The sequence below is a fragment of the Eptatretus burgeri genome, chromosome 11, assembly GCF_056783735.1.
Source record: "Eptatretus burgeri isolate ZD-2024b chromosome 11, Ebu_testis_v1, whole genome shotgun sequence".
Taxonomy (NCBI): Eukaryota; Metazoa; Chordata; class Myxini; order Myxiniformes; family Myxinidae; genus Eptatretus; species Eptatretus burgeri.
In genome coordinates this window covers 25,696,422-25,768,510 of record NC_140971.1, presented here as the reverse complement: position 1 = coordinate 25,768,510, position 72,089 = coordinate 25,696,422, and the positions used below count along the sequence as shown (strand labels likewise).

Below are 72,089 nucleotides of genomic sequence, written 5' to 3'. Positions count from 1 at the left end.
GTGTATTTCATGTTAATCGATGTGACATCACACTGTGATGATTGAATGAAATAAAAAAAGTTATTTTGGAGAGCTCTTAATAACAATAACACCCCCAGAAGGAGGCTAGCAAGGCGAACAGTGTTCTGTCTATTCACCTCCTATGATTCCAAATAACGACAGACGGTGTACGGATAGAAACTCGAATGAGATTCTCGTAGCGAGAAACGTCATTTACTTGGACGAAGAATAAAAAATCTTATTTTAGCCGAAAGAATGAAAACTTCATTATCTTGCCAAAACGAAGTTTTTGCAAGATATGTTAGTCAGCTTGTATGTTTTTGTTTTTTTTGTTTGTTTGTTTGTCTGTAATCACGAATAAAAAATTCTGCAGAGCACAGTTATCATTGGAAATTTTTGTAACTTCGCATATCAGAGGCCTATAGAGGTCCCTTTCAGTGCACAAAATTTTTAAGGTCAAGGTCAAAGGTCAAGGTCAAAGGTCAAGGTCACTTTGTCGCAAATCAGGGGAGTCGACGAAACCCTTATTTTTTGAGTAATTTTGATCAGATCGTCTTCAAACTTCATGGGAATATAGTTCATGGTCTGGCGCTCAGCTGATTAATTTTTGGTGGTGATCGGCCTTGACCTTCATGGTTAGCGCCTGAGGTCAAACATATTGACCCCAAGGTCAAATTTTCAAGTTTTAGGAACCATATCGTGTAGTACCTCAAATTGAACACCTCGATGAGTGCTTTCTAGATATGTCAAGCTTGAGACATTATGACGTCATTTGGTGACGTTATGAGGCAAAAGCATATTTTTCATGGTTACTCTGTAGAACGATTCTCATCGGAATCTCTTGTAGGCAGATATTCCTCAAGGAGTCCCTCCTGGTGGATAGCAGCTCTGTTCACCTCAGTGTGACCTTAAAGAAGTCACACGTGGTCACCTTTTGGCAAGGCAGGGTGACATTGGTTTAGTTTAATGTTGTTATGAATGACTCGCTGCGATAGAGTACGAGTTCAAGCTTCACCTGAGGTAACTTTTTATCTGAGCTATTTTCCATGCCCTATAAAACATTTATTTCTTCCCTTACTTTTCTTTTGAAATCCTGATTATATTTTTGCAGGTGTAAAGGTTGTTGCTATTTGGCGGTGTAAAGGTTGTTGCTATTTTAACGGTGTAAAGGTTGTTGCTATTTGGCGGTGTAAAGGTTGTTGCTATTTTGGTGGTGTAAAAGCTGTTGTTATTTTGGCGGTGTAAAAGCTGGTGCTATTTTGGCGGTGTAAAAGCTGTTGTTATTTTGGCGGTGTAAAAGCTGGTGCTATTTTGGCGGTGTAAAAGCTGTTGTTATTTTGGCGGTGTAAAAGCTGTTGTTATTTTGGCGGTGTAAAAGCTGTTGTTATTTTGGCGGTGTAAAAGCTGGTGCTATTTTGGCGGTGTAAAAGCTGTTGTTATTTTGGCGGTGTAAAAGCTGGTGCTATTTTGGCGGTGTAAAAGCTGTTGTTATTTTGGCGGTGTAAAAGCTGTTGTTATTTTGGCGGTGTAAAAGCTGGTGCTATTTTGGCGGTGTAAAAGCTGTTGTTATTGTGGCGGTGTAAAAGTTGTTGCTATTTTGGCGGTGTAAAAGCTGTTGTTATTTTGGCGGTGTAAAAGCTGGTCCTATTTTGGCGGTGTAAAAGTTGTTGCTATTTTGGCGGTGTAAAAGTTGTTGCTATTTTGGCGGTGTAAAAGCTGTTGTTATTTTGGCGGTGTAAAAGTTGTTGCTATTTTGGCGGTGTAAAAGCTGTTGTTATTTTGGCGGTGTAAAAGTTGTTGCTATTTTGGCGGTGTAAAAGCTGTTGTTATTTTGGCGGTGTAAAAGCTGTTGTTATTTTGGCGGTGTAAAAGCTGGTGCTATTTTGGCGGTGTAAAAGCTGTTGTTATTTTGGCGGTGTAAAAGTTGTTGCTATTTTGGCGGTGTAAAAGCTGTTATTTTGGCGGTGTAAAAGCTGTTATTTTGGCGGTGTAAAAGCTGGTCCTATTTTGGTGGTGTAAAATTTGTTGCTATTTTGGCGGTGTAAAAGCTGTTGTTATTTTGGCGGTGTAAAAGTTGTTGCTATTTTGGCGGTGTAAAAGCTGTTGTTATTTTGGCGGTGTAAAAGTTGTTGCTATTTTGGCGGTGTAAAAGCTGTTGTTATTTTGGCGGTGTAAAAGCTGTTGTTATTTTGGCGGTGTAAAAGCTGGTGCTATTTTGGCGGTGTAAAAGCTGTTGTTATTTTGGCGGTGTAAAAGTTGTTGCTATTTTGGCGGTGTAAAAGCTGTTATTTTGGCGGTGTAAAAGCTGTTGTTATTTTGGCGGTGTAAAAGCTGTTGTTATTTTGGCGGTGTAAAAGCTGGTGCTATTTTGGCGGTGTAAAAGCTGTTGCGATTTTCGTGGTGTGAAAGGTGTTGTTATTTTGGCGGTGTAAAAGCTGTTGCTATTTTGGCGGTGTAAAAGCTGTTGCAATTATGAGCAGGGCTTTATTATATTGTCTTTTTTTACGTGTGTGCCTGCACCTCAAGCGTGATTCCTAAGTTTATTCCAATAACCCTCTCAAAAGTGGAAAGTAAAGAAGATTTGATTGCAAAGCATGTTACATTGAGTTCTCCGAGCCACCGGAAGTGGGGATTCGTGTGCGGCTGGACGCTCTCTGATCTGAGCTTGACGAATCCTCTGCTCGCTCACCTTTCCCGACTACATGGCGTGCCTCGCCGCTCGCGCTTCCCGCTGCCTCACCGCTCGCGCCTTCATCGCTGCTTCCTGTCGCCGCTTGGCTGCAGAAGCGGCTCCGAGAGCCTCGGGTGCCGCCGGAATGGCTCTGACCTTCTCTTCTCCCCAGCAGGTTTGGATGGGCATATAGGCCTTGCGATCAAGCTAATCTGGGCCTATGTCGATGATGATAGGTAGGTACTGCTCTTGTTGCTCATAACTCTGAAGTAGTTTAGTCACATTTACCTTTGGCCTGTCTCGTCTGAATTGTATTTCTGGCTCGACCATCAACTGCCACCTGAATGTGCTTTGTATTCTTGGGAGCGGCTGTTGTACTTGTAGAGGTGACTATCCTGAGCACTTGTACAGACAGACCTACGGCGCAGATGTATATTAAAAATTTTTTATACCATGCCGAGGCTCATGTAAGAGCTAATACACAGAACATATGACAAGGCTGGAGACAAGAGGGTCGGGAGAGGGAGGGACAATAGTGGGGAACAAAGACAATAGGGGATGGAGTGGGGCAAACGAGATGGGACTACAGGAACTTTCAGGAAGGAAAACGGGGAATTTTAAGGAGGTGGGTTAACGGGGGTAATTAAGATGAAGGTTTTGGATGGGGGAAGATATGAGATAGTGGTGAACAGCTGTTTTGAAGAACTGGAGGGAGGAGTGGGATTGAAGAGTACGTGGGAGTTTGTCCCAGAGGTGGGAAAAATAGGAATGAGAGTGAAGGTGAGCAGTGATTCTTGATTTTGGCGGTTTTAACAGAAGAAATATAGGGGGACACACAGACAGAGTGGGGGGTGGGGCAAGGTAAAGACAGACCACTGACCTGCCTACCACTGACCACTGACCTGAGGTGTGAGGGTGAGCTACCCAAAGACTCGGCTTCATTGTGGGAGATACCAATGATCCTCAAAGCCTTGGTTTCCACAGCGTGATGTCGAGCTCGGTGTGAGGCGGGAGCACCAGCCTAGAGGGGAGAGCAGTCCTCCATCAGACTGCAGATGAAGGCTTTGTAAGTGGTTGGAAGCTCAGGTGGACCGAGAGGGGACTTTGCACGACGTCGGACGCCCAGTCGGCGACTGGCTTTGGAGACCGGTGGACCAGTGTGTGATAGAACCTTATCCCGAGGCAACTTATGAAGGCTGCTTCTCTCGCATCCTGCATTGGAATACTCAGAGTAATTAACCTCCGCCATCGAAGATCGGAGGTTACTGTTTTCACCCCTTTCTGTTTGTTTGTTTGTTTGTTTGTTTGTGAACAGTATTACGGAAAAACTCCTCGACGGATTTCGACGAAACTTGGTGGGGGGATTAGGTATGGTCTAAGGATCATGCCATTAGATTTTGGAATTGGTCCAAAATCCAATATGGCCGCTATGGCGGCCAATTTGAAAAAAATATTTGAATTTTTTTTTGTATTTCTACATGTTTTAAGTGATTTCCAACCCCCCCCCACCCCAAAGAAAATTGTTAGAGAAAAAAAAAATTTGCAACTTTTTTTTTCAACAAAATTTCGATTATTATTATTTTTTTGCATTTCTACATGTTATAAGTGATTTCCAACAAAAAAACATGCCGAAATTATAATTGTGGCTGATTTTGGAACTTCAGGTGGATATGCCCACGTAAAATCAATTTCTGTCTCAAGGAATCTAGTTATGACGAATGAATTGAGTATGTAAAAGTAAAAGGGAAAGTTGCAAACTATAACTCTGTGAGCACTGTTGACGTCAAATTGAATGAATAGGATATCAGGTTCACTTGAGTGACCTCTCAGTATTGGCGGCGGAGGTTTTGCACTCTACCGAGTGCTCCCCCTCGAGTTCCCAGCTGTGGCAGTGTTCATGGCTTGTCTTGCTTGATCACTGATCCCCCATTTCCACCACCTCCCCCACCCACTCGGGTGGGGTTTGAACCGCCAAGCTGAATACTGTATCCATACCTATACCACATACTTCCTAAAAATGGTATTTGCTGCTGCCTTGCTTGCCACTCAGCATTTAAAAGGACATTTAGAGCATGGGCAAACAACCATAGGTTGGCAATACTGGAACAGGCTTTGATGAGCTAATAGTTATAACTGATCTCCTGAGTTAAAGTTCCTCTGAAGGGAACTCATATTTTAGCTTATCTGGAATTGTAAGTCCAGATAAGGTATTGTCATCGTGTTCTGTCTGTCCGTCTCTTATTTCGACTTCTCCGGCGAAACCGCTGGCTGGGCCGATCCGGCTGAAATTTGGCATCAACATTCCGCTCATGACGGGGATTACAAAGCTTCTTCTGGTCATGTGACTTTAAGTAACTCAAAATGGCAGACTTAGTAAATTCCCTCAAAAATCTTCTCCAGACCCGCAATGCTACCAAATTTTGGTTACATTAGGCCAGGGCCTGGATTAAGCTACCGGTCCAGTGGTCGTATTTTTATTATTAGGTGTAGCTAGCTGAAGAGCCCGTATACAATGTGCACTTTGCATGCAAGTACTGTTCTTCTCAAACGGCTCGTTTTACCATGTTCTGTGATATTTACACCGCAGACGCGAAGCGAAAACCGGGGTCAAGCAATTGTCTGTCCATCCGTCCACAAATGTCGGTTTGTGATCAAGGAACAACTTGATTTCAATTGAATGTTATATTTTGAACACTAATCGGAAAACGAACCTGCAGCTGAACAGGATTTTGTCCCTGAATTCATCCCGATCGCTCATGCGTAGAGAGGAGTGAGATAATGTTTTTACTCTGCCTGCCTGCCTGCCTGGCAGTCAAACAAAATAGAAAATCATTTCCAACAGGAAACTTCCTGTTATAAAGGACAAACCACAGGAACGAAGAACTAACGTAACGTGGTCAATAAGGTGGTGTAAAAAGAAGCCTCATCAACGGCGGCGAAAAAGATTTTTTATTTCAATTGAATTATAAACTTCAACATCAGTACACTTTCAAAATGCTTGCATTTAGCAGTACTTGATATTACGACATTTTACGGCATCACCATCAATCAAATTTGCCGCTTGTAGACCTCACCCATGTTCTTGTTTCTCAAGACAGCATGGAGGTAATGTGTTCCTCTGAACTCTCTCATTGCATTATTTTATTAACTTCAATTTAAACTATTTTGTGTGCAAATATCTCTTTACAATTGACACGAATGCTCGTTTTCATTTTCATTCACAGGTGTTTTTTGAAGCTGCCGACGTAAAGCAGGTGGATGTGCCGACTCTCACGGGCAGCTTTGGTGTATTGCCACATCACGTCCCGACCCTTGCTGTGTTAAAACCTGGAGTTGTCTTGGTTCACATGCATGATGGTTCTGCTAACAAGTTCTTTGGTATGTCATTGCCAATTTGCTATTCTTCCTCTGGTTTGTTGAGCCATTGTTATCTTGCCAAAACGAAGTTTTTGCAAGATATGTTAGTCAGCTTGTATGGTTTTTTTTTTTTTTGTTTGTCTGTAATCACGTATAAAAAATTCTGCAGAGCACAGTTATCATTGGAAATTTTTGTAACTTCGCATATCAGAGGCCTATAGAGGTCCCTTTCAGTGCGCAAAATTTTGAAGGTCAAGGTCAAAGGTCAAGGTCACTTTGTCGCAAATCAGGGAAGTCGACGAAACCCTTATTTTTTGAGTAATTTTGATCGGATCGTCTTCAAACTTCATGGGAATATAGTTCATGGTCTGGCGCTCAGCTGATTAATTTTTGGTGGCGATTGGCCTTGACCTTCATGGTTAGCGCCTGAGGTCAAACATATTTGACCCCAAGGTCAAATTTTCAAGTTTTAGGAACCATATCGTGTCATACCTCAAATTGAACACCTCGATGAGTGCTTTCTAGATATGTCAAGCTTGAGACATTATGACGTCATTTGGTGACGTTATGAGGCAAAAGCATATTTTTCATGGTTACTCTGTAGAACGATTCTCATCAGAATCTCTCGTAGGCAGATATTCCTCAAGGAGTCGCTCCTGGTGGATAGCAGCTCTGTTCACCTCAGTGTGACCTTAAAGAAGTCACACGTGGTCACCTTTTGGCAAGATACGGGTCACCCTGCGGGTGACATTGTTTTATTTGTTTGTTTCTTTGTTTTCAAGCTACCGACCGGCACCTCATCGATTTGATACCGTTTTGAACAAATAAAACAAACTTGAGTTTGTGAAGCTTGGCACAAACTGCTTCCTCTCCATGTCCTTCCTTCCTGCACAGTAAGCAGCGGTTCTCTCTCTGTTAATGCTGACTCCTCTGTCCAGCTGCTTGCTGAAGAAGCTTACCCATTGGAGTACTTTGACGTGCAGGTTGGTCTCGACTCCCTTGCTTTATTTTTGGTATACAATGTTGAGGCTCATAGAGGAGTTTGAACAAAAGGAACAGTGCAGAGGAGGGGGGGTGGGGAACACACCAACAACAGGGATGAGGGACAAAATAAAGGGAGACTGAGAAATAATGAATGAGGGTGAGGGGAGGATACAGGGGGTGAACAAAATGGGTACAGCTAGAAACTCAGGAAGGGAAAACTGGGAACTTGGAAAGTGGTGGGCTTGATGAGGGTTAATGGGGGTACATATTAGATCATGATTGCAGATGGGGGATGATCTGAGATTGAAGGTGAAGCCTTTTGGTGAGGAGTGAAAGGGAGGATTTTCCGAGTGAAGCCCCCTCCCCCCTCCCCCTCCCCCTCCCCTATATGACTGAATGGAAGTGGTCATGACAGGTGGAGAGAAATTTTTAAACTTCCGCAACCTCACCATGGTCTCTGTTCTATGTTCACAGACAGCAAAGAGCTGCTTAGAGAAGGCACAGGCAGAGCTCCAAGCTGCACAGCCTGGCCCGAACCAAGCTGAGGCGCGGATAACGGTCGAAACCCTGGAAGTGTTGATGAAAGCTCTTGAGTGATCTTTTCTTTCCTGAAATCCTATTGCCTTCAAGGCTTTTGCAACTTCTCATATTTTGAGGATATGTTCTGTTTATTGTGTTAAATCAGTCATGTAGTAATAATAATAATAAATAAAAAAACACCAATTGGTTCTTCATTCCTGATTGGGCAGTTTGCTGACCGAGTAAAGGAGGAAAGTAATTCAAATGGCTATTCATGGAGTGTTTGGGGATAAATGAGGTCAACCGCTACTGTTTGGCAAATTACATTTCCTCAGTGTTGGACAGAAGTGTGAAATGCTTTAGTTGTTCATAGCTGCTCTGCAGTCGATCGGTCCCTTTGAGCTCGGTCTTTATTTATTTAAATCTGCAAACAGAGTAATACTGGTTGGTAAACTCGTTTTTGCTTTGTTCACAACCTCCAATTGTAGAATATTGAAGCTTTGCTTTTGGGCTTCTGTCTTGTAATTTAGCCCAGAGAAAAAGGATGGGAAAGGTTTGTTTCGGTTGTGCTGAACTACAGCAGCAGACATGGTGATTCTGGACTTGCTGCCACTTTTCTCAGCAATGGCTGGAGGAGGTCATAAATCCCAAGCAAGAGGTCAAATCCATCTCCATTCTTTCATATGTTGCACATTGATGTGAATAGTATTGTTGACTGTCATGTAAGTAGTGTCATTGGCTTTGGGCACGGATGTCCCGCTGATACAACACCCTCTGGAGGTTCAGGCAGGAATTTTGAATTTGTTCATGGTGCCAGTGATAGCTTTGTGAAGGATACCATGGGATCTTTAATATCCAACTAATGGTGGCAGATGGGATGCCCAGTTTAACGTCCATTGATGAATCGCCCTGCCTGAAATACTGCAATGATTGAATCCCAACCCAACTATAGACAAACCCAGGTTCGATGGCTCAAATGAGTGTGTGTACCTCTCGGCCATCCTCCCCAACCACAATCTCCCTGGATATAATCACAAGCATTCAACACAGTCTGACATGTTCTGCTCTCAACACGTTGCCAGCAATGAAATTCTCTCTCCCAGAGGTGGCTGGAGTGCCATGGCAGTCTTGTTCCTTATTTATGATGCTCTGGACAATCATGAAGAGCGATACTTTGAAATATCATACCCTTTTGCCGATTACTCCACACATATATTATCCCCCCAGCCCCCATTAATCACAAAGCCTCGTGTTGGTTTAACGGTTAAGGTGGCTGGCTGAAGATCTTGGTGTCTTTAGTTTGAGCCTGTGGCTTGACAGCTTGTCATCCTTCCGAGGTCAGCAAAATGAGTTCCAGCTTACTGGTAACAGGGGCACTACATCAGCGGCACAACCATGCTTCCAGAAAATGATGCAACCAGCAGCCACAGGCTGCACACAAAACAACATTAATAACAGCTGTATTGTTACGAATCTGGAACCCATCGCACAAAACAGCCAGGGTCCCTATAGAACAGTTATATCGGTAAGTGTGTGTGTATTTATAATTAGGGCCCCCTACCTGTGTCTAAAGGGAATTACGTGTGTGCGCTGCGGAGATTCATTTACAACAACACGCCTTCACCTCGCTTCCTCACACCAACGCCATTGTCTACGTGCGTTCGACCACGTACGTGGGCGGAGTTTCCTCGGCCATCAGAGCTCCAACTCCGCCCCAGAGAGATGGAATGTTCCCCGCGACCAAGGAGAGGCGAGATGTCTCAGACATAGACTTTCTCACGAACCCCGACCAATGGGAGGCGTGAGACGTCTCGGACATCGACTTTCTCATGAACCCTGGACCAATGGGAGGCGAGACGTCTCAGAGTGCAAACTTTCCCACAGCCTCTCGACCAATGGGAGGCGAGACGTCTCAGACGGCGATCCTTCCCATGACACCCCAGCCCGCAGGAGAAATGCAATATAAAGAATGCCAGGGGCTTGGAAACAGCGTCAGGGTTGGGCGATCGGGTTTGAGGTGCCGGAGATCGACTCGTCTGGTCTGGTCGGCTTGGCAGCGATCGGGTTTGAGGTGCCGGAGATTGACTCGTCTGGTCTGGTCGGCTTGGCAGCGATCGGGTTTGAGGTGCCGGAGATCGACTCATCTGGCGGCTTGGCAGCGATCGGGTTTGAGGTGCCAGAGATCGACTCGTCTGGTCTGATCGGGTTTGAGGTGCCGGAGATCGACTCATCTCGTCTGGTCGGCTTGGCAGCGATCGGGTTTGAGGTGCCGGAGATCGACTCGTCTGGCGGCTTGGCAGCGATCGGGTTTGAGGTGCCGGAGATCGACTCGTCTGGTCTGGTCGGCTTGGCAGTGATCAGGTTTGAGGTGCTGGAGATCGACTCGTCTGGTCTGGTCGGCTTGGCAGTGCTCGGGTCGTCCCTCGTCTCGTCCACCTGGCGTCCGATGCTTTTCCTCCGTCCCTGGTGCTTGGAGTGGCATCGTGTTGCGGGTTCGAGTCCCGTCGATCCGGATCGCCGAAGACCACATGAGGTGGACAGGTCCAAGCGCAGGATAAGTAGCAACTGTTAAGTGCTTTTTGCTTGTACATTGACTGCATTTCTTATGGTCGGATAACCCTGCCCTTACGTGTTCCCCTCATTTCCCTATTGTTTAATAAATGTCCTCATTTGTGAAATGAATCAGCTCGTTCGTGTCCTTTCCTCCATTGGCTTAGCGTGCTGCGTGTTGGAAAATTAGCAAGGCCGTTGTGCCACCGTAAGGGGACATTTGGGACCAACATCTCGGTGACCATCCGCTCGGGTCACACACGGTTCGAGTACGCTAGCAGCTCGTTCCGTACGAGTGCCGTCGAGATTGTGGAGACTCGGTAAATCACCACGTGGATATATAGGTATTTTGAAAATTGGCAAATAACCCTGTACCATGTGGTAGAAATATTGTCACTTCACGGTCCGATAAGGGACCCGTACTCTTCGGAGTTTTCCAAAGAAGTACGATCTAAATTCCGGGTGATTGGCAGAGTCGACTCTTCGGCTCCATCTAGCGGTCGTGCTCGTCGCCGACGCCCGGCCCGCAAAAGTATCACTGCTGGTGTGTAGTTGTTTGGATCTTGTCAAATAAATGGAACATGTCCTTCAATCTCAGCAAATCTGTTGCTTTTATCCCTTTTATGGAACTGCTTTGAGGTGGTTTAAGTGTATTTCCCATCTGGGCACCAAGCTGCCAATGCATACCATCTTACAGCTACACCTGTTCTGTTTTCCCTCAATCATGCAGGTGATGGTCTTTGCTTTCCAATTTTCCTGCTTGTTTTTTTTACCCAGTCAATGTTATTTTTGTTGTCTCCAACTTTGTACATGACTGTGAATATACCATGATATCAGATTGCAGTAGTGGTCATTTCATAGTGAAGGAAAAATAAGAGCAAAAAAATGGAGGAGAGTGTTGAGAAAGATGAAAGAAGGGCTGAGGTCAAAAGCCCCACCATTTTGGCTATATAAAGATGGTCTCTTCTCTAATTTACATCCCTTACCTTCTGCTACTCTCACCGGGCGTAGTGGCGTGCGCCTGTAATCCGGCTACTTGGAGGCTTGGGTTGGAGGATCGCTTCAGGACGGGTACTCTGTGCTGGGCTGTGCTCTGAGAGGGTGTAGGGCAGCCTAGAATCATGGTGAAACCCAATCCTTATTCCCTGTGTCGTAAGAGGCGACCAGGGTTGCATCAGGAAGGGCATCCAGCGTAAACTTGTGCCAAATCAGTATGCGGATCATAACGGATGATCCGCTGTGGCGACCCCTAACGGGAGCAGCCGAAAGAAGAACAACAACACCTTCTGCTACTCTCACCCATTCCATAAATATTTGGTAACCCACAATACAATGGGGTGTGGCACTTGCCGGTACCTGTGCGAGAGGACGAAAGTCCGAGTCTTCAGGTCCTTGGTGCTTCCAGTCTTGCTCTATGGATGCGAGACTTGGACTCTGACCAAGGATCTGAGACAGAGACTTAATTCCTTTGGTACCAGGTCTCTTCAGAGAATCCTTGGCTATCGCTGGTCAGATTTTGTGTCCAACGAGCGGTTGCTGAGAGAGACTTGGATGACATTTGTTACCTGCATGGTCTGTGAGCCTTAGTTGCAGCTGTATGGACATGTGGCTCGTTTTCCTGACGCTGATCCTGCTCACCAGATTCTCTCAGCGAGGGAGTCTCGTGAGTGGAGGAGGCCAATGGGCCGACCACGTGCCTCGTGGTTGCAGCAGGTTGACCATCATCTCAAGGAGATGGGGATGGGCCTGGCATCTGCCTGGGGGAAGGCAAGACGGAGGCCCCTGGAGTACCGGCGGAAAGTGGACGCAGCGACGCGCTGTTCTGGCACATGCTCCCATACCTCACCTGACCTGACAATCCAAGCTTTTTGCGAGTTTCAATTTCCCACCTCAACATGGTCATCATTTACACACGGACAGACGGGGAAGGGGAGTTAGCAGAGTACATGCCATGCTTTGTGAACACACACACACACACACACACACACACACACACACACACACACACACACACACACACACACACACACACACACACACACACACGGTATTCGTGCGTAGCCGATATTGGCAATTCTTCAGGAATTGGCAGTTTGGAGTCAGAGTGATTACTGACTGCAGTATTCTGTATATAACCTAGAAACACAGAGGAGCTTTCCCCCTTGTTTTGGGGGAATTTAATTAATGAAATTATAAAAATAAAATTGCATTATAGATGTTTCAGAGATGTGCGTAAACATTAATCTTTATAAACAGCTGCTAATTGTCATGTGATGGGTGGAAATTTTTTTTGGCTCTAATTTAGAAAACAGGTTTATACGTCAAACAGCTCGGAAATCGGGTGTTATCAAATATATTTTGCTTTGAAGCTCACAAAGATAAACCATATCATCTTTGTAAATAATGTACCTCCATCTTGGAGCAGCTGCTGATTACATCCCGATCAGGACACAAACTGTACCACTATCGACTGTGGAGGGCTTGGCAGGTGGCTTAAGCACTCAAGCCAGCATTCCAATTAAATGGTTGATAAGGAACGGCTCGACAGGCTGTGGCTGCATATCATCTTGGATCCCTTTAACTTTAAAGCCGGCCGGTCTTCACCGTGCCCGCAGCAGGTAACGAAATTAAATGAATTCGTTCAAATGACTTTATCCACAAAAGAGCTGCTGTTTAATGTAGAACAACCCTGGAGACATCGCAAAGTTTAATCACCCGTGAAATAAACATTGCAGATAATCTGCCATCTTGCCTGCTCATTTGTGCATGTGTCACATGGTACATCGGTTCGGGGTCCACACAAACGTTATAACTTTATTTTAAAACGTCCATTTTTCACCAGATTTGTTTTGATCTCCTGTGGAGCACCTCATGAAACCTCCAAAAATAGACACAGTTCTGGATAAGCAGTCTCTCTGGGGGACAGGACTTGTGGTCTCACAGTGAATGCATTAAATCATGAAGCTGCTTAATTTTTTTTGTTCACTCAATATTCTCCAAACAGAAGAAAAAGTTTAATGCTTTGGAAATTTCACATTTTCTTGTGTATGTATTTATTATATTTGTGGATGGATGATGTACATGTTTCTGTGTTTGAGCCAAGGAAGTAACTGCTGAATTCTACCTGTCCAGGTTCTTTCTGACATGTTTGTTTTCCCTTTTTTTTTCATCATTCTCTTTATTCATTCTAATTCTGGCTTTCCTCTCTTTTGTTACCTATCTCTCCAAAGAGAAGTGAACTTTTGCAGAAAATTTTCTGTAAGGCTCACTTGGCTGCACCTGTATGGGTTTGAGGGCTGGAGTAGTGGCTGAAACCCGAATCCTATCCAGGTTCCCCCTCATGACTCGATCTTTGCTCTTTACTTCTTTGGGTTCCTTCTTGGTCTTCCGTTTGATATGGAGGAGAAAGGACCACAGCCTTGCTTGCTTGAAGTAAATAGGTATATAAGCTTAGTTATGACTTGTTTTTTTTTTAATTATCAGATTTCACTCAAGATTGACACTTATTTAGTCCGGACAATATCAGATCCTCAAAGCCGAAATAATATTTTGATGACATACTTTAGTGCATGAGAGTAGATCGTGGAAAATCGTATCATATAATGAATGAAATCGCTCCAAGCTCCTAATTTGAAAACTATAGCACTTACAAAAGCAATGTTTACAGCAATTCAGAGCTATGATGAACAGGCATTCAATACGAGTGAGGAAAGAGAAAAAAAAAACACTTCATCGTGAAGAAATCGTTGCAGCCTGTTCCAAATAATGGCATGGTTGAGCAGGCCAGAAAACATGGTGGCTTCAGGCCAGAAAACATGGCGGCTTTAGACCCTAGCGAGGTTACCTCAGATGGGCCTTAAGACTCCATCGAGAGCCGTGACTGAGGATGCACCTAATAAAGGATATAATTCATTAAGGCCGTTAATTATCTTGCAAAAGGTTTGTTTTAATTAACCCAAACACCCAATTTTCCGTTCTGCACTTCCTTGGAGTTTTCTTTGTATGCTTACAAAAGTTTAATGATTTTGGAGTTGTGGAGGAGATGTTGACATACACACTTATTTGTAGATAGATTTATGGTCACTTTCCAACGGTTGTGATTTTTTTTGTTTTTTTTTGAGGTCTGGGCTTCGATGTGTGCCAGCACACACAATTTCAGATTTCTTCGTCACCTGAAAGGTACTGAACATTAATTCCAGTTAGCCTGTCAATGAGTAGTTAGAATGAATGAGCTTTATATATTAGATGCAAAGATGAACTGATTAGATTTCAGCATCAAGAGGTCCAAGGTCAGAGGTCACATGAAGGTAAACATATTGTTACGGCTGTGGAAATTTGCAGAACACCATCAAGGTCCTTGGTTCAGTTAGATCGACAAGTCTGTGTTCAGTTAGATTTCCCCACCATTGTTTAATGGGAATTATTCGTGTCACAGGGCTGTGATCTTTGAGATAACCATTTTTCTTCCAGTCGTTATTTTGGACCACTACCACCAACATCGCTCTCAAACAACCGCTTCAGACCCACCGTCCTTCTACCACCACAACCACATGTGCCTCAACAAACCACGCTACCCTGATCACCTTAACCACAACCCTCATAACCACACCATCGCGTTACCACCTCGGCACACGGTTGCGAGAGGCCTGGCCTTCGTCGAGGGAAAGCAGGCGGCCCCCGTTTCCCCCCTCCCCCGGACAAATGGCGCCACCACGGTGAATTCCGCCTGGCGTGTGGAAGAAGACAACCACAGCGGCGAGGAAGTGCCCCCGATTTGGCGGGAAAACGCTTCGTTCGGGAAGGTTCCCGCAAGTTCTGGAAGGAGGGTGGGGCAAGAGGGAGGGCGGGGCGAGAGCGGAGGGCGCAGCGTGAGTAATAAAACGGGCGCACGGAGTGTTCGTTTTCTCGTTTTTTTTTTCTCTCTCTCTCTGTCTCTCTGTCTCTCTGTCTCTCTGTCTCTCTGTCTCTCTGTCTCTCTGTCTCTCTCTCTTGGGCGTTTGTTCTCTCTCTCGGTGGTTGCTGGAGCTGTCGCGACCGCTGGACGCCGCGGAAGGACCTGGGCTGCTTCTGCCGGAGCTGGGTGAAGATCGGGGCTCGTGTCCGAGTGGGGAGCTGGGAGCAGCCAGTCGGCTGAGGTCCGGGAGTCGCGAAAGAAACGCGAGCTGGAGGAGCAGCCTTACCTGCTGTGTCGCGCAAACCGCGCGCTCGTGTGGAGAGAGCTCGCCGGCCGCTGAGCAGGGCCTGGGCTCAACCGCGGCTACGCTAGCTGCCGTGGGGAAGGAGCATCGCGGGTCGCTCAAGCCAGTGACTACGAAGGTGCAGGTAACCTGCAACGGTCTCGTGGGACTCGTTCGGTCTGCCAAGTCCCACGCCATAAAGACCCAAGAGGTCCAGTCTGACCCCATTGCCTTTGATGGGGTCTTTCCTGCTTTTCTTTGAACGAATGTTGTGGCACCATGTCTTGCAAAGTAAAACTGTGTAAGTGACTGTACATTGATATATGTATAATTGCTTATAGTCGGCTGTCGTGTTTTTACCTTGCTCGTGTCTTATCCCCTTCCTCCATTGACTGCATGATTGTTTGTATATGTGCATCTGTGTAGTAAATAAATGTGCTTGTGTGAATGTTAACCCGTTCGTCACGTTATTTTTTCCCCCATTGAAATGCCATCTTGTATTGCGGAATATTAGTTGGTTTTTAAATAGAATCGGGTCCGGCGATAATACCCGCTCGTTTATCCCAGAACGGAACGGACTGCTTAAGCGGTTCGTGTCCAAGCAGGCCTTTGCTGAGGTACGGTCCCTCGGAAGGTTACCTGCACGGGTACTTAGGTATATCGATATTCGGCGATTGACCCTATTTCGTGCGGGTAGAATACGGACTGGGCCATGGTGGTATTAAAAACCCACCCGTGTCTGGTTTCTGGCGTTGTTCCAGAAAGTCACGACTGAATTGCTCGTTCAGTGGGCGAACCGGCCGCTATTAGTTAACGCGGTTGTTCGCACGCCGGGCAGGCGGAAATTCGTAACAATATGATACTTGTACAAAGTTTGGTTTAAATCCCTTCAGCTGTTCAAGTACTGTATATGTAAAGATGAACCAATTAGATTTTTTGGGTTAAAGGTCAGGTAAAAATGTTATCACGTTAAGGATTTGAACTAAAGTAAGTGCATGTATCATGATACATATGTGCAGATTAGATATTGAGATTTTAGGTCAAAGTTAGAGTAAGCAAAGCCTTAATGTGGGTGGAGGCATGTCGTGACGTCAAATTATGTCGAGTTTAAATGATTCTTCACCATTGAGTGATAGGGCTAAAAACAATATGTAGCACGTTTCAAAAAGTTGTGGATGAATGATGGCAAAACTTGATTAGTTGGGTTGGTCACGAGAACAAGCCGATTCGATTTTGGTTCAAGTCCGGCGCAGATCCGACCAATCAGTGGGATATAAAATGTAAACTGTTGAGTCTGGCAGAGGTATGCGCTCTACCACGTGCCGTTCTAGTTGCAGATACATTCAGAGTGGAAGGAGGGACAAAGAAGAGCATGGTGGTTGGTGGCAGAGAAGAAACTGACTTGTGTTCATTTTAACATGGCCTACCATGTAATGCATGAAAAATCTTCACCAATCCCATAACATCATGACCTACTTCCGCTGATCATTTCTGGGCCTACATTCCCCCTTTATCAACCTACGGGTAGCTCACTTTTGCCAGTTTCATTTGGGCCATCCATATATTATGTGGACACACACACATGATGAGAGGGTGGACCAGTGATCACAACATTACATAATCTGTGAAATACTGGGCATTTCCTTTTTTTTCGAGTTTTATGAAACCAAGGCGAAGAGTTTGGCTTCATTTCTTTAAATCCAGTTCTGCAGCTCACCGCTTTAATTTTTCCTTCCAAGTTTGATTGTTCAAAAAATATTCATGGTGAATATTCACAAACTAATTTTACTTTGTTCTACTCACCATGGAGAAGCCTTGATGCAGGGGTGTGCTAAAATTGCCCCCCCCCCAAAAGTACATTACATAATATATGGACGGCCCCATATAATTGCATTAACGTTTCAATATTGTTCAGCATGTTCCTTGAGCTCAACTCTTGCAAAAAACCCCCAAAACAAAACATTGATTTCCACCATCAAGGGCCAAAAGCAAGTTACTTGTGGAAAAATGCAATTATAATAATAAGAATAACTATAACTGCCATTTTATAACTGCTGGCAGTGATGACCGGGTACCCAGAAGTCCGCCTTTGATACAACGTGATACTTATATGATCGTCGCAAAGTTTCCCTTCGATAGGATAAGTGGTTCCAGAGAAAACATTATTTAAGGGTGATACAAATGCAGCCCTGCTTCGATACAGTGCGGGACAGACGAGTTACGAACTGGGTAGCAGTGTTCAATCTATTTATTACATATGCAGTTAGCCCTTTTTACTGGAGACATTGTCGGTATCAATTGAATTGCTATTCCTATACTCTCAAACGCATTCAGGTGCAGCCAGGTGAGTCTTCTGGAAAAAAACAAAAACCTAAAAGTTCTCAGATTCAAATAATTAAATAATTCTGGCTGCCAAACCGTGTGGCTGATCGGGTTGAAACTTTAAACCCACGTTTCACATGTCGGCTAAATTATAATTGTGAAGTTTCGCATATATAGAAGTAGCGGTTGCAGAGTAAACATTAATTAATATTTATCCTTCAATCCAACATGGCTGCCAAACCATGTGACCGATCAATTAGAAATTAACAAACTTATATTCACTGCTCGTGTGCAATATGTTTGTGAAGTTTCCCCTTGATCTGTCGAGCCGTTCTGGAGAAGATGTTTGAAGGCTTTTGGGTAAATTCAATATGACCGCCAAACCATGTGATCTATCAATGAGAAATTAACAAACTTGTGAAAGGATGTCTTGGGGAAAGTGTGTGAATTTTTGCCTCAATCTGTCCAGCCGTTCTGGAGAAGATTTTTAAAATTTAATAATTTTCAATCCAATATGGCTGACAAACCAGGTGATCAATGACATCATAAATTTATATTCTGCTTCCAATCTTGTAGTGGAACACGTTTGTGAAGTTTCGTGTTTATCAGACAAGGTGCGTTTTTCTATCCAAGACGGCCGCCAAACCATGTGACTTTTAACGTATATGCAGGCATGGGGGTAGATTATAGTGGCCAAGTTTCGCTTCGATAGGTTATGTGGTTCCAGAGAAAACATTATTTAATATTTTCTTAAATCCAACATGGCTGCCAAACCATGCGACCTATCAATTCGAAATTAACAAACTTATATTCACTACTCCTGAGCAATACTTATAATATGAAGTTTCCCCTTGATCTGACCAGCTGTTCTGGAGAAGATGTTTGAAGGTTTTTGGGTAAATTCAAGATGGCCACCAAACCATGTGACCTATCAATAATAAATTAAACTTGAAAAAGGACGTCATGGGGAATGTGTGTGTAAAGTTTCGCCTCAATCTGTCCAGCTGTTCTGGAGAAGATTTAAAAAAAAAAAAAAATTAACAACAAGATGGCTGCCAAACCAAGTCACCGATGACGTCATAATATATTTTTTCGACAGTCAATTGTTGTGTCGATGAGGATCAAGAAATTTCAGATTTTTCCTATGCAGCATTATACGTGACGAATTTTCACCGGGATACCGCTTCACTGATGACGTCACGAAAAATCACTCGTGTTTCGGATGGGGAGTTCATTAAAATGTATGAAGTGAAAAAAAATTTCCATTGCACGGTTTCAGATACAGAGGTCAAGTTTATCGTTTTTTTTCAAAATGGCGCCCGTACCACGTGACCTATGACATCACAATTATCAATTAAGTTTGCTATCAAAAAAGATACATACTATGGTGAAAATTTCGTGTCGATCGGACTTACCGTTCCTGAGAAAATGATTTTTAAAGCGAAAGAACCCGCAAATTGCTGGCGGAAAAAGAATAAGAAATAAACAGAAGAAAAACAATAGGTTACACAGTCCTGACTGGGTACCCTAATTAACAAAAAGTCAGAATGGTAATGCCAATGTAATGATCTTGGCCCAGAATGAGAGATTTGTACAATGATAGTGAATGGATTTTGAAGGTTTCAGTTTCATTCCCCCTCTCTCGACCAGCTCGCGATATTGCAATCCATCCTCGTCCAAGCTCTCTCCACTTTGACCACCTCGACCCTTTCCTTCACTTTTAGTGGGCTTTCCGGGATCACCAATGAGACCAGATAATGAAACTTCACAAACATCTCGACCCAAAACCAAACAAAACGTTTGCAGCTAAACTCACGGATTTTAATTCAATGTACACGGCACCAAAGAGCTTTCGCGTACGAACAAAACGAGGGGGTGGTCCAGGTTCACGCAAGGAATCTGACGTACATCACACAAAACACGTGGCGCAGAACAACACTTGGACCTTCAACTATTCCTAAAAAAAATAAAAATAAAAAAAAGATTCCCGTTCATATAGTACAGGAGAAGGTGAATTGGGGAGTTGGGTGAGGGGTTATTCTCTACACCAATGGCAGTAAATAGTCAATCTCCAAATGCATCGATTAATTAAATTTATGTTTTGTTTGCCAAGTATACTAACATTCATTATCGGGGTGGGGGAGGAGGCAATAAAAAGTGGTAAAGAAAGCCTTTCGTTCATTTTGATCTCAAACATAAATAACCAAGCTCGTGAGGCTACGGTCATGACCAATATTATACGTTCAGAGCATTTCACAACCAATTTTATATGCTACAGGAAGATTATTCATACAATTTATTATTAATAACGTTATGTTGAGTCGAAGGGCTGGACAGGCTTTTCCGTGAAACGGGGATGAGAAATTGGTCCTAAACGACTACCAAACCACGATAACAAAAAAAAAGAAAGAAAAAAAGTCTAAAAACCACAGAGTGGGCGAACTGCCATAGCCAGCAGCACGAGGCAAAGCTCCACTGCAGACTTCCACAAAACACGCAAAAATAAAAATAAAACGACTTCCTATCCACAACGTTTGGCTTGCAGGGATGCAAGGACAATGAGTGTAGGTGAAAAGTAATGCAAAACCATTTTCTAATCCTAACCCTGACTCTAATTAAAGGGGAAGAGACAATCGGGCCATTTCACACTCAACTGCAGACCTATCAAAGGGAGGAGAGCAGAGTTGCAGAGTCGGGGGGAAGGTAAAAGGGTTGGTTTCTAAATGCACCAAATCTTTCTTGGCAAATAGTCAGCAATCGTAACATTCACAAAAAAAACAACAAAAAAGGATAACTGGAGGGTGCAGCCTGAGACTCCTTAATGCTGGAAATGATTTGAAATATGCAAAATAACAACAGGGCTTGCACCATTCGAACCCTTGACATGGGCAAAAAACAAAAACAAAACAAAACAAGGGATCAAATCAAAAAAACAACAAAACAAAATCCAGGTGGAAAAGACTGATAATAAAGGAAATTAAATTGCAAAAGAAGAGAAGTTAACAGTCACGGGCAAAGACGAGGATGAGGTAATAGTCCATTACCTTTCCCCTCATTAACCCAAAAGTCCGAGTGCTACACCCACGGAGCACCAATGGGGAGTCCTGTAGTGTGCGTCATGTTTGAGGTACTGTTGCTACAGCAACGGCTAGTTTTCCCAGCATGCTTTGCTACTGTCAACCAATCCTGCTGCCTTATAGGCTGTGCATGCAGAGCTTTTCCCTTACAAGCTAAGAATGGGGTGGGGTTGGGGAGTTTGGGAAAAGACACAGAGGAGACAAGCATGAAAGGTGGGGCAGAAGGCTAGTGGAAAGTCAAGTAAAAGGTAAAGAAAGATGGAGGATGTAAGTAAAAAAGTAAGGGTTGATGCTGAATGGGTATAATAAAGGAAACAAAATAAAAATAAAAGAGGAGGAAATATAAGAGAAGGAACGTAAATGAAAGAGGGTAAAAAAAAAATTCCAAGTAGGGGACCCATTAACAACAGGAGCAGAAAATGGACCCCACAGGCACTAGGAAGCCAGAGCATATTCCAGCTCCAGCTCTCCCGAACTAGCCCATGCCCCAGTAGCCGCCCCTTCAGCCGCTGTCGTCGCTGCAACCGGCCCACTTCCTCCGACTCCGACCCCCAAGGAGTCTCCCCCAGGAAGACGAGACGACACAGTAGGAATCCAGGAGGTGCGAGGCGAGGGAGGATAGGGGGCACGGTGGGCGCGTCGTGCCTTGCGAAGTTGGGTGTGCTGGCGGAGACGAAGTTGCAACTGCTGCACCTTGCAGCGTGTCAGGCGATCTTCATGCTGCTTCCGAAGAGCTTCGGCTGCTTCTTGCTGCTTTTGTAGCGATTCGGAGGCTTCATGCTGTTTCTGAAGTGTTTCGGCTGTTTGGGAAAGGGACAAGCACCAAAGAGTGAAACCTCAGCAGAAATATTTGACTGAACCTTATACTATGAATCACAATTGCTCCAAAAGAAGCTTTTTTTTTTTTAACCGAAGAGCAAACTCGAGGCCAATAAAGAAACCACATAAAAAAAATTACCCCCATGTGGGGGTGACGGTCATCTCTATAATACCACAAGTTCTCAATGTTCAGTTCAGGTAACTGCAAAACAGTCCAAACTAACCGTTTAGATTGAAATAGTTCACAGAGATACACTAGGATAATACTACTAATGACATAATTAATAAATATGTATTGTTCATTTAGTACCCGGAATAACAGATCAGAATCACCAGTAAGTGCAATACGTGGTTTTCCGGTCCGTCCACTCTCTGGGGACATTTCACTTCCGCTTGTAGAAAAAAAAACGAAAAAATAGGCTTAGCTCTCGGAGATTATGATAATCCTGTAGATTATTCTTCACTGATTATAATACAACTTTCAGAATGAAAATTGGTCAAGTATTTATAGAAATATTGAGGTTTGAAAAATCATTAGAGCGAGCAAATTCATTAATTATTAATTCCACAGAAGTTTCGTGACACTGCACAAAGTAACATGTCAGGTATGAAAAAACATTTTGTATGCCAGATTCATTAATTATGGAATGTACTCATTGATATATTAATCAGAAAGCCGGAAGCATGTAGCATAATTTATCACTTATCCCCTCATCCGGGATCCGTGGCCTCGCCCCACAGCCTGCAGCCCGATGTCCGCCGGTGATTATGTTAGATATCGGCACGATCGAGAGGAGCCTGCGAATCATCCCTGCTGATGCACTGAATTGATGCAATCGTTCGGCCAGGATATTCGTTGTCAAGATGTTGCGTGATTAAATCACCAATACAGTCACTCGAATTTATACCACCGACATACTTCTTAACAATCACCTTCGCCTCAGAAACCACAGTCAATTTGAACCACGCTGACCACTGCTCAGACGCCATGACCGGACTACTGCGCAGTTCTACTACGCAGTTTGGTTAAAGATGACTCGGCATGTTGGCGCGCGCACACAAAATTATATTTTGAAAATAAATGCCGACGTTTACATTTTGGGTTTTGAAACTTTTGCACCTTCTGCGGAAAATGTATAAATATAAAAGGCTAAAAATGTGTTTTATATTTATATTTTTTGGCCATCTTCCAGATCACGTGACGATCAAACGGGAAGGAAATTCAAAAATCTGTCCGGTTAGATACAAGATAATATTTTTTACTATCATAATCAATAAACAGTTGCCGAATATTTTGTAGAATGGCAGACAAGATAGGTTTTGAAAATGGCGATTTTTATAACTTACGTGACCTTGTCCCTGACCTTGAACCCGGACAAAAGTTATATCATTGTGCAACACTCATCGACCTCTACCCACATACTAAGTTTCATCAAGATCGGAAAGAAAAATTGTTGACGGACGTACAGACGGACATTTGGTCCGGCTTTATTAGGTCATCTCTACCGAGATGACCTAATAAATAAAAAGGGTACATATGTCGGGGATTGTATGTACTCTAACAGCAACCAAACATGTCTACTAGTGTTTGGTTAAAACTCTTGAGTTTCAATTGGAAAGAGGGAAAGGATAAATCTTCCCATTAGTTTATCTGTGCACTGTCAAGAAACTTGTTTTGACATTGTTACAACACAGCTGGCCTTGTCGACCGTTTGAATGACCTTGCTAATCGGGCAGCTGAGCTACCTGGAATCTGTTGGACTACTGCCCAGAACTGTTAAGGCCTAAACAACATGTAGGAGGCTACCTTTTAAAATTCCTTAAGGAATCAAGGGTGTTGTTTCTGCACTTTCTGTGCTCTCTTATCAGCAGTACTGACAGGAGAATGCAATAAATTAATGGATGGTAATAAATCCTCTTTGACACACAGTCATTCAAAGGTCGCAGTAAACTGAATATAAGGCAGTGCCGAAAGACAGCTCACCAGAGGATTAGGCTGGGTGGACTATTGTGTTCAAAGCCTGTTGTCTCCATATGCATATGTCTGATGTGAAATAAACCTTCTCTCCCAAGATCGGTGATGAACAAAGCTTGACCTTAATCGCTGTGGACCTCACCTGGATCTCAACAATTGGCGTAGTCGGCGAGGGGGCAAGCCGGATCGAGGAGGAGCTCGAGAACCCTGGTGAGACAAAGGAGGAAAGAGCCGGCCAGCTTAAGGAAAAGGTAAGAAAGCTGCCTCCTTTCTCACACTGGGGATACTCGTTGCTCTCTGAGATCTGTCCTTGCCCTTTCAAAACGAACCAGGGGAGAAGGAGGTTTATTTGCACATCGGAAAGGGGTACCCGGGAAGGTAAGGGCCCATTGGAAGGTTGAGGGGAACCCCAGGACACTCCTTTGGGAGACCGTGGGGGAGACCCAAGAATACGCCAGGGCCAGGATCCGAACGGGAGATTGAGAGGAGGGAAAGGTGTGAAAACCCCGTTGGGAGGGTGAGGGAGCGGGAAGTGTGCATTGGGAGTGTGAAGAAACACCCCAGGCGGAGAACACTAACCTGGCCCAAGAAAACTCTAGGAAGGATCAGTGAAATAAGGAAATATGGGAAATAAGACGTCAAAATCAATAGGGGATAAAGATGCCCCACCCCGAATACAGCTGCGGGATTAATGTATGAAAAATATGGACCTAAGTCATGCACTCAATTGGCATTGTGGGAAAGGTGGACAAAAGGGGATCCACACCCATTCCCAAAATGGGGTTCTCTAAGATCAGAAATCATAGATAACCTATCAAGCCGGCTAGAACATCGAATGAATGATAAAGTAAAACCTGAGCCAGACATGCGAGCGTATATGTGGGAGGAGGAAGTCCTACAGGTAAATGAGGTGGCTAGAAAATTAGTGGAACAAAAAGTCGAGAAAATGGGAGCACGAAATAATAAAAACAGGTTCGAGTCCTGTAGAAACGAGGGAACAGGTTGGAATCCTGTGCCATAAAGGGGAGGGTTAAAGGCCCGTCCATAAGAGAGAAGGCTAAAGGCGATTGAGTAGAGCGGGACTTTGATCCTGCACATTAAAGAGAGGAAAGAAAGCTATCAGGCGGTATGCAAGAAAGGGGGATTTTGATCCCGTGATAAAAGGAGACAAGACTAAAGCTTTAGGCTGGTGACAAGTTAAGAACATAAGATGGGGAATAACTCTGCAAAGAACATAGAGTTACCCAAAGGAACAACACTTAAAGTTACCGGTGAAAGTGGAAAACACTGGAGAGCGTTTGCAGCGTGGCTAACGGAGTCACAAAGTGAGACAGGACGTAAGCGATTCGATTCAGAGGGAATCTTGAACCAACGGGAAAAGAACACAGAGTTAATGAGCCAGGAGAAGGGCTGTTTGTAGAGTTACCTGTTTGGATGTATTTGTGAATACAATGTGGTGGGGAAGGTTGAGTTTTGTGTTAGACGTAAGTTGAGTGTTCCAACCTGGAACTTGTATGTGTGGAACAACTTGTATGTTTGTGTGGAGATAATGATTGGTCATCATCGTTAATGTGAAGACTTTGGACGAGGTGAATTGCGCACACTAAATCCGGAGGAAGGACGATGATGACTGATTCTGCACGTGTTGTTAATTCAGTGATGGGCAAATGTCATTTTGAGAGTGTGTGTGTGTGTGTGTGTGTGTGTGTGTGTGTGTGTGTGTGTGTGTGTGTGTGTGTGTGTGTGTGTGTGTGTGTGTGTGTGAGTGAACTCGATAGGGAATTGAATAATTAAAACCACTTCAGCAGACAGTTTGGGGATTATGTGTGAGAATTTCCTACAGTACTCGTGCTGTGTGTGGGATGTCAAATGGACCAACGTTCGGGTTTTCTCATGGTCCGATAAACTCTGTATGCTGTTTTGGCTTTGAACACCGTACGTGATAAATGGATGGTCTCCACGGAGCATCATTTTGATTTCAAATTCAAATTCAGTTCTGTTTCCACTTTGTATGTTTCGTAAGGCTGATCGACGTTACGGGTTCGTTTTAACGTCAGTTTCAATTCTGGTTTCATTGTTGGGGTCATTAAGCATGTTTTATACTTGATTTTCGTAAATCTGGGGAAAAAAAAAAAAAACAACTTATTTTATGGGGTTTTGCGAGTCACGTGACGTGCCGTCGGATTTAACAGGCGCGCCGAAAGCACGAAATCGTCCCATCGAAGGACAGCTTATCGTGAGGGTTTACGAGATGGATTAGCACATGTTACAAAGTTTGGAGACGCCCTTCATAGGATTCTGTAAAAATTCCGATTTAAAACGAACGTATTTGAGATGTCGTCAAATATTTGTTACGCGAGTTTGATCGTAAAAACCAACGCGCTGAGAAGACGTATTGCTCATGTGAGTGCGTGATGACGTAATCACGCATGGGCCCAGCGCGCTTTGTCAAACTTGAAAGTGCAATTAACACCCTGCTGTGAATGTGCCTGCTTGTCGGAGAATGTACGAGAATTTCTCGAGGCGGCTGATTTTGAATATGGTGGACAAACTAGATTTTAAAGAGATAGCTTTGTGGTAAAATTAATTAATAAGGACATTAACGTTGACGTTTCAAAGCATCGCTCGATTTTTTGTTTCGGGGCGAGTGCACGCGCTATCGAAACATGGAAGCGACAATGCTTTGAAACAAGGCTGTAATATATATGTTTGTTCCGGTTGTTGTTGTTGTTGTTGATTGGGCTTCGTGACCAGAGAAAAAAAAAAAAAAAAAAAAGACGCGGAAGAGGCGCAGGACCGAGGGATTTAGGATGGATGGAAAGGGGGATTTTAAATGCTTTGAACAAGGAAGGGATTTTATTTAATGTGGGTTTATCTTTTAGCCGCGTCTCGCGTCGCGAATGCCGGCTCTAAGAGAGCTCCGCGTTGTTCTTCTTATTATTCTTCTTCTGGTGAAGACAAAACCTTTAGGACGTGGCTCTTGGACACATTTGTCCTTGTTTACATGTCAGACATCCAAGAACAAGGACGTTTGGTAGGCTACGCAAGAAGCGGACAGAAAAGCATGTCTGTTGTCTTTATATGAGCCTCTATCTGTCAGGATAAATTCATTGGATTTGGGAAGCATAAGTGGAATTAAAGGGATGTAGAGGAATGGTTGCTTAGCAACGACATCAATCTGGAAGGAATGGAATTGGCTTTGCACTGCACTCACTGTCTACTACGATGAAACAGGGCAGGATTATGAATACGTGGCCAAAGCACATAGAGATTACACCGTCAAACGCTCTCTGATGACAACCAACCGATGGATCGGGAAGGAAGGAGCGGCGGTGGAGGTGAAACAAGCCGCCAGAGAGCGCGAACTAATGAAGCACAGAGAAGGACTAACACCGCACATCTCAATGGCAGTTAGTAACAGACAGAGTGCAGGGGAGTTAGGAAGAATGGTGAACAGATTGAGATGCACCCCAGAACCACAAGATGGGGCAACGAACACCAGAATACTTTACAGGCCGTCAGACAAGGAGATGGATGGAAGGTATGCTTGCCTGATCAAAATCTACAGTAGTGTACAGTAAGGTCTCTGGCCTTCACATCCACTCACCATGCACCCAGAGCAACTTCCAGTCCTGCAAGCTCTAGTCATGGTGGGAGCCTCGTACGGAGGTATCATTTAAAAATAATCTTTTGCACAAATACTTGTCATTATGTTGCAGTTGACTGCAGTGTTCAGTGCAGTGGTATGCTGTAAACCTTGTAGTAACGGAGACAGTGACAGAACCTTTGACGACACAATATGCAACTCCTGGTACTGACACTACTCCTTTGTGGGGGGGACCTATCACTAGGCAACACACTCAAGCCAAAGAAACCGTATACACCTCCGTGGCAAAGGGGGACGTCAGAAAATGCAGAAAAGACAGAAGTGGCTTGGCAGAACAAAACGCAAGACAAAACCCAGCGGGGGCACTTTGCACAAATAGGATTCATATGGGGTCAACACGCATCTCTGATTACCCAAGTTCCATGGGCCCCAAAAGAACCCTTTTAGAGTACAGTTGTGAAATCTTGTGAAAATACAGTAACCTCCCGGAGAAGAACACATTTCACTTATAGGTGTTTTCACCTATAAGGCTTGAAGCTCTCACTAGCGATCGAGTGGAACGCAAGGAGGGTTACGCAGGGTGGAGATCTATATTTCATGACTGGGGAGACTGGTTACTGCGCCTGGTAGGGGCAGCAATCCTAATCATCATGGGAATCATTTTTGGAGTATTTCTGATCAAACGTCTCATTTCCATTTGTCTAAAGAAATGCTGTGAAGCCTCACTCCTCACCCAGGCCATCATAATAATTAACAGCGAACTCATGGAGGAAGACCCCAAGGACCTCTGTATGGGGCCACAACCAGACCCGACCCCCACCAGCTGAGGAGCCAACAAGGTGTTCTGGCGGAGGGGCGCCCTGGGGAAGACTCTTCCAGGTATTACTGATTACTCAACGAACTTTCAAGTGAAAAGGTAAGCCAAACATGGACTCACGCATCTCACTACACACGAAGATACAGGAAGTTGTAACAAGAAAGAAAGGAAATCTACAAGTAAAATGCTGATGGAGGTTTATGATAGATGTGGCAGTGTTTTGACTAGCATATGCATAATCGTGGAAAATGGACAATACCAGATAGTGAAGGCATGTATGGAAAATACTTGTATGACCCTTATATGTAAATATGCATCTCATGAGACTTTTGTCTTCTAGCGCAAGTTGAGAAAGGAGCTTACACCATGCCTTGAGCGCTCACAGTGCTGCTCACCCATTAATACATTTGCATATTGTAAATATTATTGTTGTAATTAGTGTCAAGTATAATTGCCTAAATAATAATGTTGCTGTTAATATTGTATAGACTTGTAGTGCCTTTAATATTGTGTGGACTTATATTACTGATGCTTTTCAAGGTAATTGCCCAAAAGGCCATTGGAAAGTGTTTTTTAGGATGGACAACAAAGCCCAGTACCCAGCTAGTACAGACTGAGATGGCCCCGGTGAACACCGCTGGACTGCTGCCATCCTCAAACCTCCCTGCACTTACACCTACCCCCCCTTACCCAATACTATGTACCCCACCCATGTCACCCCAACCCATGAACAATGAAACATATTGGAACCTTGCAGTAGTCGCCGATCCATTACTTTGGCTTCCTCCGAGTGATGAACAATTGCTTCAACTCACATTGGACGAATGTCTTTCGTTGCTTGCACCAATTGAAGGGCTAGGTAGAAATACCATTTGATTTGCCTTGTTGGTAATTGCTGGCAAGTTGTGCCTTCATTATACTCTGGCTTGTAGTTTATCAAATATTATTTTGCTTTGTTCATAAAGAACATTACATTTATATACTTTAACACTGCCTTACTTGTTGTTCATGAAGTCCATTAAGCGGCAATATATATATATATATATATATAATCAAATATTTAATGGAACGTATATTCCTGTATAACTTCATTCTTGTTTAGCCATGAGCAATTCTTGTACGAACAGCTTTTGGGAGTGCTTGGCTTCCTTATATTCTATGTTTAAATGTTGCGATATTTCCCGATTTCCCTTGTTGAAGACTTGGGGTGTTAGTGGACCGGTTGGAAAGTGGGTAGGAACCCCCTTTTGGGCTAGGGGGCGCAGGTGGAACTCCCGATCGTTTTGGACCATCTGGAGCTAAACCTAAGGATGGCCACCCACTGGAGGTTGCTGTCTGCTGACCTGCCGGCCTGCGGATGCTCCTTTTCTTCATTTGTAGTTTCTTTTGCAAATGTTTCAAAGAAACAAGAGGAGGGAAATGTCGGGGATTGTATGTACTCTAACAGCAACCAAACATGTCTACTAGTGTTTGGTTAAAACTCTTGAGTTTCAATTGGAAAGAGGGAAAGGATAAATCTTCCCATTAGTTTATCTGTGCACTGTCAAGAAACTTGTTTTGACATTGTTACAACACAGCTGGCCTTGTCGACCGTTTGAATGACCTTGCTAATCGGGCAGCTGAGCTACCTGGAATCTGTTGGACTACTGCCCAGAACTGTTAAGGCCTAAACAACATGTAGGAGGCTACCTTTTAAAATTCCTTAAGGAATCAAGGGTGTTGTTTCTGCACTTTCTGTGCTCTCTTATCAGCAGTACTGACAGGAGAATGCAATAAATTAATGGATGGTAATAAATCCTCTTTGACACACAGTCATTCAAAGGTCGCAGTAAACTGAATATAAGGCAGTGCCGAAAGACAGCTCACCAGAGGATTAGGCTGGGTGGACTATTGTGTTCAAAGCCTGTTGTCTCCATATGCATATGTCTGATGTGAAATAAACCTTCTCTCCCAAGATCGGTGATGAACAAAGCTTGACCTTAATCGCTGTGGACCTCACCTGGATCTCAACATATATACACATATATACACATATATATATATATATATATACACACATATATATATATATATATACACACATATATATATATATATATATACACACATATATATATATATATATATATATATATATATATATATATATATATATATATATATACACATATATACATAGGAGTACACTATGATGAAATGTAGGGTAGGGAAAGGAGCTCAGCCGCTATAAATCGAAACCATTTCTTCCATTTTCACAGCAGTAAGACCTACCCATCCTGCGCCCCGACTCTGATGGACCATTCCCTGCAGCAAAACTACTCGTTGGCAATTGCGAGGCACTGTAGTGGGCGGGCACAGCCTGGGGCTGATGAATGGTTGGTGGTGGTGGACGAGATAGGGCGGCTGGGAGTGCTTGGCAGTGCTGCGTGGCTGCCAGCAAGTCATTGAGTATGTGCAGAATGGTGGCAACATCACGGCGTGGACGTCCTGCACCGTCCTGGCACGTGGGGTGGAGCATGCCTGAAAAGTAGATTGCAAAACATTGCATTTGCTCATAACACTCGGGAATAATTGATATGTGATACATGGGGGTGGGTGAGAGCCTAAATGGAGAAAATAAAAATTGAAAAAAATAAATAAATAAACCAATGTCACCCGCAGGGTGACCCTTATCTTGCCAAAAGGTGACCACGTGTGACTTCTTTAAGGTCACACTGAGGTGAACAGAGCTGCTATCCACCAGGAGCGACTCCTTGAGGAATATCTGCCTACGAGAGATTCCGATGAAAATCGTTCTACAGAGTAACCATGAAAAAGATGCGTTTGCCTCATAACGTCACCAAATGACGTCATAATGTCTCAAGCTTGACATATCTAGAAAGCACTTATCGAGGTGTTCAATTTGAGGTACTACACGATATGGTTCCTAAAACTTGAAAATATGACCTTGGGGTCAAATATGTTTGACCTTTGGCGCTAACCATGAAGGTCAAGGCCAATCGTCACCAAAAATTAATCAGCTGAGCGCCAGACCATGAACTATATTCCCATGAAGTTTGAAGACGATCCGATCAAAATTACTCAAAAAATAAGGGTTTCGTCGACTCCCCTGATTTGCGACAAAGTGACCTTGACCTTCAAAATTTTATGCGCTGAAAGGGACCTCTATAGGCCTCTGATATGTGAAGTTACAAAAATTTCCAATGATTAAAAAAAACAAAAAAAAAAAAAACATACAAGCTGACTAACATCTTGCAAAAACTTCGTTTTGGCAAGATAAAAAAGATGACATTGAGGATGTACGGAAGAGAATGATATAGTGAGGTGTTGGAGTGGGGAAGAAATACATTTGATCGCAATATGATCAAGGATAAGGGGAGGTATATAATACACAGTACATGTGGCTTATGGCAAAGGAGTGGGTGTGGGTGGGGGGAAAAATTCCTCCATTTCTGCATCGTGTGAATAAATGAATGCATTGTGTGAACAAGGATAATGATAAATTAACATATCGTGGTAACCTGCAAAAAGAGCAATTTTGTTCCACCAAGCAAGCATGGTGGAGTGGGGGGGGGGAGGGGCGAGAAGGGGGAAGGGGTAGAGGGGGGAGGTGCGAGAAGGGGGGAGGGGGTAGAAGGGTGAGGGAGTAGTCACTCTCAGATAAAAGCTCAGATTAAATAAAGTAGATTTTAATATTTCTATTGGTTGTCAGCATGCGGCCCAAGTGCAGGCATGTCCCTTGCCTGGTACTCCTGCCGTCAGGACCAGCACACACCAAATCTTCTTCTCCCTCTCCTTACTTTTCCCACAAAATTGTTACTCCTCCTTCTATGCCTTGCTTTGTTTGCGCAAGCCATCCAATTTTTTGTCGCACATGTGCATCGTGCATCACCTTTTTTATTTTTGTTTTTAACTTCTCCAGCTGTGCACCTCCATACATTATCTTCTCCACACTGGAGTTGCTGCACCCCCTTTCCGAGATTCGTTTGTATTTCCACTACTTGACCCAATTGGCCATTAGAGTTCACATCATTAAGCCTTCGGGGCTTTGCAAACCGCCACCAAAAGGTGAGACAAACCACTTTATTTTGTATGCATGATCAAGGCTCGTTGAAGAGCTGGAGTAGAATGGAAGGGAACACCAGAGTTGGTGTCAAAGCCACCCAATGCTCGCCTGTTTATACATTTATCGTTTTTAAAAGACGAGTAATAATTAATATTTTTTATAAAGCATTGCAGTGAAGTATAATTATAAAGCAATATATGTATTTGTATATTGTAATCAGTAACAAGAGTGCAAGTGAGCACAATATATGCCCTAACAAGAAGGTATATACAGAATTGTGCTACTACATGGAAAACAGCATCCTGGTTGCCATGGCAACCACTTTAGATGACGAACGTACGTCATGACACACCGTCTCCACAGTCTGTACCTATGTACCAAATATGAAACGTGAAAGTTGAAAACTTTGGGAGTTAGAGTGCGGACAGGAACTGTTGGAAAACAGCATCCCGGTTGCCATGGCAACCACTTTAGATGACGAACGTATGTCGTGACACAACGGCTCCACAGTCTGTACCTATGTACCAAATATGAAACGTAAAAGTTGAAAACTTTGGGAGTTAGAGTGTAGACAGGAACGGACGGACAGACAGACGGATGGACGACCGGTATCACATTATACACCCCGATATATATATATATATATATATATATATATATATATATATATATATATATATATATATATATATATACACACATATGGCGTATAAAAAATAGTGTGGTAGATAAAAACATTAGAAAGGAAACTCGAGGGGGAGCACTCGGGAGAGTGCAAAACCTCCGCCGCCAATACTGCTGGGTCACTCAAGTGAACCTTATATCTTATTCATTAAATATGATGTCAACAGTGCTGACAGTTATAGTTCTTTTCTCCAACATTTTTTTTTTGGGGGGGGAGGGGTTGGAAATCACTTAAAACATGTAGAAATGCAAAAAAAAAGAAATCGAAATTTTGAAAAAAAAAGTTGCAAAACTTTTTTCTCTAAATTTGTTTTTTTTGGGGGGGTTGGAAATCACTTAAAACATGTAGAAATGCAAAAAAAAAATTTCTCTAACAATATTTTTTTTTGGGGGGGGGGGTTGGAAATCACTTAAAACGTAGAAATGCAAAAAAAAAAACTTTTTTTCTCTAACAATTTTTTGGAGGGGGGGGGAACAAGTCCAAAATCTAATGGCATGATCCTTGGACCATACCTAACCCCCCCACCAAATTTCGTTGAAATCCGTCGAGTTTTTCCGTAATACAAAAAATTTAACATTTTCACGCTCACGCCGGGGGTATCGCAATAGCTCTCTGTTCTTCAACCAGGTGAGCTAAAAATGGAAATGGGGAAAGAACAGCAGAGTAGACGTGAGAATGAAAGTGAGATCAAAGGGAGGTGAGAAGGACACATGGGGGTGAACAAGCTGCCTACGAATTTAATGAAACAGCAAGAAGAGGAAGGGGAAGGTGGGGATGGAACAGAGACGGAACAAAACCAATCGACAACTAATAAACGAAAAGATATGAACGAGGGCGGGGATTCACAACCTGGAAAAAGTGCTTGGGAATGGGGTCATTGGGAAGAGGATATGAGGAGTATGGATGAGGGATGACTTGAAATAGTGGTGAACAACTGTCTTGAAGCCCTGGCGGATAGAATGGGACTGAACGGAATGGCGAAATTGGTTCCACAGGTGAGACGAAAGAGGAACATATGAGTGGAGGTGAGCAGTGATCCTGGATTTTGGGAGTTTAACAAGAAGAGGGTTACTGACAGACTGCATCTGCCCTGCAGAAACGTGGGAGGGACAGAGCCCAGAGAGGGCAGAGGGAGCAATATCAAAACGGAGGTGGTGGAATGCAGAGGCCAACCTGTCTGTGATACAAAAATAACAGCCGAGACATTCAGCTTCATCACAGGAGATCCCACTGATCAAGAAAGGTAAGGTGCGAGGCAGGAGAATCAGCCCAAAAGGGAGAGAAATAGTCCAAGCTGCGAATGAAGGCCTTGTAGGTTGTCAAAAGTTCAGATTGAACAAAGAAAGACTTTGTCGGAGAAAATATTCCCAGTTGGCAGCTGGCTTTGGAGGCCATCTTGGAAATATGGTCCGCCCAAGAAAGGATCATGGCTGATGGCAAGACTGAATGGAAGTTTGTCTCAAAAGTCGTGGAGGGAAATTCCAAGCATCCCGAATGAAGAAAAAAAAAAAAAGATAAATTAAAAACAGCAAGTCTTTCATGGCACTCAACAATGCTATGCACACAATTCTGTGCCATGCAAAGTAAAAAATAGGAAGAAAAAAAAAACAAAAAAAAAAAGGGTGAAAAAACACAAGTTGCTTTTAAGAATGTCATTTCATGGTCTCACACTCACATCTCAAAATGACTGTTCTTTATCACATCACCACCTGACTCCAAAAAGTCAGATTTGAGCAAGCAGACACCAGCAGATGTCACACTTGTTAAAACTCCGTACCTGAAAATGTTCCAGAGAAGACACCTGGCGCGTGGCTCACAAAGCTTTCGATAACAGCACCAGGTCGACGAGTTCGAGCTCCACAGCCCGATCCTACACCCTGCTACAAAGGGGTTACAGGTAAGAGAAAAACGAAAATATTTCACAATCTAGTATCTGAGCAGAGACGCTTCATTCCTCATTTATCGTCATCTTACAGTGCACAAATTGAAGTTTCAAATGGGAAGCAAAAAAAAAATAAAATAATTTATAAGCACAAAAGTGCATTAGAATGCAGCAAACCTTTGTCCAACTTGGGTATTCATAACGCTGATTTGTTTATACGCGTGGGAATAAGTGCGGCGCTTATTTTCCGAACGCGCGTAGAACTGAAGTTGCGTGGATTTAAATGTGGCGATGTGAGCCATGATCGAGTGAGCTCGAGCCCAGGAGATTTATTCAACGGAACGTTATTCCGCAGTCTGCTGTACCCTTTAAATACAGTGTGGCACCGAAACGTCAAGCCTCTCCAAGTGGTAGTGCAGTGAATAAATCATGCAAGGTGATGAGATTAGCAGAGAAAAATTGAGATTTTAAACAAGTTGTGTGGTGGGATGAGTGCAACGTCGGTCAGCCATGAATAGCAGGTGAACGAGTCCAACATACGCACCATTTGTTCGGTGAGGATAAGATCCACGCTTGTGTGAAAGTTCTGAAGATAAATCGTCTCATTGAAAAGATTGAGAGGTTATTGAGTGTGTGGATCAACGATCAAGTGAACAAGGGCTCGGTGGTTGGCGGTGTGGTAACACGAGAGAAAGCGTGTAACCTACACAAACATGTGATTGCCAGTAGGAGGAGGAGGAGGAACTGCAAGTTTAGATCGCCCGTGATCCCCCAGCCTCAATCAATTAACCCCTCACCCTACAAATTTATATATCAGGTACAAATTGTTCCTCTGAGGTTTTTAATGAAAAAATAAAAGTACCGGTACGTTCCATCGCCACGTTTTCCGATCCCCATTTACCCCAACAGGTCTTAAGCTTTCGCAACACAGTTTTCCCAAATGCGCCGTTTTCCAGGAACCTAACCCCCACATTGGATGAGGGTTTACAGGTTATGAGGAAGAATGCGACATACTTGTGCCACCCCTCCGAGGCATGGCTTCTGGGAGGTAGGCCAGGATGGTGCCTGTGAACCAGCACGTTGTGGGCTCTTTCCAGACCCGCGCTGTTGGCAGGCCGTATGGCCACAGGCCGTAAGAGCTGCAGAGCTAGGAACAGATAGGCCAGTGCTTGAGGCAGACGAACGATGGGGGAGCTGGGGGTTAGAGTGGCGACGACGAAGGCCCGTATGGGGTTGTGGGGACAGTTGGAGTTGAACGAACATCATATGATCACCGACACGAAGTGCAAGGGTAAGGGGGGAGCGCCCAGACAAGAAGTCGTTCACCTGAAAAAGGGCAGAGAATGCAGCAAATGAACATGATGCATCTGTCAAATCAATCCAACCTCATACCACTGTTCACACCAACTATGTGCTCTGACACTTGAGCATTACAATGCTCTTACTCTGGTCTTCATGACATTAAACAGTTACACACCTACAATTATACATTTTCCTGATCTGTTTTTATGTTATATCAGACTGAGAAGCATTTTCATACCAGCACAAAACAACGCTTTAGCTTGTAGTATACCATAACGGAGTCAGGTCTCCCTAACGGGTGACCCAAATCTGCTTGAGTTAAACTCCCAGGATGCCGAGCGGAGGTGTTATTACTCACACATACTGTAAGTTAATAATGAAATCATCGGGGTGAGGACCGAAGCTCGGCGCACGTTCAGTTCAATAGCAATTTACCCACGTGGGAGAGCAAATCCACAACAAAAAGCCAGTGATGACATAAAAAAACGAGAACGGCACTTGGTAGAGCACATACCTCCGCCATGTAATGCCTGATCCATGAGAACATATCGGGTCCAATACATTTTTGAGATATTGTGCTATCTAATCGCTTTTGGCCCTATCTCTCAAGAGTGAAGAATCACTTTAAAAATTCAAGTAGTCGGATCCGGATCTTCACCAAAATCTAATCAGTTTGTCGTTGTCACACACCGAACCTGTCCACAAAATTTCATCCGGATCTGTCCACAGCTTTTTTGAGATATCCTGCACATAAAAACAAACAAACAGACAGAGAGGGGTGAAAACATAACCTTCACCTTCGGTAGCGGTGGTAAAAATTATGGATTTAATCAATAACCGCAAGGATGAGGACACAGAAATAATAATTAAATTTAAATTAAACAGACTTCAAAACAGCTGTTCACCTCACCACCACCTCGATCCACCCCATCACCACCCCATCCAAATCCTCGATCTTTTCTACCCCCGATAATCCACCCAAACCCACCTCCTTCAAATTCCCTGCTTTCCTTCCTGAAAGTCCCTGTAAAGTTCATCTTGGAGCCCCCATGTTCCCCGCCCCATCCCTCTCCCTTCCACAGATCTCCTAATATCTCTGTTCCACAGTTTTGTCCTTCCGACTCCCGCCCCTCTTGTCTCATGCCCCCCTTGCTGTGCGTTGTGTGTTACCTCTCACATGAGCCTCGACAAGGTATACAAAAAAAAATGCACATCTAAAAACCGAGGGGACAGTGACTGCACACACTAAGGACCATTTAGTTAATACATCATGAAAGATCCGTGTCCAGATTTGACAATGTTTTCATTAATCAAGTGATTCGTCACCAGTGAAAGATAGGGCCAAAAACTAGAGCATGATATTTCAAGCACATTGCTGACAGGTGATGACAAAACTTGGTGGACAAGTTGGGTAGGTGACAAGAACAAGCAGATTCGATTTTGGTACAAGTCCGGATGCAGATCCGGTCTACAAGTGGGATACAAAATGTAAACTGTTCAGCCTCGTGGAAGTTGCGCTCTTCCGAGTGCCGTTCTTGTTGGCTCACCTGAACTTTAGTCAGGTGAGCATATGCAATCGAGAAGTGTTTGTAGGTGAGCGAGTCGGTGAGTCAGTAAACACTTCAGTCATTATTGCTTGAAGTAAACACTATTTTGATGAAACTTGGCCACAAGATTCATATCTGATGCCTAACGAAGATGTATTGACCGCATCAAAATCTGCACTCATTAAGGGGGTCTACGGTGGTGTGTGTGTGTGGAGGGAGTTGTTTGACCCCCCCCCCCCAAAATAGTTATTTGCTCTTGACTCCAAAACTACACACACAATTTTGATGAAACTTGACCACAACCTTCATCACCTGTGATAAACCAAAGTTTATTCACGGCATTTAGAAAAATAAAAAAAGAACTTTTACGGGTCGAAGGGGACTGTTGCTCCTGATCCAGGTGAGCTTCAGGACAGGTGGTCCTATTTTTGTTATAGCTATAATAATAATAATAATAATAATAATAATAATAATCATCATCATCGCTCTATAGCCTGGTGTTGGCTTAATGGTTAGGGTGGTGTGCTTGGGATCCTAGGGTGCCGAGTTCAAATCCCACTCGGCTGTTGAATTAATACCAGGTGGGGTTGACGCTGCCTGTCATTCCTCCGAGGTTTGCAAAATGAGTGCCACCTTGCTGGTATCCTGTGTCGGAGTGGTGATCTGTCCAGGATTGTGCCCAACAGCCAAGGAGACTGCTTAGGCACCACCAACGCTCTGCACAGAGTATGGTCCCAAAGGATGGAATGGATGGATGGATGGATGAATGGATGAATCATCGCTCTGTGTGAATGAGGTTCAAGTTGACTTGAAGTTAGACATCAACCAATGACTTGCATGTTGCAAAGGACCGTGAGAGCCTTACAACTATGACGCTTGTATCTGTTGTGTGTTGAGAAGCCATTATAAAAATCGTGATATTGCTCAAACGTTCGTGTGCATCTCAGAGCAAGCACTCCTAGTCGTTAGCCCATTCCCTGTCCCACCCCCGACCCCCCACAAAGCTGGGAGACGGAGTTTTACAATCAAGTGCGTGCGTCTGCATCTGCGTGTCCAGGCCATTTTCACCATTTCTTGGCAGAAAAAACAATCAAAAGTGTTCAGGGCTTCTTTGGTAACTGCAGTGCAATAATGATAATGATACATAATGACAGTGATAACCGTACGTAACGCTAATGACAGTGCATCAAGCACGAGACGGCTGCTTCAAAAAATTGAAATAACCTGGTTCCGTGTTTCTTTAGTTATTTAAATATTATTTACCATTGAGCACCAGTGTCTGTTCAAGCCATAACGTTTTTGTTAGTTTGTTTTTTAAACTACCTGAGCTTCCGTCATCAAATCTTCAACAAACCTTCATTATGAGAATATGGCGAACACAAACGAATAAAATATACAAATATATACATTTTTAGCTGTTGTTTTCATCAAGTTTAGTTTGAGTACCAAGCAGATGTGGACAGGCTTTGCATTTTGGGGATGCTTCCTGGTTTTGTTTGCATAACATTATACACATTGCAGCAAAGTTCAAAAGGATGGATGTCATGCCACCCCCCCCACCCCCCACTCCTTCTACCAGTCCTTGTCTGATATATAAACGTCTACGGATTACAACTCATTAAAATCAGCATTCCCCACCTCACCACCAACCTCGTGCTGTAATTTCAGAACATTTCGAGAACTGCATATTCAACACATCGAAAAGGTAACAGTACAGCACATCAAAAAAAAAAAAAGCACAAGAATCAAAATCAAGTCTTCACGTTACGCCAAGTCAGTAGCGCTTGCCAGTTATTTACCCGATGCTGGTAATAAGCAGCATGGCACACGAGCCAGGTGCACTCAGGCCATGGCACACGAGCCAGGTGCACTCAGGCCATGGGACACGCCGAGCACTCGGCCACAATGGACATTAATTGGCTGGAGCATTTGGGGCGAGTACGTCTTTGCCAGTCGTGGAAATACATCTGCCAAGGCACTCGACACCTGCCGTTTTATCCCGCCCCCTCTCCCCACGCCCCACTGGCTTTGGACAGCTCGATTCCACGGGGGCACTGGCAGCCTTTGTCCGAGATTACCTCCATGTTGCGGAGCAACTGAAGAAGTGGCATTCGCCTGTGAAATGTCCTGCTACAAAAGGTGATGGATGCATCATCGCAGTGCACGTCAAACACACGAGGAATTTTGTCCAAAACCAAAGGAACAGAATCCAACGTTTGGATAATTGGCATCGTTAATGGATGGCACACAATGCAAACATGTGGCAAAATACCATCAATCGAAAGCAGTACAATTTTAAAATTTTCATCAAAATAAAACCTCGTACGTTTAACTCTCACTCGCACCAACAAATGTAAAACTGAATATCAATACGACGAGACTGGGCACGTCATACACTCCTACAGTAGCATCCATCAGCCACACGTCCTCAATGGCTGATATGTACCGTTTCATCAATGTTGTCAGAGAGCGATTGGTACACAACAGCTTTTATTGGAGCCCTACCACCGACAACCATAATACTACTCGCCTAACGGTATTTTAGAAACATTCAGGTCGTTTGACAATCACCGATTTAGAACATCCCGATGCATTGACGTTCATATTTTCCACAGAAAAGATCCATCACACACTCGTCAGGCGATCACATGTAGACAGACAGCAGACTACACATGACTTGACATCGGACAAAGACTGCCATTGATCTTGGGGGACTCAACTTCCTCAAACACAATGGGGTTCCAGTGCTTTTTCTTGCGATTCGTCAAAGCACAATATACTCATGTATTTCCGCAGTATAATAGTCAGGGAATCCAAGAACATCAAATCACCTTCCTGTTGCTCTTCCACAAGCCCCAATATCTGGATATAAAATGATTCAAGGTTTCGGGCTGGCAGGATGGCTGAGACCTCAGAGGCATGCACACTCGCCTCGAAGCTGTCTAGTCTGGGTTCGAATCCTGACCCAGCTATAAACTGTCATCCCAGTGTTTCACAAGCAGGGCAATTCATTAATGTGTGTGCCATCCCTCGGATGGACATTAAGCTGGGTGCCCAGTCTGCTGGCATTAGTTGGTGGATGTTAAACAACCCAATGTATCCTTGGTGAAGAGTAGGCGAGCTATCGCCGGCACCATAAACAAATTCCAAATTCCTGCCACAATTAGTTGAACGTTAGGCCTGGCGAGCAGGTGCATGAAGGACGGGTGCCAAATTCCCCCCCCCCCAAGCAACCCCACAAGAACGTTGTAATAATTGTGGCCGTTAAAAAGGACAAAAAAGAAGAAAATATTACAAAATTTATAGTCGTGGTGACAATGCAAAAGCAAGCAAATGTAATCACACTTTGAGTACTTTATACGACAGTTATCAAATGGGATACTCCAAAAAACTTTATTTTTGAACACAAGAAATTTGTAATCGTCTTGCACTGCAATGGCGGTAATGCATCCACAGCCCTCCAATGCGTACCACTTTTACACAATACTCCACTATGTGATGCATATCATCCTTCACAAAATTCCCTTGCTACAATTTCAACAGGCCATATAAGCAAAGCAGTTTCAAAATTTGCTGCCAATTTTGAACACAAGCTTTTAACGTGGACCAAAATAACAACTCAGAAATCCATCCACCGGGACCATACTCTGTGCAGAGCGTTGCTGCTGCCTAAGCAGTCTCCTTGGCTATTGGGCACAATCCTGGACGGGTCACCACTCCGACACAGGATACCAGCATGCTGGCACTCAATTTGCCGACCTCGGAAAGATGACAGGCAGAATCAACCCCACCGAGTATTAATTCAACAGCCGAGTGGGATTTGAACAACTCAGAAATACCTTTTCATTTATTTTTATTCTGCAGCATTTCAAGAGACATTAACAGGACAATAATTCATTTCCCCAAGAATTTATAAAGTGCAAATTTACCAGCACAAGAAAACAAAACAAAAAACCAGATTCAGCTTACATTTCAGGGCATTACCTTTGAGCAAAAGTAAAATGGGGAGGGGGGGAGGAGGTGGGGGCAGAGGAGGGTTAGACATCAAGGGTCAGGAGGCAGAACTGGCAACAGAGGGGTGAAATCAACTTTGTCACTGTGAGAAACAAGATGTGAAGCTGACGTTTCCAGCATGACCCTGAGTCATGACCTTTACGTAACAGTAAAGTGCAGGTCCAAGGAAAATTATAAAGGAAGGAAGAGATGACAAAGAAATGCCAGAAGTCAAGGGGAGGGACGAGATGTCAAGGGTTATGAGGCAGGACGAGGATGTGAGTTTACCGATACTCCCTCAATTTCTGTCTGGGGGGGGGGGAATAAAATAAAAAATAAAAAAAGGTTTTTTTTTTTTTAAAAAAACGTTGTGTTCTCCGTCCACACAGTCAATCACGGGTCTTTACCAACACTAGTATTTGTTACATTGAAATGAGTCGGATTATGTTGTTGGGGGGGGGGGGGACCTCACAAACCTTTACAACAATGGGCTAGCTTGTTTGATGTTCCAATCTGAGCACGTCTTGTGATGTTGGCTGTGATTCTGGGCTCAAATCACATACTTCATCTGTCCGATCAGTCTAACTAATGTCCTTGTAATTCTCATTAAAGCACAGTCATGCTTCCCGATGACCTCCCATATGCGATATATTTACAAACTGTACCACAAGCTTTTGATCTCTGTCATAATAAAAAGGTCCAATTTTGAACAAACTCTCAATATAAAGAGTGCAAGCACACAGCAACTTGCTCCACAACCAAATATTACCCATACAACAGCTCTTTGCGAACTATAGTTTTGTAAATAAAACTTTAATTCATGAATCACATCTTGTTTGATAAACAGTTGTCTCTACACTGTTATTCTTATTTTTTATTATGGAAATCACCCCAAACAAGGCATAAAGCCACTCCAGGTAAGGGACTAAAATCATGGTTTTCGTGTTATGGTTTTCGGACGCCCCAGGTAGACATATGCCAACATATAAGGGTTCCCCAGTGTAGTTATTTCTGTAGTATTTTGTCGAGATAAATTACCTCTCCCCTCATATCAGTGGAAAGGAGAAATGCATTGTGTTTGTGTAGAATATTCGAACCCCTTTGTGATTCTCCTCCATCCAAATTCTCACTTCCGAACTCTCTCCCTATCTGCAGCACATCCATGCACACTTTGCAATACTCAACCTTACACTCAACATTACTAAACCAACATGACAAAACCACCCAACGAAGAACATCATAAGGTAGTGTGGACCCACGTAGCGATTGCAAATCAAATCAAAGAACATCATAGCGCAGCGGTACTCCGCCTTGGCCGCCGGCACCATTGCAGGAACTGGGTTCATCCAATGAGTGCAAGACAAGGAGCAGTAAGGAGGCAGCAATGCACAAAGCTAAAGCTGCTTCAGTCCCAAAACCAAGCCTCTCCCAGGGACCATACATGCCAGCAAATTCAAGGGCTGAGAGCTTGGCACATCTGGAGAGTTGGTGAGAAAAGACAACCTGTGAAGGCGATTGGAGCTGGTGAACATGGTGCAGTGGAGGGTTGCCCAGTGGAGGGTTGCCCAGCGGACCAAGCAGCGGTGTTTTCCTGGACGTGCCGGCCAAAGGCATGGATTTACACTTATCGCTAGCTTTCCCTACATCAAATTTGGTCACTTTGAATGCACAAGAGCTCTCAACAATAAAACCTCTCAACCCTTTTAGGGCTGGGTTACTGACACACATCTCTCGCTTTCCTAAAAAAAAAAACATGACAGGCATTCAACTGCACCTCTCCCTAGACTGCGCACTACATCCTCTACCCTACTTTTCTTTCTCGCATTGGGACAAATGTGAGCCTACAATCCTGCGTCAGGAGAGCGAGAGGCCGACCCTATGCCTCAACCTAACCTCTTTCTCTGTCTATCACTCCTTCTTATCTCGTTTCTCCCAGAATGATTGAGCGGTCTGTGTGTGTATGAATTGTGGCAAGTTGACCAAGTGGGTTTACGTACTCGGGGTGAGAGCTTTCTTTTGTGTCCCTGTTTGCCTTATAAATTCATACCTTTGCTAATCCTTAATGAACTGCTTTCCAAACTGCCCAGTCATCTGTTTCCATTGGTTAGACCACAGTGTGTAATAGTGACAGAGAGTTCCACCCCGTTGTTTCGTTATGGTTAGACAATAGCTAACGGTCCACTTACGGTATTGCTAGGCCGTTTTGATTGACAACAGTGGAGCGTTGGGAAGCACAGTCCTCATCTGGGGTGATTAATTTGTGAGGAAGGTAAAGCAGGATTTGGATGCTGGACCATTCCAAAATTAAGCATCTCAGAGTCTGTAATTGATCTGCAATGCCCCAATGTAGTTGATCCCCCCCCCACCCCCACAAAGACGTATTAATAAAAGTTATTTCATTTTATTTTAAAATAATCACTCTTCTGGTGTTCATTGGTGCATTCATTGTCAGCAAGGACAGAAAAGTCGATGTAAACCTGAAAACTTGGCAGATTCTTAAATCATCAAAATTGTGTAGAGAATTTTTAATCAACTTTTTTTTTTCATCAATTTTTAATCATCAAAAATTAAACCATCGTCCAAATTGCTTCTTCGCTCTCTGCAGATCTGGATAAAACCACAAACTGGTCCAACACGTGGAACATGTCTTACAATCCTGACAAATCTCACATTCTCACAATGTCTCTCAGAAAGGACCGTCTAGAACCCCCCGCCCCAACTCCCCCATCTACTTTCTCAACAATCCTCTGGAAGAAGTCCTTTCATTCAAGCTTCTGGGTCTCACTATCTGCCATGATCTTTCCTGAGAAAGCCACATTTCCAAGCTGGCCTCCAAAGCCAGTCGCCGACTGGGACTCCTCCTTCGTGCAAAGTCCTTCCTTGGCCAACCTGAGCCTCTGACCATATACAAAGCTTTCGTCCACAACATGATGGAGTACTGCTCTCCCCTCTGGGCTGATGCCCCTGCCTCCCACCTCTCTCGGCTTCATGCTGTGGAAACCAAGGCATTTCGGATCATTGGCATCTCCCGCGATGAGGCTGAGTCTTTGGGCCTCTCACTCTCTCACCGCAGGCAGGTCGGTGGTCTTTCTGTCTTCCACCGTCTCCTCTCCGGTCTCGCCCCCCCCGCCCCCCGCTCTCTCTGCGATTTGTCCCCACCATATTTCCACAGGGCACTCAAGGTCTGCCAATAACCCCCTTCTGGTAAAACTACCAAAATCACGAATCACTGCTCACCTTCACTCTTTCATTCCTCTTTTTTTCCCACCTTTGGAATAAACTCCCACACTGTCCAATCCCATTCTTCCCTCCAGGTCTTCAAAACAGCTGTTCACTACCACCTATCACCCCCCATCCAAATCATCGATCTTTTCTCAATCCCATTCTTCCCTCCAGGTCTTCAAAACAGCTGTTCACTACCACCTATCACCCCCCATCCAAATCATCGATCTTTTCTACCCCCGTCAATCCACCCCAAACCCATCTCCTTCAAATTCCTCTGCTTTCCTTCCTGAAAGTCCCTGTAACGTCCATCTTGTATACCCCGTGTTCCTCGCTCCATCCCTCTCCCTTCCACAGATCTCCTAATGTCTCTGTTCCCCACTGTTTTATCCTCCCTTCTCCCACTCCTCTCGTCTCATGCCCCCCTTGCTGTGCGTTGTGTGTTAGGTCTCATGCAAGCCTCGACAATGTAATAAAATAAAAAAAGAGAAATGTAGTCACATGAGGTTGCCTTTAAAATGGCAAAACTTCAAAAACCCAATGCACATTCAGAGCTTAAACCTGCAATTTTTTTTCACAAGACAACACAAGACAAGACAAGCCAAGCCAAACGTTTAAATGAATGAATAAATAAAAACTCCACCTTGTGTACTGCTATCAAACATAGCAGGTTCCTGTTATCAAGTATAAACATTTGGAGTGTGATTAATAGATACACAAAGCAGCAACAAATCTCAACAGCTCTCACGGAGAAGCTTCTTCAGTGTGTCAGAATGCGAGAAACAGCAGAAGCAGACAAAGAATACAGAAGACACAAATGCAGAGTAAATACAATTATCAGCAAAAGAAGACATGGCGAACCTCCAATTGGGAGCAGGCAGAGGTGAACTCTGTATTTGAGAAAAATTGAATATTAAAAAAACCCAAATTATACCAAATATAAATAAATAATAATAATAATAACTAGAACTGCCACTTTATAACTGCTGGCAGTGATGACCAGGTACCCAGAAGTCCGCCTTTGATACAACGTGAGACTTAAATGATAGTCGCAAAGTTTCCCTTAGATAGGATAAGTGGTTGCAGAGAAAACATTATTTAATAGTGATACAAATGCAGCCTTGCTTCGATACAACGAGGGACTGACGAGTTACGAACCGGGTAGCACAAAGTGTTCAATCTAGCTCTTATGTTTGCAGTTAGCCCTTTTTCCTGGGGACATTGTCGGTATCAATTGAATTGCTATTCCTGTCCCCTCAAACACATTCAGGTGCAGCCAAGTGAGCCTTCTGTTAGGGTTAGTTAGGGAAATAATTAAATAATTCTGGCTGCCAAATCACGTGGCTGATCTGGTTGAAATTTTAACCCCACATTTCACATGGCAGCTAAATTATAATTGTGAAGTTTCGCATATATAAAAGCAGCGGTTCCAGAGTAAAAATTAATTAATATTTATCCTTCAATCCAACATGGCTGCCAAACCATGTGACCTATCAATTAGAAATAAACAAACTTATATTCACTGTTCGTGTGCAATATGTTTGTGAAGTTTCCCCTTGATCTGTCCAGCCGTTCTGGAGAAGATGTTTGAAGGTTTTAGGTTAAATTCAATATGGCCACCAAACCATGTGACCTCACAATTAGAAATTAACAAACTTGTGAAAGGATGTCTTGCGGAAAGTGTGTAAAGTTTCGCCTCAATCTGTCCAGTTGTTCTGGAGAAGATTTTTAAAATTTATTCATCTTCAATCCAAGATGGCTGACGAACCATGTGACCTATGACATCATAAATTTAAATTCTGCTTCCAATCGTGGACTGGAACAAGTGTGTGAAGTTTCGTGTAAATTGGAGGTGCGTTTTTCTATCCAAGATGGCCGCCAAACCATGTGACTTGTGACGTCATCGTTTTTCCATTTTTATGCAGACGTGATGAAAGATGGCAGTTGCAAATTTTTGCTTCGATAGATTAAGCAGTTCCAGAGAAAACATTTAATATTTTATTTAAATCCAACATGGCTGCCAAACCATGTGACCTATCAATTATTTGTTAACAAACTTGTATCCCCTACGCGTGCAGAATAGACCTGTGAAGTTCCCCTTGATCTGTCTAGCCGTTCTGGAGAAGAAGATTTTTAAAATATATTAATTTTCAATCCAAGATGGCTGACGACCAATGTGACCTACGACATCATAAATTTAAATTCTGCTTCCTATCGTGGACTGGAATAAGTGTGTGAAGTTTCGTGTAAATCGGATAAGGTGTGCTTTTCTATCCAAGATGCCACCAAACCATGTTGACTTATGACGTCATAATTTTTTTACCATGTATCCAGACCTGATGGAAGATGGCAGTTGCAAATTTTTGCTTAGAAAGCTTAAGCAGTTCCAGAGAAAACATTATTTAATATTTTTCTTAAATCCAACATTGCTGCCAAACCATGTGACCTATCAAATATTCATGAACAAACTTGTATCCCCTACACGTGCAAAATAGACCTGTGAAGTTCCCCTTGATCTGTCTTGCCGTTCTGGAGAAGATGTTTGAAGGTTTTAGGGTAAATTCAATATGGCCACCAAACCATGTGACCTATCAATTAGAAATTAACAAACTTGTTAAAGGATGTCTTGCAGAAAGTGTGTGTAAAGTTTCGCCTCAATCTGTGCAGCTGTTCTGGGGAAGAAGATTTTAAAAAGTTATTAATTTTCAATCCAAGATGGCTGACGAACCATGTGACCTATGACATCATAAATTTAAATTCTGCTTTCAATCGTGGACTGGAACAAGTGTGTGTAGTTTTGTGTAAATCGGAGAAGGTGCGTTTTTCTATCCAAGATGGCCACCAAACCATGTGACTTGTGACGTCATAATTTTCCCCATGTATGCAGACATGATGGAAAATGGCAGTTACAAATTTTCGCTTCGATAGATTAAGCAATTCCAGAGAAAACATTATTTAATATTTTTCTTAAATCCAACATGGCTGCCAAACCATGTGACCTATCAATTATTCATTAACAAACTTATCCCCTACGCGTGCAGAATAGACCTGTGAAGTTTCCCCTTGAACTGACCAGCCATTCTGGAGATGTTTGAAGGTTTTAGGGTATATTCAAGATGGCCACCAAACTATGCGACCTATCAATAAGAAATTAACAAACTTGTAAAAGGATGTCATGGGGAATGAGTGTGTAAAGCGTCACCTCAATCTGTCCAGCCGTTCTGGAGATTTAAAAAAAAAAAAAAAAAAATGGCTGCCGAACCATGTCACAATAAATTTTTTCTACGGTGAATTGATGTGTAGATGACGCTCAAGAAATTTCAGATTTTTCCCATGCAGCGTTCTACTTGACAAATTTTCACCGGCATACCGCTTCACCGATGACATCACAAAAAATCACCCGTGTTCCCCATCGGGAGCTTAGTAAAATGTATCAAGCGAAAACAATTTCCATTGCACCGTTTCAGAGATACAGAGGTCCAAAGTTTATCGGTTTTTTCAAGATGGCGCCCGTACCACGTGACCTATGATGCCATAATTATGAATTAAGTATGCTACCAAAAAAGATACACACTGGTGAAAATTTCATGTCGATCGGACTTTGCGTTCCTGAGAAAATGATTTTTAAAACGAAAGAACCCGCAAATCGTCGGCGGAAGAAAAATAAATAAATAATAATAAATAAACAGAAGAAAAACAATAGGTTACCCAGTCCCATTTGACTGGGTACCCTAATAATAATAATAAAATTCCATTAAAAAAAATAAAAATGTACATGAAAGTGTGCACGAGGGGTGACAGCTGGTAATGGAAGGTACAGAAAAGGCGAATTGTTAAGGGCTCATCATGCAACAGGAAAGCGTTTGACAAGTGGCCAGCCACACACAGTCACGGTGCAGGAATCAAAATAGGCAAAACATACTTCAGAGCCAAAGGATAAACATAGACTAGGCTAGATGAATAATATAATCATATCCAATGAAGCAATAGTCATTCTCAACTTCGTCTTTACATTTGGCATAAAAATAGTGCATCGTAAAAGTGCTATGGATGTTTTGTGATACAAAAAATCCTTTCAATAATTATTCAATTATGTTTGAACAACAGCAAAGTTGCATCGAGTCAAAGTATAAAGGTTTCGAATAACGCATGGCAACAACAAAAGAAAATGTTCAGCGCTGTGTTGCAGAGCAAGTGGCCCGATGACGAAGGCACTGGAACCGATACCTCAGAGGTCATGGAATCGGCTGAAGGCAGTAGTACGATGAAGCTTCTAGAAGCTCGGCAGGTATCGGCAGAATTATCATGTCACTAATGGACCGTCAATAAAAAGCTCACGCGTGATCTTCAATGAGGTGGTTTATATTCTTGCAATGCTCAGTCTGATCTAAAAGGGTCATCTCAAAGTTTTACAGCCCCAGATGCAACTTTTTTTCAAATTAGTTTTGGTGAATTCAAGTTACCTATATCCAGTCTCGATGCTTATTCATACGTCTGTTCAATGTAAACGATTTCTCACACCATTCCTTTTGAAATTGTTTCTGGAATTAAAAATATGACCCTTGTACATGTGGTGTCAATCCACACTTTGTGGTTGACTCCCAAATGGCAGAGGGAAACTTGAGGATTGACATTCTGCTAACAAAAGGCTATATGTATATGTATGTTGCCCACATCCCCTCAATTCCATGAGCATAAGACAAGCAAGGTTGTTTCACTTTCAAATTTTTCGATTTTTTTTTTTTTTAAACCTTTGTCTAAGGTTTGTGGAAGAGCTGCAACAAACACAACACAAACACACAACTTGACTTGAAACACAGACACCAAAGTTTGCGGAAGTGAAGTCACAGAGTACCATGGGTACCGGTAACACCATCTATACGACCTAGCTTCTCTCTGCATTCAGCAGGGCAATCAATGAGACATGTCCTCCTCCTTATGTATACCAACACACAAAGTTTGTCCAAGCCCCATCCATTAGATGCTTAATGTCGAGCAAGGAAGCAGCACATACCATTTTTAAAGTCTTTGTGGTAAGATTCGACCATGATGACAATGAAGCGTCTATTACATTATGAAACTAAAAACGACACTCTGAGAGTGCATACCTCCACCAGGCTGAACAGTTTACGTTTTTGTAATCTACTGATAGACCAAATCTGCATCCGGACCCTAATTAAAATCTAATCAGCTTATTATTACTTTCCGAGTCATCCAGCAAGTTTCGTCCGAATCTGTCCACAACCTTTTGAAATATCGTGCTATCTATCGGTTTAGCCCTTTCAATGGTGAAGAATCACTTAAAAAAATTTAAATATTTATTGCATCCAGATCTTCCCCAACATCGAATCAATTCGTCCAGGTCACACACCCAACCTGTCCACCAAGTTCCATTCAAATCAGTCCACAACTTTTGAGCTATCCCGTTCACAGAGAGACCAGGAGAGAGCCAGACGGGTGAAAGCATAACCTCCGCCCACCTTCGGTGGTGGAGGTAATGAAGAAAACTAGTCGGAACAACACAAATGACTGGAGCCAATAACAGAGGTAGAACAGGGATAGCTGGGTGGAAAAAAGAAAGGGGGACAGGTGTGGGCCAAGTGCAATATGGTGTCGACTGCTGGAACGACGCAGCGGTTGGCAGAGGCTGGATTGGTTCTTGCATGTGGTTGCTGGTGGTATGCGATTGACCGTTGCTGTCTCACTACTCGGTCTGAGTTCCCATAGTGTTGTTGACCCACCAACAGTGAAGATTTTCACAAGCGTTAACCTTCTCACTGATGAACTGCTCAAAATCTCGACAGCTCCACTACTTCCTCCCCCACTTTACAGTTGACGGCCGAAACACAAACGTTTCTGTGCTGAGTGTAGTGCTCTGTGCCTTGGGGCATACCTGAACTGCCCCCAGGGAACGTTGTGTGCGGGGGGGGGGGGGGGGGAGGGAATAAAAAATGGATAGGAAGGTACGGCAGAGGCGAAGAAGAACCCGTGGGACCACATGGCCTCCAAGCTGACTAAATAATCACGTCATTTACAAAATACATGCAAACACAGGGCAGTATGTACATTAATCATGAATAAAAAAGGGGGAGGGTGAGGTACCACTTCTTACCATGAACATTTCACCAATAAATAGATCGACCTATACGTAATTATCTTCATGGCTAAAGAGTAACGAATGCACGAATGTTTTGTGATCATGAAATTTTGGAGTCACTTCTCAAAAATAGCCAAGTTGTTTTGGCAGTTGGTACAACAATACAAGATAAGTTTAACTATGGTTAAAATGCATGAAGTTGCTTGGTTGTGAGGGTTACTTGGCAGGGGAGGGGGGGAGTGGGGGGAGGGAGGAGGAGGAGAGAGAAGAGTAGAAGGAAAAGGGGGAAAAAAAAATGGTTTATATTTGCTCAGCGAACCGAGCCTCGGCAGACAAACTACAAGCAAAAGACTTTGCAGCCATTGGCACCTCGTGTACCCGCACCAAACAGCAGCATTCCACTTGTGCTGCCCCGAGCTGCAATGTGACCACAATGTTCTGCTCCGCGTTTGCAGGCACGTGCGATCGCAGCAGCTCAGTACAGCCTCAAAAGGCATCAAAAACCCGAGAACAGAATGGTTAAATTTATCTGCCACAAAAGATTACAGAGAGCTGACGTTTCAGGCCTTACACTTCATCGAAGCAAAAATAGAGAGATGGGAATGGGGCGAGGGTTGACATATGGTGGATGACGTTACGAGTGACCTCACAGCTGATGTGCTGCACGTGAGCAATGCCTATTGAACAGAGGTGTGAACAGGAGTAATGTATTGGGAGGGGGTTTAAACGTCATGAGTAACATCCTTGAATGATTCATGATGCATTTGTAGGAGGAAATAATTCCTGACGTTTAAACCCTGACCAATACTTTTCATGATGTTCACACCTCTGTCCAATAGGCACTGCTCACCTGCAGCAGATCAGTCATCAGGTCATTGGTGATGCCACCCACCCTATAGCTACCCTCGTCCCATTCTCGTCTCTTTTTATTACTTCGATTAAGGGTAAATGCCTGAAACGCCAGTTCTCTGTAATTCTTTATGGCGGATAAATTTAACCATTCTGTTCTGGTGTTTCAATTCTCTTGTGCCACCAACACAGACCACGAGTTCTTTGCTGGAATTAGTCACCACTCAAGGCATTGCATGCTTCATGAGCAATAGGCAACCTTGGTATTCTTAAAAGCCAAACAAGTTTAAAAAAAACAAAAAATTTCAATACAATGTCCATTAGACTTGGGACTTGCTTCGCATTTAATGGGAATAAAAGTTAAATGAGGCACAATCCAAGAAATCCTGTTAATAAATTGTAAATTTATAGGAAAAAAATAAACAAATAAAAAGCTTCAACTTTGCTTAATATATTTACCCACCTGAGTGTCCGTCAAATTGTCCAGCGCCTGCATAACAGAGTGCTCTGGCCGAGCATTCTGTGACTGCAAACAACAGTTCATCGTTAAGTCTTTCTTAAACAAACACATTTTATATCACTCCAACAAAGCTGCAAAATGCACGAATCGTTAATAGCTTTGCCATAAAAGAAAAAAACAAAATCTTCGACGCTCACTCTTTAAGACACGTTGATTGCACGACGCTCACATTGATGAAGCTCGTGTTTACTATGCACAATTTATGATCTCACGTCTAAGATAACCATCAGAAACCCTCATCAATCAAACGAGCACCCTTGATGCAAGGGCAACAAGCTAAATGTTTGTCGAGTTACCCGATAATTGTAGTGCACAAACCGAGTGAGACTAGTTTATCTCATGCTGCAAAGCAACTCACCACGAGCCCGGATTCCACAGCGGGCAGAAGTGTTAGCTTGCTGCCATGTGTAACTGTGTAATCACTCAGTCTGCCCGACTTCAGATGGCTGGGGAAGGGGGAAGAGAGGAGAAACCTTGAAAAAAATATTTAAAAATCCAACAAAGTATCCACTAGGATTCTCCATTCACTACTGTCTGTTTGCATTATGCAGCAACATCAAAATCGGTACATTTAAAATAAATAAATAAATAAATAAATAAATATATAAAAAGCACGGCTCTACTGGATACAAGCGGTCAGCTACGCAGGGCATGCAGAGCACCTCGTAATTTCGTCTTTTTCATTGGTGCAGTGTGGCAAGTGTTGATTTTGCAATTACTTTGTGGGTAATGTATGCGCTAATCACTCATTAGCCAGAATATCTCCATTTCTCCCTCTCAAAAATAAAGTATGTCGAACGACAATGCACAAACATCTTCGTTGTAGGGAAAAAGACCGGCAAAGGAGTTCAGTCACGTGCAATAGTCAACAATGACATTTAAACCAATGAAAAAGTGCGACAGCAGTACAAGGCTTCCGTAACTGGTACAGTTAGTCATACCAAGTCATACTAAATAGTAGTAGAATGAATGTAGTAATGGAATACTGCATGACGAGGGGAGATAAAAATTTATTGCTTGTAAAGAATACTCCATGCAAAAATGTCGGCTTCAATAAGAGCCGTTTGCAAGAGTGAACTTGAGCATCTCTGTTTGTTCCCGGACATGAGAGATGAAGTGTACAAATATTGATCAGACATTGGGTTCATTCTATCTTGACTGGATCACAAACTTGGCAAAACGTCAGACTGCATGGCCAAATAGTTTGAGATACCAGTCACCAAAGTGAGACCTGACTGGGCCTACCAGACGTTTTTCAAAATCTCAAAACTCTCCGAATCACGCTACACATATACAATTTAAATGCGACTTTGAAGTTTTTGAACAAACAAAAGTAATGAATGGTTTCCTCTTTGTGACCGTGGAAGTGACTTCCACAAAAAAAAGTATGTCAGTTTTTATTTCCACCCCACCTCCCCAACGTCCCAACCCCAACAACTTCACTGTGTAATATCCTCTGAAAAATTCACACTCGTCACTCAGAGATCCATAGATACCCTCAACCATGTACGTCATTTCAGCCACTCAGGTCAATCAGAGAAATGTCTGGAACTTAGTTTTGGGTGATTTTATGTCTGAAAATAAGCCCCATCAACATATTTGATGTCTGAAATCTGATTGCACATCAGTTAGATATTTGTATGTTGATCCCTCACCATTTGCTCATACTGGCACAACAGCAGTCACACTTCACTCATATGCACTAGAATGACAGGCCACAGAGGACATTAAAAAAAAAAATCAATAAAAGGGACCAAGTTGGATGAAATGCAGTTGAACTTCTCGATTCTGGGGTTCGACATTCATCACATGCCTGCCACGAATGGACGATGTTGCTGGTTGTCACAAACCGATAACCCCTAAAGCTCGAGATGCTACTCAACAGTCACCAATCCAGGCCTTGCAAGAAGGGATGGAGGATGACATGAGATGGTGGTTCGTGCACTACCATCTCATGCCATCCCCCATTTCTACCTGAAATCATTTCTACACCCATTAACCCTACATCACTCAACCCTCTTAATTACAGGTTCGGGTTTCATTCCCTCCCCTATTTCGTCAACTCATTCACTTGCTTGTTGCATCAAACTGTGGCCCCAATGTCACGATCTAGGTTACCATTTCACAATGTCAAGTTCTTCTTCCATGAGCCTCGATTTTTGGACAACAAAAATCATCTATATTGCTTCAAGGAGAACCAATAACAGTGGACTGCAGAAATGCATCTTTTGAGTACCGGGGATCGTTTTTGCTTTTGGCCAGTTGTGGCCCAAGGACAGTCATGCGGGGTGGTAAAGTCAAAGAGAACAAAAGGAATATTTTTGGATGCAAAAAAAAGATATACAATATCTTCAGAAAGTATTGTGACGTCCACGGGACTTGAACAGTCCCGCCAACGTAGAATGAGCCGAAACGATGGAGGCGGTTTATTTATTTAGAACCCAAACATGGCGGTTCTAATCGCTCTACCGCAAACGGGACGAGGAAGGTGGCACGAGTCGCTTTTCACTGAGTTGATGATGTTTATTTGTTTTTATTATTAACCAGAAATAACAAGACTCGGCAAGAAGAGGGATCCGGGGCGATTCGACGGGATGGTGTGAGATCGGGCGTGGGGAAAACACAGACAATTCCAATGAATATACAGATCTCAAACCCTCTAAGGCGCCAAGTACACACACACACACACACACACACACACACACACACACACACACACACACACACACACACACACACACACACACACACACACACACACACACACACACACCGTAGCTATTTCTGGTGGTCAGGCTGGACCGTGGTGTGGACGCAAGTGTCCCTAGATTGGCGTCGGACGAGCTGGCCTTGCTCTCGTCAGGGGGGGCAGGAGAAACCGTGGTGCTGTCGACCTCCTGGTCCTGGCCCAAGTCCGCTCACAGCCACCAGGGAACCAGTTCTGGCGCCAAGTTGCGAGCAGGAGAGGGAGGCAGGTCCGCCCGCCATTCGACCCCGTACTCCGAGTCAGCAGAACCCCAGAGCCAACCAAGGTGAGGCACGAGGCTCAGCAAGGCTCCAAGACACGATGAAAAACAGGATCGAATCCGCACAACAACAAGCACGCTCCCCGCACAACAACCTCCACCCCAAAAAACACGATCTTTTTGTCCCGATCTTCTTCCTCTTCCTTTTCGACCCTGAACAGAACCTTTTTATCCTCCCGTCCTCGTCACTTCCAATCGAGCCGTTTATTGGCCCACCACCGTCGCCTTCTGCCAATCGTGGTCACGGGGCGGAGCCATCCGCAGTACTCTCCTGTGACGTCACGGCCAGCCTCCAGAGAATACCAAAAGGGTTTACGCAGACACACTTACCCTATCCCGTATCCCTATCTAATTACGTGACAATTATCATTTCCCCCTTGAAGAAATGGACATTTACTAGACAACTTATCACCACTGAATTGCTACTTATTACATCGAGATCCTGGTACACTCGAACAGCATGGCATACCTAATTAAACATCCTAATTACCCTTTGAATGCATACCCCCCCTCAAACGTAACAGTATTCACACCCCTCGACTTTTATCACATTTTATTGTGTCACTGCCCGAATTTAAAATGGATTAAATTTAAATTTTTTGTCACTGCTCCACATATAATACCCCAAAATGACAATGTGAAAATGTGTTTTGAGAAATTTTTGCAAATCGATTAAAAATGAAACATTTAAATGTTTTGCATCAATAAATATTCAACCCCCTGATTCAATACTTGTAGATGCACCTTTGTCAGTGATCACAGCTTCGAGGCTTCTTGGGTATGTCTGCATCAGCTTTGCAAATCTGGATTTGGCGATTTTCTCCCATTCTTCATTGCAGATTTATTCAAGCTCTGTCAAGTTGGATGGGGAGTGTCGATGAACAGCAATCTTCAAGTCTTTCTGCAGATTCACCATGGGATTCAAGTCTGAGATTTGACTGGGCCACTCGAAGACTTTCATGTTCCTGTTATGAAGCCATTCCAGGGCTTGCTGCTTGGGGTCATTGTCCTCTTGGAATCTAAATATTTGCCACAGTCGAAAGTCTTTTGTACTCTGAAGCAGGTTCTCCTCAAGGATTTGCCTGTATTTGGCTCCAATCATTGTTCCCTCTATCCTTACAAGTCTCCCAGTCCCTGCCGCTGAAAAGCGTCCCCATAGCATGATGCTGCCACCAGCATGCTTCACTGTAAAGATGGTGTTCGATGGGTGATGAGCTTTGCTCTGTTTCCGCCAGACATTTTTCATGTGCCTTTTCTGCAAACTCCAGGCATGCTGTCATGTGCCTTTTCTCAGGAGTGACTTCCATCTGGCCACTCTCCCATAAAACTGATATATGTGAAGTGCTGCAGAGACTGTTGTCTTTCTGGCAGGTTCTCCCAATTCAGCCAAGGAACTCTGTAGTTCTGTCAGAGTGGTCATTGGGTTCTTGGTCACCTCCCTGACCAAGGTTCTTCTTGCCCAGTTTGGCTGAACGGCCAGCATTAAGGTGCTGTCACACCTTGACGATTTAGCCAGCAATGGCAACGTATAAAAATGTATGTAAAACGTTGGCATACGCTGAAATTTTGATGTTTTTTTTTAAGTTTTGGTCGTATTCATAACGTGTTGGTCGTATGCATAACATATTAGTTACGGGCACAGAACGTTTCGTTGTCTTATAGATAACTTATACCAATGAATGCTTAGCCTGTTGTCGGCGTTCACAACCTATGCCCAACGATAGTTTAACTTAGGCAAAGCGCGCTGCACGTATCGATGACGAACTCGTGGCATAGCCTGTTAAAAACCTACTGCACGCCGATTTAAATCATAACCGCCTGAGAATTGGAAGTGTCAACCACGCAGTCACACCTTGACGATTTAGCCAGCGTATGCCAACCTATGAAAAATGTCTAAAACGCTGGCACACGTTGAATACGTTAAGAGCACGTTGAAAAACGATGAAGTACGCTGTCATATTTGGTGGTACGTCTAGTACGTCGTGAAATTTCAAGCATGCTGAAATTTTTAGGACGTACTCGCCGTATGGCTCACACGTTCCGCTACGCTGGGAATAAATTGTAGGCACGATATGCAATCATTGACACACGTCAACACAAGTTCCTTGTACGTTACTCATAAGTCGAAACACGCGAGGTAATGTTTAGCATACCCGAAACTTATTTTCTCCGTCAAGGCACATTTTCTTTTTTTCTCCTGGGCTCCATGAAGGCACGCGACGAAATATCTGAAGTTGTTGTTTTTTTTTTTTAAATTATTATTATTTTTTTAGTCCATCACGAATTTTAAAATATATTCGGACATTTGCTTTCAAGTTTCGACGTCGACGTGACAATATCCACAAACAAAATATTCACAGAGGAGGAACGAAGAATAAGACATGAGCAAACTGAAGAGGCAATCGGACGTGACGTAACGGCACATGATGAAATATCGGAAGTTATTGTAGTTGTTTATTTTTTTTTTAAACGCTGCCAATACGCCATCATACTGCAGCTGTAAATTAGAAACACGTTTAGTAAGTTCTGTGGTCCGGAAGACGTCAATCAAATACGTCTACATACGTCAATATGCGTTGGAGGTACGTTACACATAGGTTCAAAGCACGTTACTCATAGGTTAGAAATAAGTTTTGGGTACGCTAAGCATTACCTCGACGTGTTTCGACTTATGAGTAACTTACAAGTAACGTGCCTCGACGTGTGTCAACGATCACATAACGTGCCTCGACGTGTCTCAACAATCGTGTAACGTGCCTACAACATGTTACTCATAGGTTATAAATAAGTTTCGGGTACGCTAATCGTTACCTCGACGTGTTTCGACTTATGAATAACTTGCAAGTAATGTGTGTCGACATGTGTTAACGATCGCATAACGTGCCTACAACTTATGGCCAGCGTAGCGGAACATGCGAGTCATACGCTGGCATACGTCGTAAAATTTCAAGCATGCTAAAATTTGAGGACAACCGCAAAGTACAACGATGAAATCCAGCGTACTATGACGTATGGCAGTGTTTTTCAGCGTGCTCTTAATGTTATCAAAACGTACCCATAACATATTCAACGTGTGCCAGCGTTTTAGACAAATTTTTCATGTCGGCATACGCTGGCGAAATCGTCAAGGTGTGACAGCGCCTTTAGGAAGAGTTCGATTGGTTCCATATTCTTTCAATTTCCTAATGATGGAGCCCACTGTGTTTTTGGGAATGTTCAACACTACAAAAATTGTTTTACACCTTCCCCAAGTATATGCCTCCTCACAATTATATTTCAGAGTTCTATTGACAGTTCCATTTCATGCTCCGACATGGACTGTCAACATGCTCGGTTGTTCAGTTTGGTCTGATAGCCAGCTCTATAGTCTGGGTGGTTCCCTTGTCTTTCCATTTCCTCATGATGAAACTCACTGTGCTCTTGGGAACTTTCAACGCTAGAAATTGTTTTATACCCTTCCCCAGATCTTTGCCTCCTCACAATTACATCCAATTCTACGGACAGTTCCTTGGACTTCATGGTGGAGTTTCTGTTCTGACATGCACTGTCAACTGTGGGACCTTATATAGAAAGGTGTGATTCTTTTTAAATCATGTCCAATCAATTGAATTGGCCACAGGTGGACTCCAATCAAGTTGTAGAGACATCTCAAGGATGATCAAAGGAAATTGGATACACCTGAACTCAATTTGAAGTGTCATAGCAAAGGGGTTGAACACTTAATGACGCAAGACATTTCAGCTTTTCATATTTAATTGATTTGTAAAAAATTCTCAAAACAAGTTTTCAGTTTGTCATAATGGGGTATTATGTGTGGAGCAGTGACAATATATACACACACACACACACACACACACACACACACACACACACACACACACACACACACACACACACACACACACACACACACACACACACACACACACACACACACACACACACACACACACACACACACACACGTAGTTGTCGACTTACGACCTATGCGACTTACGACAACGACAAACTTTATTATTATTATTTTTTTCACACGATGTTTTTCGCCCGTATCGTGAAATTTACGAGGAGAAAAAGAAACAAACCATTCAAACAAAGCTCACCATGTTTACGAAAAAAAACAACTCCGGATACCTCGAGGGCTGCCCGAGCAGATAACATCGATGATCCACAGCCAAGCATGAGTGACCAATAACATGTTTTGTATTTTTCGTATTTTTGAATGTTTTTGCAAATACAGTACCGTATTAAACCAATTGTACTGTAGTGCAATGTTTGACTTGAACAAAGAAAATGTGAATAAAATACAGTATAACTTACAGATGACAATTGTATCATTATAAAGTATGATATTAAAAAAAATAAATAAATAAATAAATAAAGGTTGTCCGACTTACGACCAAATCGACCGATCGGTCGGAACCAATGACGGTCGTAAGTCGACGACTACGTGTGTGTGTGTGTGTGTGTGTGTGTGTGTGTGTGTGTGTGTGTGTGTGTGTGTGTGTGTGTGTGTGTGTGTGTGTGTGTGTGTGTGTGTGTGTGTGTGTGTGTGTGTGTGTGTGTGTGTGTGTGTGTGTGTGTGTGTGTGTGTGTGTGTGTGTGTATGTATAATCCTTTTAAAATTCAGGCTGTAACAACAAAATGTGAAAAAGTCAATGGGTGTGAATACTTTCTGAAGGCACTGTATATATCAGCTCAGTTATTTGTTCATTACAACTGACATTGGTAGCCAATGGATTAACTGTTCCACCAATACCATCGCAAGGTCTTTTTCTGTGGCACCTTTTGAAAAAGTGCCTTTCACGCTCCATTCCAAAATATTCTGGATGTCCAGAAAGTTCTTGGGGTTTTTGAACTGGCTTGCGCAGCAGTTGGATTAGTACATTATCTATCTATAATTCCAAAAGTGTGTGTGTGTATGTGTGTGTGTGTGTGTGTGTGTGTGTGTGTGTGTGTGTGTGTGTGTGTGTGTGTGTGTGTGTGTGTGTGTGTGTGTGTGTGTGGTGTGTGTGTGTGTGTGTGTGTGTGTGTGTGTGTGTGTGTGTGTGTGTGTGTGTGTGTGTGTGTGTGTGTGTGTGTGTGTGTGTGTGTGGTGTGTGTGTGTGTGGGTCCGACCGGTGTTTCTCGCCAACCACTGTAGTTAGGGAATTTTAGCAAATTGTGATGACCATCTGTGAAAAAAATTGCTTACCAAAAAATTTCTTCACCAACATATTCATCTAGGTGTCTACCAACACCTATCAATTAGTGCAAACCCAAATCCTTGTGGAAAATTCTGGGGAGGCAATCAAAGTTCAGGTGCTCAGAGGGCCTGCGTGAAAAAATAAAATAAAAATAAAATCGGAAAATTACTTTTGCCAATATTGACTTGTGGGATGTCTAACTAGGGGTTTTTTGGGGCGCTGAATTGATTCAACAATTACATTTGAGGAAAAATGAATCCCTGGCTGTAAAATATTGACATGATACATTTTTAGATATCTCAGATTGTGTTTTGCGGTAATTTGGCTCAATTGATTCAGATTGTTCAAATTGTGCTGAAACCAGCATGCAACATTTTTGAAACCACTTCTATATTGTTGGTCATACTTGTGCTCATGCTCAGTAGAATTCTCTGTGTTAGCTGACGTTAGCAAAGAGCTTTTAGCTATAAAATTATTGTGTACCGGACTCAATAGAAGTTGAATCTATTCAACGTAGAGTGGACCTATTAATGTTAAAACACATCACTGTATGTGTGTTCTGCCTGTTTTGTGTCAAAATTTCATGTCCTGTCTGTTGTTTACAAAAAAAAGCCTTATTTTTTAGGACAGTATGGACAAGGATGTGACTGAACCTGGCTTGAGGTGTTTCATCTGTGGTGGTTCCGGGATTGAAAAGCATACGCTCTCAAAAGTCTCCAATAAAGGCCACCCACGGATCTTATCACATTCTGAGCTTGTGGGCGATGCAGCGTTGATCGGGAGACTAAATGAGGACTGGAACAAGTTGAGATACCATGTGGATTGTAAAACAGAGTTGTACAGTCGTGCGAGAAGTATATCCACTGCAACTGAAACAGCTAATCGCAAGTTTTTGATGCCACACGGGACAAGAAGACTCTGGTGTCCTTCTCAACTGGGTTCAGCAGCACTCCTGAAGACCAAGTCAACGCTGATCAAGCGGAAGAAGTTGGCAGAGCCATACAGGCTAAGATGGATGGGAAAACTGTTGTGGATGCAATGGTAACCAAACACAAGGTCAAATCACTTGCAAGTCTCAGATCTGGACCCAAAGTCAATGGTGAGAAGCTGGTCATTGACTCACTGAAGCTATTCAACTGCCTCATTGTCATCAGTGAGCGTGAAGTCAAGACCAAAGAAGCTCTGCGCTTTGAGTTGACGCCAAAACCGATGTCTCTGTTTGACAAAAATCAAAAGTTGTGAAAGCCAGACAAGGCTGCCCTAGCAAGGTCCCTGAAGGCATGTGTGGCACCTGTCGAACAACCCCCTGCACAAGCCTTGTGGTTGATGGTGGGTGGCTCCTGCACAATGTCAAGTGGGAGGCTAACCTTACTTGGAAGGATGTTGCCGAGAGCTACCTCCGGTTTGTGAAGTCCATGGGGAGCCATCGCCTCCGGAAAACGGTGGTCTTTGACAGATATGGCAGCTCCACCAAGGACCATGACCACTTGAGACGAACAAAGAATGCATGCTGTGACATTCAGATTCGTCTGGATCTCAAAATCATCATTGCAAGAGAAAAGTTCCTCGATAACAAGAACAACAAAGCCCAGCTCGTTCTGCTCCTTGCTGAGACATTTAGTAGTAATGGAATCAGTGTACAGCAATGCTCCGATGATGCCGACACCTCCATCGTCCGCGCAGCTCCAGAGTCCCCTGTCGAGGTGAGGGCTGAGGACACAGACGTCCTGGTTATGCTGATTCATCATGTTGCAGACCATCCGATCTTCCTCAAGACAGCCAAAGAAACATCTTACGATGTCGGAAATATCCGGGAGGTCCTCCCAGAGATATACCGGAGGTATCTCATCTTCTTGCACAGCTTCTCTGGCTGCGATACAGTCTGCAATTTTTGGGTTCAGCAAACCAACTTTGCTAAGCAAGCTGTGCAAGACTGATGAAGCAGAGAGGGCAATGGACGTGTTTATGGACATCCGAGCTGAGAAAGGTGATATCATTAAAGCAGGCTGTGGTCTTTTCATGCTCATGTTCCATGGGAAATCCTCAAAAGACTTGGAAGACTTGAGATTCGACATCTTCAGCAAGCGCGCTGCTACTGGGAGCATAAAACCTGAGAAACTCCCCCGACAACAGGAGCTACAGCACAGCACTCTCTCCGAGCTTACCTCCAGACTAGAGACTGGCTGATGCTGCAAAGTCCATCGTTGGATGCCCGGGACTACGGATGGCAACTCACTGAGCAAGTATATGCACCAGTCCCTTCTACAGACCCCATTGCACCAGACTACCTCCTGACGTTTGCCAGCTGCAACTGTGCGGTGGCCTGCAGCTCACTCAGGTGCTGCTGTAAAAAGCAAGGAGTCAAGTGTATTTCTGCTTGTGGCATCTGTCATGGTAACTCTTGCCTGAACATAAACCAGCTGGATGACAAGAGGAGTGAGGAAGATACTGGGGAGTTTGGTGAATAAGGTTGTAAAAGCTGACGAAGCAACATTTCCATTGAGCACAGTTCTGTTAAAAATGTCAATAAAATACATTTTATATGATCAAGGAGTGTTTTTTCTCAAAAATAATGTATGGAATCAATTCAGCACCCCAAAAACCCCTAGTTAGACAACCAACAAGTCAACATTAGCAAAAGTTAATTTTCCGAATTTTTCGCGCAGGCCCTCTGAGCACCCGAACTTTGATTGGCTCCCCAGAATTTTCCACAAGGATTTGGGTTTGCACTAATTGATAGGTGTTAGTAGACACCTAGATGAATACGTTAGTGAAGAAATTTTTTGGTAAGCAATTTTTTCACAGATGGTCAATACAATTTGCTAAAATTCCCTAACTACTGGTCCGATCTAATTGAAACTTGGCAGGTATATTGCTGGGGACCTGAGTATGTGCCTTTTCAAGGTTTGATATTAATCGGACAAGTGCTTCCCAAGTTATGGCCATTTATTTACCAACCAATGACAGGACACATTGCTGCATAGGCGTGGCTGATGCGCCATTTAGTTACCAATGACAGGACACGTTGCTGCGTAGGCGTGGCCGTTGGGGAAGAGATCCTCAGCCGCGTTCCCCATTACGGGTTACAACATACGGACTTCCGGATAGTGATGACACTGTATTCTAATAATTTCTCGATTTCTTATGCGCATTTATAGATAAACACAATGCCCCAATCCAGTCGTCGTTTACGAGAGTGAAGGAACGGCCTGTGAGGTTGTTTGAAAGTTTTTTTTTAATTTTTTTTTTGTTTGCACGTACGGCCACATGAGAGCGAAGGAACGGCCTGTGTGGTTGTTGTTTCTGGCATGCGGTTTGAAAGTTTTTTTTTTTTTTTTTTTTTGCACGTACAGGCACGTACTAGTCCTTTTCAATTCACTGAACTGTTCATAAAGGAATTTGATGAGGCACTTCTTGATTAGGTGTACTACAATGGTGCAATGGGTGTTACAGTTCAAAAGAAAAAATTACAAACAAACAAAGACATAGTTCAAATGGGACCCCTTCCTTTCCTCTTTCATGAGAGCAGCACATAAATGCGTGAAAGGTTTCCTGCATGTTGTTCAAATAAAAGGATTGCACTTAATCCTGCAACAATAGTGAATAATTCTCAATGACGTGCCCAAACAAACAGGAATTGCATGGGCCTCTGAAATATGCCGTATTACTGCATTCTGAATAAATAATGGCATAGAAGTTTAGCAATGCTGTAGAACTAATCAGGAATAGCAGCTCATGGTAAAAATATGATGATAGAAAATAGAAACTACGCCACTCGGTAGAGCACATACCTCCGCCTCGGAACACCTGAGCCAGTAGAACATATCGGGCCCAATTTTTTTTTTTTTTAATATCATGCGAAATATCATTTTTGGCCCCATATCTCAATGGTGAAGAATCACTTAAAAAAAACTAGAACTAAACTAAAACTAAACTAGAAAAAAAAAACTAAAAAAAAAATAAAAAACTTAAAAAAACTAGAAGGGCACTCGGTGGAGTGCATACCTCCACCATGTAATGCCTGATCCACGACAACATATCGGGCCCAATACATTTTTGAAATATCATGGTGTACAGTAGGATATCCTTTTTGGTTCTATCTCTCAATGGTGAGGAATCACTTTAAAAATTAAATAATTCTCGTATCTGGATCCGGATCTTCACCAAAATCTAATCAATTCATCCTTGCCACACACCCAACCTGTCCACCAAGTTTCATCCGAATCCATCCACAACTTTGAGATATCGTGCTATATATCATATTTAGCCTGATCTCTCAATGGTGAAGAATCATTTTAAAATTTTCGTCATTGGATCCGGATCCAGATCTTCACCAAAATCTAATCAATTCATCCTTGTCACACACCCAACCTGTCCACAAAATTTCATCCGGATCTATCCACAACTTTTTGACATATCCTGTACACAAACAAACAAAGACAGAAAGGGTTGAAAACATAACCTCTTCACCTTCGGTGGCGGAGGTAATTAAACCATTCTCGTATCTGGATCCGGATTTGGATCTTCACCAAAATCAAATCAATTCTTCCTTGTCACACACTCAATGTGTCCACCAAGTTTAGTCTGAATCCGTCCACAACTTTTTGAGATATCGTGCTATATATTGTTTTTGGCTCTGTCTCTCAAATGGTAAAGAATCACTAGAAATTTTTTTCTAGTGGCTGAATCCAGATCTTCACCAAAATCTAATCAGCTTGTCCTTGTCCTGCACACAAACAGACCTTCAGTATCGGGGGGGGGGAAAAGGAAGCCTTTTATTCTTGCACTAGTTGAAAGTTTAAAAATGGGAGGTTCAATGAGGAATTGTCTTGAGTTGTATGCACCTGGCACTTAAAATGAGAGTAAAGTGAGTATCAATTTAATGATCGATTCAAAAAAATTTGATTGGGTAAACTTAGCATGGAATATATGAAGATAATTTCCGGCTTTTGAAAGACGTGCTACATGCTGTCCACAAATTCTTGTTCCGGTTTTAAAATTTTATTACAATCAAACCAAGAGATACAATGATGTGTTTTTTGGGGGGTTTTTTTTGCATTTTGTCACATAATTCATCAAGTTTCTTGAGTCTTTCAGTACACCTCAACACGTGCACCCTTCGTAGCACGTAGCACAGCCAAGTGATAATCCACTTCAGTCCACATGTTGGCCAACATATCCCTCATCACACTGCTGATGCAATTGGTTATCCTTGCACAAAGTGTTTCAATGTCAGCAATAGAGCTTTGGAAAACGATCCTTGACGTACCCCCACAAGAATAAGTTTAAGGGCATCGCATCACGAGACTGTAGGCCAGGGGAACTGCCCCACCACATCCAATCCATCGACAGAGGAAGTTCTCGGTTCAAAAAGTTGCACTATCTGGACTTTATATGTTTGAAGATGCAATCTCTTGTGGACAAGATTGTTTTTTATACAGTACTATTATTATCATTTTCCTGCAGGTTTGGATTAATTTGAAACAATGTCTACTTAACCTTTTCTCTCCGAGGAGCGTTTCCGTGTTTCAGGGTGGGACAGACAGATGGCATCAACCTATTATACGTACTAGCAAGCTGCCTGTGCTCGCACAGGATTCTAAACGGGGTTGGGAAAGAGGTGGCAAAAATGCAAATGGCATCTTCTGTCAATGAGCCAGCAAGCTGGGAAAAAAAAATTCACATTTATTGCCACATCTGATGCAATTTTAATGCTCTAATGGCAGTGAGCTGCTCCATTTCAAACAGTTTGTTCGATAAACGTTGCATTTTGATGGGCCTTGGGTCCATAATAAAAATTTGAAGTGTTGTCAAAGCCAGTGACCAATTGCAAATTAATAGTAGGATCATCAATGACATTGCTGGGCCCAGGGCTTTGGAGAACAGGAGTTTGAAGAAGATATTGATTAAATATTTTCCACAGAAAGACCAGAAAGTGATTTGAGCGCTTTTCTCAACATTGTCTGCCAGCATACGATTTGTGATCAAACCAAAGAGAAGTTCTTGATTTACTTGTCACACGTCCTGGGCCTTTTTACTGGGTTAGCCTTTTCAAGGTCCTGTACACTTTCTACACGTCATACGTTCTGGGCCTTCGAAGGGTCTTACATACTTTCTACCCAGGTTCAAGTTACGAAGGCTATGGGAAGTTATTCTGAGATTTAAGTCGATGTTCAATAAAGATAAAAGACAAAACGTTGTTACATCCATCCTTTGTTGGCCGTCTTCACTTTTCCAGCTTCAATTGTTCAGCCCAGTGGGACTGCAGATAGATGAGAGTGTGCTCCACTTGGTTAAGCTTTCCATAACATACACAAAGACCAATGACTACTCTTAAACAAAAACACACAACAAAGACCAACAACTACGAGAAACAATAAAATTTTAAGAGATCATCCAAATAACACATTACCGTTCACAAAAAGGTTATTTTGCACTTATTTGGTGCTTCAGACCAATAGGCCATTCATCATTTACATTTTACATGAACGTTAAAGTGTGTATAACTCTGTTCTTTGAATTCCAGCTAATTGGCACGACTTGAAGGTAGCAGGTCATTCAGAACAGGTGGGTTTAATCCCAGGCACATGACGCTCAATATATTTAACTTCATCAAGTGAGGAACGTCAGTCAAATCGTTTGAACATGGATGCAGTCAGCACATGGATTGAAAGTCAGAACATGGATTGAATGAATGGATGCAGTCAGGCAATTTGGGTCACCATGGAGACACAAAGTAGGCATGCCTCCAGAAAGAAGCACAAGAGTGCCTCGGATGCAAATTTCAGGGATGTTTCACCACAAGCAGGTTGTTATTTGCCACGTTTTTGAAAAAATATAAATGCAGGATGATTCGGCGTTGGGTAGAGGGGGAACTTTATTATTCCCTTTAGTGTTTTACACACACACACACACAAAAAAAAATCATTCCTTCCAGAGAATTAAGTTTTTAGCTTTATTACTTCTGCCACAGAAGGTGGCCGGAGGTGGTTACGTTTTCAGCTGTTTGTCTGTCTATGAGCAGGATATCTCAAAAAGTTATGGACAAATTTGAAAGCAACTTGGTGAACTGGTTGGGTGTGTGACGAGAACAAATTGATTGGATTTTGGTGAAGACCTGGATACTATAATATTTAAAGTGATTGGACCAAAAATTATACAAAGAACGATATCTCAAAAAGTTGTGGACAGATTATGACACAACTTGTTGGACGAGTCGAGTAGGTGACACGAACACGCCAAATAGATTTTCGTTCAGGTATGGATGCAAATCTGGCCTATCAGTGAGATACAAAACGTAAACTGGTCAGCCTGGCGGAGGTATGCGCTCCACCGAATGCCGTTCTAGTTAGGAATGTGTCCATGAGATTTAAGGACTGGTATGCTCAGACATATAAATTTCAGTGAACCACATTTTTAAAACCATTGACCAAGCGGCACAAAATTTGGGATCCAAATGAAATTCTAAGCACTCACCAAGTGTACCAATTGTCGTTGAAAAAAAAAAAAAACATAAATATAGATATATATAAATATATATAAATATATATATAAATAGATATATATATATATATATATATATATATATATATACACATCTTCTTCTTCTTTCGGCTGCTCCCGTTAGGGGTCGCCACAGCGGATCATCCGTATGATCCGCATAGTGATTTGGCACACGTTTTACGCCGGATGCCCTTCCTGACGCAACCGTGGTCGCCTCTTACGACACAGGGATATGGTACACCTATTTTAACCAGGGTATACACCGGCCCAGTATACTGGTACTCATTTTGCCGACCTCGGAAGGATGACAGGCTGAGTCAACCCCCTGGTGTATTAATTCAGTGGCCCAACGGGGCTTGAACTCAGGACCTTTTGGATCCCAAGCCGCTGCCCTAACCACTGCGCCAACACCAGGATATATATATATATATATATATATATATATATATATATATATATATATATATATATATATATATATATATATATATATATATATATATATATATATCGGAGTACAGCACGGAGTTGGCAGTGTTTTTTTTAGTGAGATTTGACATGGGATAAAACCCCACTTGCTGTGCTGGAAATACAGGTGCAACTCACCTCAAGAACAGCAAGATACAACAAGAAGAAAGTTGCATTCTTAGAAGTGTAAATGCTTGAAAGCAAAAGCTGGAGAGCAATAACCAAACCAAAAGTTTGAGGGGATAACAAAAGAAACAGTGGGATCCACAAAGCTGGAAATGTGTGCTCTTCGGGTTAATTGAACTTCGAAGTGTCCAGGGGACAATCGACAGCTTGCTCGTCGGAAGAAAGAATACCAGTCAATGCATAAAATAGAGCAAAGTACTGCAAGTATGGAATAGGATCAGTACTAGATAGAGGATGAATCTGAGCAAACAGCATGGGTGACAAATTCATGGCATGCTGACTGCTGACAAGTACGAGCATATTCTGATCCACCATGCCATTCGCTCAGGAACAACCCTCTTGGGCAAGGGATCCACATTCCAGCAAGATAATGACCCGCCCCCCCCAACCCCCTGTAAGCAAACAGCAAATCTAGGAGAGCAATATCAATACAACTCACAATACATCGATTGCAAAGAGTAATATGGTATATTCAGAACAACGCTCATTTGCATCAAAGTTGTGGTAACATGTAAATAAGGTGTTAAAATGCTGTGAAAAGTGAACGTCTCCAATAAAGCTCTGGTGGATTATATCAAACTTTCTTGCTCTGCTTTTGTATGAAAAAAAAAATCTATTACAAGTATATACGTATATCATCCATTTCAAAATTGGTCATTCCCAACTGCAATTCAATTGTTTCCATAATTTCTAAAACAATACGTACGAGGATAATCATGGCGAGGCCACATCCCATTCATTTTTGTGAACTGAATTTGCAGCGTCACACTTGGTGGGGTTTTCTTTTTTTTGTTGTTGTTTTTAAAAAAAATGTATTTATTTAGTTTTGTTTGCCTGATGAAATGTCTCACATTCTTTCTCCTGGATCCAGAGATTCCACAGACTCAGCAACAGCAGAAGGGTGGGGAACGTCGGCCCAGCAGCTACGATCCAGACCATGCGCGTCACGCGACGCACACACTTTTGTTCAAAAATAAATAAATAAAACAACACACTCCATGCTCACTCAACACGAGTTGAAGATCATGACTGCAGTCTTCTTTCCACGTCAATCGTGGCAAATATATTTTGCATCATTATTAAAATCAACGCACCCCCCCACCCCCCCCCCCCGAATCATCATGCAGACACTGGACTCCACAAAATGCTTTTCACACGACTACCTTCAAAAGAAAGCCGAAGACTAACGGTTGTGAAGTCGAGTCAGAAGGAAGAAGCTCACTCTTTGTGTCGAGTCCTTCGGCTTTGACAGCAGGGAAGATCCAAGTACTCCCCGGATGAGCGTGCAATGAGCGCCTGCTCCGTGGATGGTACCGGACCACGTAACCACAGTTCAACCTTTGTTTGGCCTCGACATTCTTTGACACACAACCACAAAGTGCCTCTTTTGACGAAGCATTTGCGATGGTATTTTCAAACCGAGTAATAATTATAAGAAGAAATTTTCACCAGGGAGGGAAACATCTCATCGGAGGTCTTCACAAGCCGCCCCCCCCCTTTGCAGCCCCCCAGCCCCCCCCCCACGCATATGGAACATTACTCGAGTCATGCACACCATGACGAGCAGTAACACAAACCGGTCTCCACTACCAGGACTCGTATTTATTACCCTCTGTCTGGCACAAATAACCCAACAACCATTTATCATCATCATCATCATCATCATCATCATCATCATCATCATGCATATTTGTGGACGAGCTACATTTGCTCCACATGAGGCAGGAGGCTCGGATAGCTTTGGGACAAATGGTGTTGGATGTGAATCGACATGAACGGCTGAGACGTGGATTGGGGAGGGGGGGGGAGGAGGAGGGGGTCATGGAGTGAAATAAAACAGCGACAAACGAGCGGAGACAAAGGCATCACGGAAGGGCCCAGCACTCCGAAGGCCTCGAACAGAGCGGCGCACACGGATCACGTCGACACACGAGTGTGCTTCCCCATCATCAGGGGTTAGGGCGCCATGTTCGAATAAAATAAAATAAAATGGAGTGTGAGGGGAGAGATTAAAAATGAGGGAACCGGAGGAAGGAAAATAGAAACAAAGAAGAGCGAAAACCCTGTCGGTGTTACCGCACTCGGACTCCTCTAACTCCGACAGCTCCACCACCCTCGTCCCTCCTCCACACACGACCCCATGGCGCCTCTTACGTCTCTTTGTGCAGCAGGGTTAGTCTCTCCCGGGGAAGGCGCAAACGTCGGGCCAATGTCAGCTTCAGGCCGTCCACGGTCTCCTCCACAGGCACCAACACCTCGAACTCCGTCCCCGTGGTCGTTCGAACCGCCACTGTCATTTGCGTCGGTGTTCGCGGCTCGCTGGGCCTGGGCTCGGGAGGCTGCGGCTCCATTTTGGTGCGTGGGCGGCGGAGGGAGGGAGAATGAAATGAGGGGAGAGAGAGGAAGAGAGAGAGAGAGATCTAGAGAGAGAGGGAGAGTGAAACGTCGCTTCCAGTTAATCAAATCGCAAGTTCGGGAGGGGGAGAGGAGAGGGGGGGGTCGCCTTTCCTTCTGAAAGCTTCCAATTGATAAAAGGTTAAAAGTACATTTCACAAAAAGGGTGAAGAAATATACAAATATAACAACTCCTTTGTTAACGCGGCCGCAAACGCGGCCGCTTTGTAAGGCTGCGCCTCACTCCATGGGCTTGGGCCACATAAGCCCCGCCCTTTAAGATCTGAGCCCAATCAGAGCGACTCATCGGCGTCACAACCAATAGAAGCAACATAAACCACGCCTTTCAATAATATGGTCCAATCAGAACGACTCATCGGCGTCACAGCCAATAGAAGCAACATAAACCACGCCTTTCAATAATATGGTCCAATCAGAACGACTCATCGGCGTCACAGCCAATAGAAGCAACATAAACCACGCCTTTCAATAATATGGTCCAATCAGAACGACTCATCGGCGTCACAGCCAATAGAAGCAACATAAACCACGCCTTTCAATAATATAGTCCAATCAGAACGACTCATCCGGCGTCATAGCCAATTGAAAACGAGCGCTCTTCGGTAGTGCCCCGCCACAACGACCCGGGGACCGAACCGCTTTACGCCGTAGCCAATGAGCGGAATCCGCATACCGATCCTTGTAAGGACGACAACCGCAGGACGCCAAAAACGGGTGATGGGCGGTTCGAGTACATCTAGTTCCCGATCGCTGGTTCGCTCACCGGAGGAACATTCATAAAACTGCTGCAGTGGGTGTTTGACCGTCGGGTTCAACAAATATCGCCGAAGAGAGAGAGAATTAGAAGTGCTCTCCGTTTCTTCTAAAGATCGATTGTGGATGTGTGACATCACTTGATCAAAGTGCCAAATAACGTTAAAAAAAAAAAAATATATATATATATATATAAATATTTATATATATAGTTCCCTAACACTGTACAAGGAATTTCAACAGCCCGTTGACCATTCGGTCCATCAAGCCCGTGAAATGGTTGCCAACCTACGGTTTAGCATGGAAGTAACACGAACCATTTGCCTTCACGATGACTCGGTCAGGTATGAATTGTTACATTGAAGGTTTTGCATAGATTACCTTTGTAAGTAATCCTGGTGTTGGCTTGATGGTTAAGGTGGCTGGCTTAAGATCTTTAGGGAGCATCGTGAGTGGAGGAGACCACTGGGCCGACCACGTGCCTCGTGGTTGTAGCAGGTTGATCGGCATCTCA

General features: G+C 43.3%; 3 protein-coding genes across 4 annotated transcripts; 2 read left to right on the top strand and 1 right to left on the bottom strand.

The window, feature by feature from the left end:
• The first annotated feature begins 2,515 nt into the window (after positions 1-2,515).
• ATP5F1D (ATP synthase F1 subunit delta) lies at positions 2,516-7,746 on the top strand. Its single transcript, XM_085845621.1, has 4 exons — positions 2,516-2,846; positions 5,896-6,049; positions 6,923-7,011; positions 7,487-7,746. The coding sequence occupies exons 1-4, from the start codon at positions 2,703-2,705 to the stop codon at positions 7,607-7,609; spliced, it is 510 nt and encodes a 169-aa protein (XP_085701747.1). The 5' UTR covers positions 2,516-2,702; the 3' UTR covers positions 7,610-7,746.
• A 289-nt stretch (positions 7,747-8,035) lies between these two features.
• LOC147016692 (uncharacterized) lies at positions 8,036-10,213 on the top strand. Its single transcript, XM_085845620.1, has 2 exons — positions 8,036-9,382; positions 9,434-10,213. The coding sequence occupies exon 2, from the start codon at positions 9,501-9,503 to the stop codon at positions 10,101-10,103; it is 603 nt and encodes a 200-aa protein (XP_085701746.1). The 5' UTR covers positions 8,036-9,382; positions 9,434-9,500; the 3' UTR covers positions 10,104-10,213.
• A 9,166-nt stretch (positions 10,214-19,379) lies between these two features.
• MIDN (midnolin) lies at positions 19,380-71,071 on the bottom strand. Of its 2 annotated transcripts, none has more exons than XM_085845619.1 (7): positions 70,562-71,071; positions 52,397-52,484; positions 51,982-52,044; positions 35,523-35,834; positions 34,404-34,503; positions 30,147-30,395; positions 19,380-21,457 (listed from the first exon to the last, which is right to left on the bottom strand). In XM_085845619.1, the coding sequence occupies exons 1-7, from the start codon at positions 70,756-70,758 to the stop codon at positions 21,093-21,095; spliced, it is 1,374 nt and encodes a 457-aa protein (XP_085701745.1). In that variant the 5' UTR covers positions 70,759-71,071; the 3' UTR covers positions 19,380-21,092. The 2 variants fall into 2 exon arrangements, with proteins under 2 accessions (XP_085701745.1, XP_085701744.1); XM_085845618.1 differs by having other exon boundaries at positions 34,404-34,506; positions 70,562-71,069.
• Between the last annotated feature and the right edge of the window lie 1,018 nt (positions 71,072-72,089).

What these genes read in the sequence shown, in the direction of transcription:
- ATP5F1D (XM_085845621.1), top strand. Translation starts at nt 2,703, where the DNA reads ATGGCGTGCCTCGCCGCTCGCGCTTCCCGCTGCCTCACCGCTCGCGCC. An exon ending in CCTTCTCTTCTCCCCAGCAG is followed by an intron (nt 2,847 to 5,895) that starts GTTTGGATGGGC and finishes TTTCATTCACAG; the next exon opens with GTGTTTTTTGAAGCTGCCGA. An exon ending in TTCTGCTAACAAGTTCTTTG is followed by an intron (nt 6,050 to 6,922) that starts GTATGTCATTGC and finishes CTTCCTGCACAG; the next exon opens with TAAGCAGCGGTTCTCTCTCT.
- LOC147016692 (XM_085845620.1), top strand. Translation starts at nt 9,501, where the DNA reads ATGCCAGGGGCTTGGAAACAGCGTCAGGGTTGGGCGATCGGGTTTGAG.
- MIDN (XM_085845618.1), bottom strand. Translation starts at nt 70,758, where the DNA reads ATGGAGCCGCAGCCTCCCGAGCCCAGGCCCAGCGAGCCGCGAACACCG. An exon ending in ACCCTGCTGCACAAAGAGAC is followed by an intron (nt 52,485 to 70,561) that starts GTAAGAGGCGCC and finishes CCCCTTCCCCAG; the next exon opens with CCATCTGAAGTCGGGCAGAC. An exon ending in CTTCTCTGGAACATTTTCAG is followed by an intron (nt 30,396 to 34,403) that starts GTACGGAGTTTT and finishes TCTACTTTTCAG; the next exon opens with GCATGCTCCACCCCACGTGC.